This window comes from Ascaphus truei, chromosome 21 (genome assembly GCF_040206685.1).
Source record: "Ascaphus truei isolate aAscTru1 chromosome 21, aAscTru1.hap1, whole genome shotgun sequence".
Lineage (NCBI taxonomy): Eukaryota > Metazoa > Chordata > Amphibia > Anura > Ascaphidae > Ascaphus > Ascaphus truei.
In genome coordinates, this window is record NC_134503.1 from 5884651 (window position 1) to 5956092 (window position 71442).

Sequence of the window (71442 nt, forward strand, 5' to 3'; positions counted from 1 at the left end):
CTTGTATGTGACGGTGATGGGCGACCGGTTCCTTGGCCCCCTCATCGAAGTCCCTGAGCTGGCATGCATCTCCCATCCCACACGCCAGTTTGAAATGCACATTTCTCTTGTTCCAGGGTCTTCCAGCTAGTGCTCTTAAGATGCACCCTATGTCCACGCCGGTAGCTGGCCAACCGGCGCACGGTCCGGCTTTCTGCAAAACCGCAGGTGCGTAGTGATGGAGAAAGCGAGAAATCCGAACGTGATGTGCGCAGGCTCATCGCTGCATTCACTGCCATGCTGCTTTTGGAAGGTGTTTAAAAAGGTATATCACCTAGGTCAGGGGTGACCAACTCCAGTCCTGAAGAGCCACCAACAGGTTTTCAGGGTGTGCCTGCTTCAGCACAGGTGGCTCAGAGGAAGACTGCATCACCTGTGCTGAAGCAGGGATATCCTGAAAACCTGGCCTGTCGGTGGCCCTTGAGGACTGGACAGGAGTTGAGCGTCCCCTGACCTTGGTGATGACCTCTGATTCTGGCTTATAAGGGTTTCCCTGACCCGACATTGGGGTTACCAGCCAAATGCCATGAATTGGTGTGTGAGTGACACTCTCTACTATCCTAGGACAAGCATCGCCAAAGCCCGAAGCTGCTGCTGCTTCACCGGTCAGCGCTGCGCCTGCCTCCGCCGCCGCCTCACAGCTCAGCAAGCCGTTTTCTTTCCCCCCCGCAGGGTAAGATTGGGCGCCCGAGAATGGATGAACCGAAAATCTTGTATTGGCTTTGATAGCAGCACTGATTTCAGGTTTTGAAAGCCAAAGGGTTCTGTTGTGCTTCTTTACTTAACAAACATCACTGTATGTGATCAGAAACCGCAGATAAAGGGATACATCCAAAACCGATGGTGTGCGGGAAAACTTATAACCAATGTCCTTGTCACAGGGTTAGAATGGGTGCTAGATCCTTAAATAGAGTACAGAAACCAATAGACCTACCACCTGTGTGTGACAGTCCTAAACATTCCCCACCTGTGTGTGACAGTCCTAAACATTCCCCACCTGTGTGTGACAGTCCTAAACATTCCCCACCTGTGTGACAGTCCTAAACATTACACGTGTGACCGACCGACCTTAACATTCCCTGTGTGTGTGTCAGTCCTAAAGATTTCCCACCTGTGTGCGTGCGACCGTCCTAAATATTCCCCAGCTGTGTGTGTGCGCGCGCAACCGTCCTAAATGGCCGCGGCCAAATGTCCTAGAGCCGCTGTAAGTGCGGGTCCCACTGATTGTGATGTTAGGGCAATTATTACATTTTACCCAACATATTCAAATACAACACTTTGTTACAGGATAACAAACCGGGCACTGTTTGTTTCACGTACAGCCTACACACCCCCCTACACAAACACACACCCACCCCTACACACCCACACACCCACCCCTACACACCCACACACCCACCCCTACACACCCACACACCCACCCCTACACTCACCCACACACCCACCCCTACACTCACCCACACACTCACCCACACACTCACTCACACACACACACACACCCCTACACACCCTTACACACCCACACCATCACAATATGAATCTCCATGTATCTTGTATCTAGTGAAGTATTATTATGTAAGTGAGTGAATAAGCCTGGGTATGAAGTAAATGTATGTGCAGAATCCCCCGTTTGTTTAGGGCAGGGGAGGGCCAACTCCAGTCCTCAAGGGCCACCAACAGATCAAGTTGTAAGGATATCCCTGCTTCAGCACAGGTGGCTCAGACATCAACTGCGCCACCTGTGCTGAAGCAGGGATGTCCTGAAAACCTGACCTGTTGGTGGCCCTTGAGGACTGGAGTTGGCCATCCCCTGCTTTAGGGACTAATATCCCTTTCCTCTCTGATGCCCAGGGCCGGTTTCAGCTTTGGTAACGCCGCCGCCTCCTCGTCCACCATTGGAAACGCAACTGCAGGTAACTTATGAAGAGAGCGGCCACCGGAGGCAGAGCCGGTTATCCTGGGGGCATCTTAAGCCGACATTCAGTTCAGCGGCAGCAGCGAAGCGCTAGTTTAGAAAGCGGGGGTTCTAGGAAAAAGGTAGGGTGGGGCTGGCCAGCTCCAGTCTTCAAGGCTGACCAACGGGTCAGGTTTTCAGGATATCCCCGCTTCAGCACAGGTGGCTCAGTCGCAGACTGAGCAACTGATTGAGCCACCTGTGCCGAAGCAGACGGATTGAACCACTTGTGCTGAAGCAGGGATATCCTGAAAACCTGTCCTGCTGGTGGCCCTTGAGGACCGTAGTTGGCCGCCCCTATTATAGGGTCTTTATTTCAAAACCATTTCCCCCCAGGTCTCCCGGAGCTGTTGGCATCAGCTGAGATGTGGCGGCTTAGTTCAGTAGCGCTAAGGGGGAATTATCAGAGGATACATATTAATTATAAAAAGTAGCGCTTTAACCTAGTAAAAGTCCACAGAAAATGGGCAAATGAGTGGGGTCGCGTGGTCTGTGCCATCAATATTCATTAGTAATGTATAACTAATGTTCCCTTTTTGTTCTTTTTTTCTCCACGTGCATTGGCTGCTATGGTTCAGCCATTGCAGCTTCTGCCTATAGTAAATAACAGGCTCCTGTATAACTGCAAACAATCTGCGTATTATTCATCTATAAAATAGTGGAGTTGCAAAAAACAAAGCTAGTGTCTTTGCTCACCTTGGTTTCTTAGCTGACGTTAGCCACCGGCCGTATTGTATTGATGATCCATTTCTGTTCTTGCAGGCGGCGCTGCTCCCGCCAGGGACCCCAACCAGACCGCATCTTTCGCCTTCGGAGGAGGGAACAAGCCTCTCTTTGGCCCGGGATCTGAAAGTTCTTTTTCCTTTGGCTCCCTTAAGCCGCCCACTTCATCGCCCAGCCCTTCCCCCGGAGATGCCCCAACGAACGGCATACCCGCCTCTGCCGCAGCAACCTCTCTTCAGCCTCCTGTTGCTGCTGCCTCCGGCAACTTGGAAGCTCAAGTAGCCACGCCTGGCGACGGTCTCTTCCAGAGCTTCTCTGGGGGGGAGACACTAGGGAGCTTCTCGGGCCTGAGAGTCGGACAAGTAGAGGAGGCGCCCAGGGCAGAGTTACCTAAAGCCCCCCCTTCCATGCAGCCGGCTGTGTTACCCAGCAGCAGCCCTGTTTTCGGTTATGCTGCGGGGCTACCGCCTGCAAAGCCAGGAGATGCCGATTCCACGGTAAGCAGCTCCTCGGGCGGCAGTGTGCTTGGTAATGTCCAGTTAACTAGCGCTGGGGCCGCACCGAGTTTATTCAACCAGGTTGGCATCAAGCCAAGCTTGTCCTTTGGGTTGCCGCCACCCAGCGCTGCCCCTCCTGTGGATCCGGCATCGGCAGCGCAGGCCTCGGCAGCCCTGGCGTTTGGGAGTCTGGTCTCCGCTCCCAACGCGTTTCCACCCGCAGCTCCCAGCTCTGGCACTGTGGAAATTAAGCAGCCCGATAAGCCTCCCACGAATGAACCTGCCACTCCCTGTCCACAGCAGCAACCGCTGACCGCACAGACACGTGAAGTGGTCAGAGAAGAACCGGCTGCCACACCGGCTGCCTCGCCAGCAGTCGCCACAATTCCCTTGGCACCTCCTGCCGTCACTGTACATTCTGCAGCTCCGCCAGCGGTGGAGACTAGGGCAGAGGTAGCTCCCCTGCCCATCCCGCCTGCCACAGTGGGCTCGGATCCGAATGCATCTGTCACATCCACCCCCGTCTTGGTAACTGCTCCCACTCCCGCAGTAAGCATCCCACCGGCTTCTGGATACCTCCCCTCCCAGACTCCAGTGCTGGTCACCCCTGCAACCCCTCAAGCATCAGACAACCCACCAGTATTACCTCATCCTGGAGAAGCCTCGGCTGCAGGTTCTGCATTTGCCCAGCCGGCTGTCACCACCGCGTCCTCTCCGGCAGCAGCCCCAACCTTTGGTCAGGCGCCAGCAGCTGGCGCAGTCCCCACTCCCTTCGCACAGGCCGGTAACTCCGTCAGCACATCGACAAGCTCCAGCACAGGGTTCGGCCCGCCAGCCTTCGGGGTGGCAGGAGCAAGCGGAAGCTTCGGACAGCCCACGTTTGGCCAAGCGCCGGCTTTCTGGAAGCCACCTGCCAACTCGGCTAGCAACTTCTCTTTCGCCCAATCCGGCTTCGGAACCCAACCGGCCTTCGGGCAACCTGCCTCTTCTACGGCTGTGTCCGGCAGCGGCGACCTGTTTGGAAGCTCGGCAACTGCCAACAATGCCAACTCCTTCTCTTTTGGGCAACTCGCCAATGGCAGCGGCACCTCCTCTACAGGAGGGGGGCTGTTTGGGCAGATCAGTGCCCCAGTCTTTGGGCAGAGCACCAGCTTTGGACAGGGTGCCCCTGTATTTGGCAGTGCCAGCGCTTCCACAACCACCACTTCATCTTCTGGGTTCAGCTTCGGCCAGCCTCCAGGTGAGTGCACCTCCCATATTCACCGCTTCCACCAGCGTATGGGTTAAAACACCCAACGCCAATAATGGGGTTATTGTCTCTTCCTCTTCAGGATTCGCCTCGGCTTCCCCTGGGACCGTGTTTGGTCAGCCACAGAATTCCAGCCCGAGCGTCTTCGGTCAGGTAAAATATATGTGTATACAGTATATCATTTTCAAACGAGGCGCCCTACCATAAAAAAAAGTCTTGAAGATTTTTGGTTTCAATCCTTTTTGCTTTCCCTTGCCCCCCCCCACCCCCTGTTCGCGCCCTTCCTCCCCCCTGTTCGCGCCCTTCCTCCCCCCTGTTCGCGCCCTTCCTCCCCCCTGTTCGCGCCCTTCCTCCCCCTATCCCCTTACCTTGTCTGACGTTGCAACGTCATGTGACGTCGCGTTGCCATAATTTGCCGTTGCCGACGCGTCTCCAGAAGCCGCCGGTGACGAGGTAAGGGAACGTAGAGGCCCTGCGCGGGCGCTCCCCCGGCATTTCATTGAAATGCTTTGAGGGTAGAGCGCAGGACCTCTGTAAGCGCCGCGCACCCTGCTCTAAGGGATAAGCCCTGATTTTAAGGCCCCGTCGAGCAGGAGTGCTCAACTCCAGTCCCTAAGCCCTCCCCGCCCCCCTCCCCCAACAGACCAGGTTTTCAGGATATCCCAGCTTCAGCACAGGTGACTCGGGCGGGCATTGAGCGCCCCCCGCCTTAGAGGGCCAAAACGTTGGCTTTCTATCTTCAATACACTTTTTTGTTTTCTTTACCAGTACCTTGCTGTGCTGTATCCTGTCTGTGTGTCTGTGTGTCTGTGTGTCTGTGTGTCTGTGTGTCTGTGTGTCTGTGTGTCAGTGTGTCAGTGTGTCAGTGTGTCAGTGTGTCAGTGTGTCAGTGTGTCAGTGTGTCAGTGTGTCAGTGTGTCAGTGTGTCAGTGTGTCAGTGTGTCAGTGTGTCAGTGTGTCAGTGTGTCTGTCCCATCCCGAGCTGTGGATAGATGATAAGCAAAGTTGGGGGACAGGGGGGGGGGGGGGGGTCCTTTCCTTCCACAAGCTGCTGATTAGCTCACAGCTTTTTGTAATTTGTAATTAACCCCCTCAGTGCCTTTGAAATTAATTGCTGCCACCGTTGGCGCTGAAAGTGTTAACAGCCCCCTTCCTCTTGTGTATTTGTAGCAACCGGCTTCCTCTGGTGGGGGCCTATTCGGCACAAGGAGCGGCGGGGGCGGCGGAGGAGGGGGCTTCTTCAGCGGCCTCGGGGGGAAACCCAGCCAGGAGGCAGCCAACAAGAATCCGTTCGGCTCTTCCACCTCCGGCTTTGGATCCTCTACCACGTCCAGTGAGTGCCTGGTTCTGTCCTGCTCTGCACCTGTTCACAGCTCAACAACCGCCTCTGCTGCTTTAAGGCCACATGTTGCCTCTGTGTTTCACGCAGCTTGCTGGACACTCGGCCCACATGTAATGCAGTGAAAATAGGATGCTGTCATAGATGTGCTTTTGTGTATTTACTTCCTCATTAAAGCACTCGTCTCCTATTTTGGGGGGCTGTGTGCCTGTACTGAGAGGTACCCTGTAACCGGTCCGTGGTACCTTGATCTCTCCCTGTTCCCGAGGATATTTGAGATTTTGTGACAGTGACACACAAAGTATGAATGTGGTCACCAACAAAGTCACCACTTCATCTCCCGACGACATTGCTGCTTCCTATTGGCTGCAGGAGCGAGCCTGACCTCACTGCCATATTGGGTTTACTGGGCAAGTATTTTTGGCTGGTGGAAAAAACTAGCTATATCTTGTGAGGCGGGGAATCCCCGGAGGTGGGACACGGCAGATCAGCTCTGTGGGAATCCCCCACCCCTCCCACGCACTGCTGCTTTAAGAAGACTGATGTATGCAATAAATCCAAACCACACACACACACACACACACACACACACACACACACACACACACACACACACACACACACACACACACACACACACACACACACACACACACACACACACACACACACACACACACACTATGCTTATTCCAACGGATGTAATCAATATGCTATAACAATCCCAATGTTTGTGTCCCATGGGGGGAGGGGGGTTGTGTTATGCTCAGTCGCACACTATTGCATTACATTGCCGGTGAGTCTATTTAGGACCAGGTTTTCAGGGCGGGGTGTGTGGTGCTTTGGCTCCCATTACCCCACCTTCACTCCTGTCATGTTAGCTGCCAGAGGGTGTGTGCGGGGAGACGTGCTCCATTGCAGGGGTCTCTGCTAACCTTTGTGTGTGTGTTGCAAACCCTTACATTGATTTATTGCGACGAGTAAAAATGGATGTTTCAGTCCTCGGCAGTAACCGCTGACGTCCGAAGCTTCGGTTTTTTGCTCTTGCCACAATAACATTTGGATAATGTTTTGCAAATCTGAGTTATTTTTTTATATTTTACTACCCCACGTACACTATTTTGTCGTGCACTTCTGTAGATGACATTTTGAGTGCTGATCCGCCAAGGAGACACACACACACACACACACACAATCAACACGGGCTGAAGATGATGCTGATGAGATGTGTGTGCGTGCGTGCGTGCGTGCGTGTGTGTGTGTGTGTGTGTGTGTTTTTTTACCAGCTTATGTGCTCCTTAATTATCAAATGCTTTTCATTCAGATAATAACTGTTGTAAATTGCTCATCCTCCTGTAATTGGACGGTAAACTCCTGATGATCCTTTTTCCTCAAGTGATTTGGCCCGCATGGCTGTGCAGGGTACAGGTTATTTGCCATTGTAATCTCCGCAGCGTGGGGTGGTGGTGTATTAGCCAGTCTGGTAGCAGGGCACTAACCTGCCCGTCTCTCCCGTCTCAGACAGCACCAGCCTTTTTGGAGACAGCGGGGCAAAGACGTTTGGATTTGGGAACTCGGCATTCGGGGATCAGAAGTCTTCCGGCACGTTCAGCGCAGGAGGCAGCGTGGCCAGCCAGGGATTCGGCTTCTCCAGCCCGACCAAGACAGGTATTGTAGTTCTGTGACTATCTGTGCATCAGATGTAATACAAGTCTCTTCTGATCATACACTGGGGTCTCTTGCCGAAATATTAGAGCAGTGCCCCCCCCATACCTCCGAACCACATGCAGATCTCCAATGTAAAGGTGTGCAGTCCTACGTCCCAACATGGACACATGGCAGGGGTATGACAGTCCTACGTCCCAACATGAACCCATGGCAGGGGTATGACAGTCCTACGTCCCAACATGGACACATGGCAGGGGTATGACAGTCCTACGTCCCAACATGGACACATGGCAGGGGTATGACAGTCCTACGTCCCAACATGGACAAATGGCAGGGGTATGACAGTCCTACGTCCCAACATGGACACATGGCAGGGGTATGACAGTCCTACGTCCCAACATGGACACATGGCAGGGGTATGACAGTCCTACGTTCCAACATGGACACATGGCAGGGGTATGACAGTCCTACGTCCCAACATGGACACATGGCGGGGGTATGACAGTCCTACGTCCCAACATGAACACATGGCAGGGGTATGACAGTCCTACGTCCCAACATGAACACATGGCGGGGTTATGACAGTCCTACGTCCCAACATGAACACATGGCAGGGGTATGACAGTCCTACGTCCCAACATGAACACATGGCAGGGGTATGACAGTCCTACGTCCCAACATGAACACATGGCAGGGGTATGACAGTCCTACGTCCCAACATGAACACATGGCAGGGGTATGACAGTCCTACGTCCCAACATGAACACATGGCGGGGGTATGACAGTCCTACGTCCCAACATGAACACATGGCAGGGGTATGACAGTCCTACGTCCCAACATGAACACATGGCGGGGGTACGACAGTCCTACGTCCCAACATGAACACATGGCGGGGGTATGACAGTCCTACGTCCCAACATGAACACATGGCAGGGGTATGACAGTCCTACGTCCCAACATGAACACATGGCGGGGGTACGACAGTCCTACGTCCCAACATGAACACATGGCGGGGGTATGACAGTCCTACGTCCCAACATGAACACATGGCAGGGGTATGACAGTCCTACGTCCCAACATGAACACATGTCGGGGGTATGACAGTCCTACGTCCCAACATGAACACATGGCAGGGGTACGACAGTCCTACGTCCCAACATGAACACATGGCGGGGGTACGACAGTCCTACGTCCCAACATGAACACATGGCAGGGATATGACAGTCCTACGTCCCAACATGAACACATGGCAGGGGTACGACAGTCCTACGTCCCAACATGAACACATGGCAGGGGTATGATTAAAGGAGCAATTCATGCTTTTTTTTTTTTAAACATAGGTATGAAGCAGGGGGTCTCCGGCGCTGAACTCCATTTCAGCTCTGGGACCCCCTGCTCCCGAGATACTGACCAGAACGGTGTGCCGGTGTCTCTGCCAAGTCCAAAGCTCTGCGTCACGCCGTGACGTTAATGTTCGGCTTCCCATTGGCCCACAGGGCGTGGGAGCTTGGAAAAGCCCCCGTTACGCGAACCCTGGGGGCGGATACCGGCGCCCCTTACGGTCTCCATCTCTGGAAGCAGGCGGTCCCCGGAGCGGGAATGAATAGGGTTTAGCTCCGAAGACCCCCTGCTTCAATCACATGTTAAAAAGGAAACGCATGCCTGGCATCGCCTTCCTAATGGGTTCAATGTTCAGGGTTGATTGTTATTTTTTTAAATTATATATTATTTTTACATCCTAAACGTCCCATGGGAACTGGGGGGGGTATTTGGAAGGTTCTGTGTCTCTGCGTTCCTATTAAGGGTGGATCTTCCCCCCGTTTCCTTTGTCTTCCCATACAATGAGTAGATTCCTCTCTGCCACCTGGGTGGGGAATCCTTCCCAACCGTCCGTGTTCATTAAGACTTGAGGGATCCCTTTTTTTTGGCCTCCACCCCGTGCCCGTGAACTCCCCCCCTGTCCCCGCTGATATCTCTTGCAGTTGGGGTCCCCCTTGCATTATTAATAACCACAAGCCAGGTCCTAGCGAAATACCTTGTAACAAAATCTCCGATCCAGCACATTAAATAATTCAAGGCCGCTTCTTCTTTTTGTTACGTAGCCGTTTTCCTGCCCCTGTTGTGGGGGACAGTGTGCCTAACACAGATCAGTTACACGCTTCCTGCTGCTGGAATTTCAGCCTGCCACTTTGTGCTGATACTACATTAACCCCCGGGCTCTGCAATCATTTTCAGGCCCCTCTGGCAGCAAAATGGGTTAAATGCAGGGGGGCTCAACTCCAGTCCTCATGCGCCCCCCCCCCCCCCCACACAGGTCAAGTTTAAAGGATATCCCAGCTTCAGCACAGGTGACTCAGCCTCTGATTTAAGCCACCTGTGCTGAAGCTGGGATATCCTGAAAACCTGACCTGGTTGGGGGTTTATTGAGGACTGGAGTTGAGCACCCCTGCCCTACCGTTTCAACTGACCTCTCAGAGATGCCTGCTTACCAAGGTCGTGACCTCTGTTGCGGAGGCTAACGCTGATACAAGCAGGGGCTAGACCTGGCTCGGGCCTAGATCTACAAAAGGGTGCTAAGCTTTAAGCACGCCTTTTACGCCCATTAATATGCCACCCTTTTGTGGATCTGGGCGTCGGACTGGTAAAGGGGCAGCGGAGGTTTTCACCCCACCCTTTATGCAGTGTGACTTGCTGCCGAGCACTGTGACAAAAGCCACAATACCTTGTAGAGACCATCTCTGAGCTTACTGAAGCAGGTCACGCTGGCATTTTCCCACAGGGGCTGGGTACGATCTTCCCTCTTGAGGGGCGCTGTTTATTGTATGCCACAAATATATAAGGAGGGTTTACTGTGTGCCCAATGTTTCACTATAGAAGTCTCTCTTGTTTTGGGAATATGTTTGCAGCAGCAGAAAGCAAAGGGTTACCCCCCCCCCCTCCTGCCCCAGCCCCTCCAGCCCCATTTAAAGGTCTGTGTCCAGCATCATGTCTGTGCTGCCCGCCCCTGCACCCGCACCACCACAGGCTGAGAGCGCATTGAATATGCCACAGCAAGAAAGAGCCCTGCATCCAGTGTCCTGTCACAATGTTATTAACCTCTTCAGTGCCATGGGAGATACCTACCGCTGAAGTGGTTAACCCTCTGTCTGTGATGTTGCCATACGTGTGATGTTTTGTTTCTTTGTCTCTCTCGCCCTCTCTCTCTCTCACCCTCTCTCTCTCTCGCCCCTCTCTCTCTCCCCCCCCCTCTCGCCTCTCTTTCGCCCCCCCCTCTCGCTCCCACCTCTCTCTCGCCCCCCCTCCTCTCTCTCTCGCTCCCCCCTCTCTCTCGCCCCCCCCTCTCTCTCGCCCCCCCTCCTCTCTCTCGCTCCCCTCTCTCTCTCTCTCGCCCCTCTCTCTCTCCCCCCCCCCTCTCGCCTCTCTCTCGCCCCCCCCTCTCTCTCTCGCCCCCCCTCCTCTCTCTCTCGCGCCCCCCTCTATCTCGCCCCCCCTCCTCCCTCTCTGTTTGCCTCTGTTTTGCTCAGGTGGCTTTGGCGCTGCTCCGGTGTTCGGCAGCCCTCCAACGTTTGGGGGATCCCCGGGTTTCGGAGGGGTGCCGGCATTCGGTTCAGCCCCAGGCTTTGCAAGCCCTCTGGGCTCGGCGGGAGGTAAAGTGTTCGGCGAGGGTACGATCGCGGCTAACACTGGAGGATTTGGGTAAGAGACTCAACCAGGAAGGGATCTTAGAAGTGTACATGGTATGTTAAAAAATCATAACGGGGCAATGGAGTAATGGTTACGGTGTAATGGAGTAATGGTTCCGGGGTAATGGAGTAATGGTTCCGGGGTAATGGAGTAATGGTTCCGGGGTAATGGAGTAATGGTTCCGGGGTAATGGAGTAATGGTTACGGGGTAATGGAGTAATGGTTACAGGGTAATGGAGTAATGGTTACGGGGTAATGGAGTAATGGTTCCGGTGTAATGGAGTAATGGTTCCGGTGTAATGGAGTAATGGTTCCGGTGTAATGGAGTAATGGTTCCGGTGTAATGGAGTAATGGTTCCGGGGCAATGGAGTAATGGTTCCGGGGTAATGGAGTAATGGTTCCGGGGTAATGGAGTAATGGTTACGGGGTAATGGAGTAATGGTTACGGGGTAATGGAGTAATGGTTACGGGGTAATGGAGTAATGGTTACGGGGTAATGGAGTAATGGTAACGGAGTAATGGTAACGGGGTAATGGAGTAATGGTAACGGGGTAATGGAGTAATGGTAACGGGGTAATGGAGTAATGGTTACGGGGTAATGGAGTAATGGTTACGGGGTAATGGTTACGGAATGGACACAATCTTGAGAATTCTATTCCGGCTTGTGACCTTGAGCGAGTCACTTTGACTCCCTGTGCAGCATTAATGTGCAAGGTCTTCATACTGACACATGTCAGCTGGCTGTAATCGCCTTATCTGAATAAAGTATTATCAGGATTATTAAAGTGACATGGTTAATGGATTCTCCAAAATCTAAGGCCTCGGACACGCTTACCGCTGGCGTGCTGAGGCGCGCTGAGGCTCAGGGAAAGCAGGTGCTTTCCCTGGCTTTGCGGTTGCTTACCGCAAGCGCTCTCAGCAGCCGTCACGGGGCGTTCCGGGGGCGGGAGCGTCACTGGCCGGGGGCGGGCCAGTGACGTCACGTAGCTGGTTCGCCCTCATTGGGCGAACCGCTCACGTGACCGGCCTGTCTCGCCGGCAAGCGGAGGAATTTTAGATTCCCCCAAGACCTGCGCGCGGAAGCGCACGTGAGCCCCTACTAAAGCCGCTCTAATTGCGGCTGTAGGGGCTCAGTGCTGAGCGCGTTGCCATGGCGACGCATGACATCATTTGCCGCCAAATAATTCGCCAATAGCTACTACATTCTCCTGCCATGAACCATTCCTCCGTTAAAAAAGAAGAACCCCAACACACACCATTGTCAGGCCCTTATTTACCAATAAATCAAGCTCCTATCGAGGATATTTGCTGTGGTCCAATGTTGGACATCACTCCGCGATCTTGTGTGACCTGCTATTCACTTGTATGGCAGTTACTGCCGGGGAAGAGGGGGGGTGTTATAGGCTCCATTTGCCGCATGGTAAATCTAGTCCAATGTTTTAGACCACTGGTTCCCAGCCTTTTTTTTACATTGAGCACCCCCTGCTAGAAAATGTGTTCCTCAAACCCCAACTAATAAATCTTACTGCCTACGTATCAGAATATCACTGACAAAGCTGTGCGATCCCATGTAGTATAATGTCCTGAGCTCGTGGGGGAACACACGCTTAATAAGGCCCCAAACTGCCCTTCCAGTGTGCGCGGGAGAAATGGGGGGGGCATAGCCGTCACTGTGGGAGCTTCCAAAGTCGCACCCCACAATACCTTGCTGCTGTGTGTGCAAAGCCTTGTAGGGAGCGACTTTGGATGCTTTGTTTTTTTTTTGTTTTTTTCAATTAAATTTATCGAGCACATTTGCAGGAAGGAATAGCACCAACACCCCGAGAGAGGAAAAAACAGTTCTTGCACTTGTGGGTCTTTCAGTATGAATATTATTTTACACCGAAGTCATTGAGCCATGCATCTTATGATTAAATGTGTCTTTGGGGTACGAAACAAGGTAAACAGTGCAATAAACAGAATTCATATTTTAAGGATGATTCTGGCTTAATAAGGCCGAGCTCTACACTTCTTGGGAGGGTTATCGAATTCTCTCCAACTCGCACACTATTCTTGCTGTCATTTGCATCTTTCTTCCGCCTGTCTGCTGCTGCTCTCTCTGATATCCGTTTGTCCCACAGATTCGGAGGCGGAAGCAGTAACACAACGTTCGGGAGCTTGGCCACCCAGAACACCCCAACCTTCGGCGCTCTGTCCCAGCAGCCCTCCAGCTTTGGGGGGCAAAGCGGCGGGTTCTCTGGCTTTGGGTCAGGCGGTGGCGGAGCACCAGCGGGCAGCAGTGGGGGTATGTACTAGCAGGTACCACATCTCCCAAGTTTTATACCAACTCTTCTTGTTGTATGACTGCGTTCTGCCTGCGTCCCTGACTGTGATATTGAGTGGATTTCTGTTTATTGGTGTCTGTTGCTCTGGTTGGCACTAACTCGAAATAATTGGTTTGTTTTCCAGGTTTTGGCTTCGGTGTTTCAAACCAGTAAGTATTCCCGAATGAGTAAAGAGATGCTGAGGGGCTGTAGACAGAATCCTAAGGAGTCCCAAATTGAGCTCCTAAATAGAATGTTCTTGTTACCCCATAATGCCGTGACGATGCCCCCAAACCAAGCTCTGAGCAGCGGGTAGTGCCTAAAAGTGTTATCTTCTTTAACTTTTCGTACTTTTGCTGTTTGGAGCAAAATCTCGTAAGGCTGGAGAGCAGGTGCTGCTAAATGAACAATGCATACAGCTGTCATAATGAGCAAGTTACAGGCATAAGCCTGGAGAGAGAGTTTTTGTGGTCAGCGCCGAAAAACCGCCCTGAAAACCATCATTTTCCCCAAATTAGAAATCCCCTGGTGATCCCGATGAAGTGATCCGGACATAAGTACAAAGGGATTTGTATAAGAGAAAACGTGTTTATAACTTAAGTTGTTAGCTCTGCTCTACTACAGCATGTAAAATGACATTGGCAGTGACGAGGCAAAACATGGCACTAGCAGAGGCCGCAAGGCAAAACATGGCACTAGCAGAGGCCGCGAGGCAAAACATGGCACTGGCAGAGGCCGCAGTGCAATTTGGTGCACCCCCTCCAAGGTTCGCCACCCAATGAAGCATCAACGTACATATCATGGGAACACTCTCTGGTTTTTAAAGAACTCCAACCTCCACTGCTCTCCCACCCCGCCACGCGCATCACCTGCACCACCTCACGTGGCCCTCCTGTCAGCTCCGTGTGTGCTTCTCCCGCAGGTCGTCTTCATCGTCAGAGTTCAGCGGTTGGAGGGGCTGACAGAAGGAGGAAGCAGCAGCAGGGGAAGCTGACTCACATCCCCTGGTTCCTGCGCTCGGACATGCATGTCTGCCACGGCACCTCCGCAGCTTCACCTGTCAGCAGCCACAATAAGATCCACACTTTTTATAGCGAGGCCCGTTGCTTTCCCCATGTAACACGTCAAGAAGCGCGCTACATTTTAACCGTTCATTTCTCCGGCTGCTCAATAAATTGTTGCTCCTTCTGAACCATCTCTTGTCATATTGGGGTCAGAAAGTGAGTTGACTTTTGGGGGGGGGGGGGGGGGTTTGCTTCAATTTAGGTACTCCCATTTGCTGCCAGTCCCCTCTACATTGGGTTCTAATTTACAGTCTCCATAATGAACATGCAACGTATACCTACAATCCCCAAACTGGCTAAAACTATTACTGCTTCCAGAACCTCATGTTATAGGTCCTCTACAAATGTTAGAAACCCTTCCTCCCCCCCCCCCCCCTCCCACTGCTGGTTTCCTAACATTAGAAACCCTCACCTCTCCTCCCCTTCCCCACTGCTGGTTTCCTAACATTAGAAGCCCTCTCCTCCCCTTCCCCCACTGCTAGTTTCCAGGGCCTCCAACGCTCTGACCCCAATGGAAAAGCTCTGTGTGTTTGTAAGGAAGGATTTCATGTTGGTTATTGTTTGTCCCCCGTCCCCCCCACGCACACAGAAACCTATGAGTTTAACCCCTACAATGTTAGAAGTGTTTCTTGGCCCCTGAGAATGTTCTGTCCTAACCTCCTGGTATTTTACCATTGCAACCAACTACAGTATAGACCTGTGGTGTCAAACTCAGTCCGCAAGCGCAAACAGGTCAGGTATTAAGAATATCCCTGCTTCAGCTCTGGTGGCTGTCATGTGGATTGAACCACCTGTGCTGAAGCGGGGATATCCTTAAAACCCGACCTGTTGCTGGCCCTTGAGGACTAAGTTTGACGACGATGACACCGCTGCTGTAGATGGCACTTAATATTACAAACGCTTCATAGCTCCTAAAGGGAGCGTGGGATTTAAGAAATAAAACCGGTGTGGATAAAGGCAAGAAGAGAACTCCTCTTTAAACCAAGAAAACGAACTCAGTCCTCAAGATCCCCCCACCCAACAGGTCAGGTTTTAAGGATATCCCAGCTTCAGCACAGGTGGCTCAGTCTTTTACTCGGCCATCCGTGCTGAAGTTGGAATATCCTTAAAACCTGCAAAGAGGGATGGTACCCGAGGTCTGTGTGCCTATATAAGATAAGGTGGTGTGCTAGGGGAATATTATAAAGGCGTAATAAAAATGGACCCGTCGAAGAGGCAGAAACAAACCAGGCCCCAGGTTGGATGCACTCTACTCTTGGTGTTGGATGCACTCTACTCTTGGTGTTGGATGCACTCTACTCTTGGTGTTGGATCGCAAGGTGGATAAGATGGTGGGGATGGTTCCCCAAAGGATGAAATTACCAGGATAACTATCTGGATAGTCAAATATTGCAGTGAATATCTGGAGAAGAGAGAATCTCTGGGGAGTAGTTGGGCTGACCCCCTTTTGATAAAGCGAAACGTGCGTCAAGGGTAGGCGTCATTGATTACGTCATGCGCTATGTGACAATCCAGCACTGACCGGCAACCCGGCCATTTTTCTAATCCTTAAAACCTGACCTGTTGGTGGCCCTTGACGGCCCTCCCCATCATCTCACCCTGCCCCCCATCCTCTCACCATCTCACACTGACTGCCCCCCCCCCCGCCATCTGTGTCCTTACCTTATTGCCATGAAGGACAGTCACACAGACGTCCCTGTGCTGCCGGGGTGTGGGCTCCGCCCCCGCTGTCCTCTGATTGGCCCTCCGCTCCTCCAATCAAGGACAGGCTGCACACAGACACACACACGAGTGCCGCCCCCAGTCTCAGTGCTACTCTGCACTGCCTGCCCTCGCCCCGCCCCCAGTCTCAGTGCTACTCTGCACTGCCTGCCCTCGCGCCGCCCCCAGTCTCAGTGCTACTCTGCACTGCCTGCCCTCGCCCCGCCCCCAGTCCCAGTGCTACTCTGCACTGCCTGCCCTCGCCCCGCCCCAGTCTCCGTGCTACTCTGCACTGCCTGCCCTCGCGCCGCCCCCAGTCTCAGTGCTACTCTGCACTGCCTGCCCTCGCGCCGCCCCCAGTCTCAGTGCTACTCTGCACTGCCTGCCCTCGCGCCGCCCCCAGTCTCAGTGCTACTCTGCACTGCCTGCCCTCGCGCCGCCCCGTCTCAGTGCTACTCTGCACTGCCTGCCCTCGCGCCGCCCCATCTCAGTGCTACTCTGCACTGCCTGCCCTCGCGCCGCCCCCAGTCTCAGTGCTACTCTGCACTGCCTGCCCTCGCGCCGCCCCCAGTCTCAGTGCTACTCTGCACTGCCTGCCCTCGCGCCGCCCCCAGTCCCAGTGCTACTCTGCACTGCCTGCCCTCACGCCGCCCCCAGTCTCCGTGCTACTCTGCACTGCCTGCCCTCGCGCCCCCAGTCCCAGTACTACCGTGGCTGCCTCTTTACTGCAGCGTTACCTTCTATTTATTTCTCTGTAACGATCTGTTCTTGTAATTTCCAGCACTGTTTTTATTTAGACAATCCGATGCTTTGTTCAGGAGATATAAGCATTTGAAATTAAGTGGCTGGGGTGTTAAAATGAAGCTCTTCCCCCAGAGCTCAGTGCAGTTTAAAGGTTGCCGTGTTTATCTTCTAGGTATCGAGGTTCAGAAAATCATGATTTTTAACATCTTGCCCATGAGGCAAGATACTACAGTACTAACATTATATAAGTTAAACTTGTATATATGCTACCGGGGAGGAGGGTCACAGACCGGGGCAGCTGCCGGGCGCTCTAGGGCAGATGGAAAGAAACAGTCCATGCGATCAATATGGATCGGAAGGGGGAGAACAGGGGGAGTATATCCAAATGAAACGATATCCGAGGAGGTGGGGTAGGGAACGAATAGGACAATGTATGCCCTCTAAACCCACTGGTTGTGCCCTCTAGTGTCCTCCTCCCGCGTAGGAATAAAGTGCAGCAATCCTGGTGGAACGGTTATTACGGGTTAGGCAGTGGGGAAATCACCGCTCCAGGGGGAAGGAGGGGGCCTGCTTTAAACAGTACATCATTACATGGTACGTGTGCCTGGGCGGCCAACTCCAGTCCTCAAGAGCTGCCACCAACAGGTCAGGTATTCAGGATATCCCTGCTTCAGCACAGGTTGGTTCATTTGGAGGCTGAGTCGAAGGGACGGATTGAGCCACCTGTGCCAAAGTTGGGATATCCTGAAAACCTGACCTGTTGGTAGGACTGGCGTTGGCCAGCCCCTGTAATATAGGAAGTACTATGCACCTCTCTTCAAGAAGCCCCATTAAGATCAAAGTGCCAGTGTCTTTCTCCCCCTTCTGCAGTTGGCTTACTGCGGCTTATACCAAGCTGGTTTGGTATTGTCTCTGTACTTTACCAGTCCAGCACACAAATCCTCCCCTTCCAGCCATGTAGTGAGTCACCCTGATACCCTGATGTTAACCATTTTTCTGCAGTACTTCCCCTCCCTTCTCCTTATCTGACCCCTTCTTCCCTCTCCTGGAAAAACACTTTATTTTGTTATTCTGCCTCGTGACCCCCTGCCACTGTGTTTCCTCCACTCCTTGAGGTGTCCGATAGCAATGTCTCTTACTCGGCCACACATCACACTGCAGGCCTGTTTCACATCCCTTATTAGTGCTCAAGTCTCACATTGTTCTTCTGCTTTCGTTTTAACTTGTGCGTCCGAGGTAATGTGTGACACCTAACCTCCCCCTCCGTCTTCATTTCCTTTTAAGCTTCCTTTTGCTGATGAAGTCTTCAAATTGTGTGTGTGTGCGTGCGCGCAAGTTCTGGGTATATTGGGACATAGGGTCGCTATAGAAATCTTAGGGCCCCCCCCCCCCCTTGCTTCTGACGTCGGAGACTCTTGCTTCTGACGTCGGAGACTGCCTGTATCAGTATCAGTGAGGGATGCCCGCAGATGGAGTGAGCTGTGGCCTGAGGGCAAGAGGACCGGCAGGTGGGCAAAGAAGTTGGGGCCCCGGTTGACTGGCCCAACTTCCAATGCTGGCTGTTTCTCCCCCCCCCCCCCTCCCTGCAGCCACCCGGGCCCCGGGACATTCAAGAGCCAACACCAGAATTTGCACTAGGCTTTACTCACTGAGCCGCTCCTTCAGCCCCTGACTCATACTCCCCCCACAAGTATTACCCCTTTCTTTTGGCTACGGTGCAGATCTGATAACTCCCAATAATAATACACCATGAACACACAGGATCCAATGAGAATAAACACAGAAGGCACAAAGAAGGTTCTGCTCGATTGTCTTTATTGCCTCGCTGCATCTTGCCGTTTCAAGACCGGGATCCGATTTTATACAATCTTGTTGCTTCTTTTTTTCCTTGGATTTTTTTCAGGTTGCCTTTGGAGTTCGGGTGAGTGTTGGAAGATTCAGGCGTGACGGCAGGAACTGGCTTACATGGTCTCTGTCCATCTTAAGAGCGAGTGGCCCTGCGGCGGCGCCTAACTCCTGCTAAGAGGATTGAGGAAAATGTTAGCTCCCAGTGGAAATTTTAGCTGGATTAGTCTCCCTTACCTGTTTACATTTGGGTTCTTAAACATTACAAGTTACTTTATCATTATATTCCATAAACTAGATTATAGGAGTGGCCAACTGAAGTCCTCAAGGGCCAACCATCAACATGGCAGGTTTTAAGGATATCCCTCTGCTTCAGCACAGGTGGCTCAATCACAATGACTGAGCCACCAATTGAGCCACCTGTGCTGAAGCAAGGATAGCCCTAATACCAAGGCCTGTTGGTTGATCTGGCGTTGGCCACCACATGGACTATAGCATCAATGGTAGAGTATAATCTAATTAATATTACCTCTCCTCTTGACCGGCTTTCTCCTTCTATAGGTCTTTCGGCGGGGTCTTGCTGGAGTTCTTCTTCGTCGTCGTTTGATTGTCTTTCTACTTCTGCTCTTGCTTTGTTTTCTTCGGTAGGCCATGGTCTTTTGTTGTTATCTGCTTACAGTCAGGAGTAAGCCAGTAATGTCCTGGGGATACTCACCCCCAGGTTTTTATACCCTGTGGCAATTATGACACAGGGTGCCCCTCCCTCTCTGTTATCACCATGTATGGTCGTGGGTGTGGCAAGGGTGTGGCATTTCACCTCCCATTGCTGTTGTCCATATATGGACCGTTGAGTTAGATATGGCCTTGCTGCTGTAAACGGCAAATTATGCTCAGTCTAGTTTGTATGTTGAGGTTAAACGCTTTTCATAGCGCCCATTGTCCAACACACAATATGATTGGCAAATCTAATTTTAAAAACATTGATTATATACAGATGTCCTCTAAGAAGTCCAATCTACCCCATCGTGTGTGTGTTTGTGCGTGTGTTTTACATATATATATATCACACACACACACACACACACACACACTTCCCCCCCCCCCCCACCCCAATATATTATAGGCAAACATATACCTAATATTCTACCCATCATATAGGCAAACAAAGTGCTCTTGTGGTAAACAGGCCTCTCTGTTCCCCCTAGCACCCCCTTTCCCAAACTCGAGTGTAGAGCGATTTTAGCCATGAAAAGACAACAGAACCAAAATGAGCAGATCTTTTAAATGTAAACACAGTGCCAGGGATCCGATGGGAACATCTTCAGGACCCAACCAGGGAGCAACGTGTTAGTGCCCATGTAAGTGATATGGTATTTTGCTTTGAATGTAGTTTCACTGTAACTATGAGTTCCTTTTCAGTCAAATACATCCAATCACTGTGATATCATCTCGGGGTGATTTTAGTAGAGGCAAGGTAGGCTAGCATATTACAGTACAGTGAAGAGGAGAGGGAAACATTACAATTTGTCTTGAGATGGATCATTGATGCAGAATTAAGTTTATTTGTTTTCAGCCAACAGCTCTTCAGTAGATCACATATCATACATAGAAGGTTTTTTTTTTGTGGCATAACGTGGTTATTGTAACAGTTACAGATGGTGTGTCCCAAATAGCTTTTGTTCTATTTTCACCAGGACTCCGATAAAGCTTTAAAATATCCCTCCCCCCAATACGTATTAGACAATGAGATGACAATGCACACATCCCATTTAGGGAGACAGTCTCCAGTAGGGTAGGGGGGTGTTAGATGTAAGGTGTCCCCAGATTGCAATGTTTATTATGAGTTTGAATGATTCCATTACTCTTTTTCTCGCACTAGATTACACGGTTCGGAGGATGTGACAATTCAGAGAACGGTTTCTTCTGCGCAGGCATGAAAGCGGCACTTTCTATGAGACGTCCAACAAAATCTAAGAAATCCCAAACGCCTGCTAAATACGAGTAAATAAGAACCCTTGGGAACATGCGGTGTGTGTTCATTCTTCTTTCATGTAGTCAGAGGGGCACATGATTTTGCAATTCTTGTAGGACCAGGATTATTATACCTGTCCCATGAAGGTTGCATATTTATCACAAATACAGGGAATGGGCGAAGACAAAATGATATGGCAGGGTCATTACCTGATTATAGGGCAAGTGAACGTATGCAGGGCTATCGGGGTTAAGTGGTAGAAGGTCTAGGTGAAATGTGAAATAAAGTAAGGGGTGTCTATACTGAAGCAGAACTCAATACAGGCAACACAACATATCTAATCTAAAAGGGGTAAAGGTAATGAAATGCTACTTTCTCCAAGGTTGACTTCCCAAGAAAGATCCCCTGTATGGCAGGCACAAATAGGAAACCCCTGAGTTGAGGGAAGGATCTGTTGGGTATACAGCCTTGGAAAATGCAACGCCAGCAGTACAACCAACTTCACACTGATGAGACCCATTAAGGTTGAAACGTGTCTGTGAATGGTTTCTCTGGCTATGCATCTGATTCCCATGCTGTGCTTAAAAGCTGTGTTAACAGCGAGCATTAGCTTATAAGGGTTCCATGTAAAATGGATTTCAGGCAAAAGGTGACACATTGTATGCTCCTTTGCATGTCATTTCCCAGAATCCCTTGCTGCAGTGGAAGCACTGTATGCTAGGTGATAATGGTGAAAGGCAGGGTTGCAGACCTGTCTAAGACATGTGAATGTTCTCACAAGTGATATATGTATGTAAAGGATAGGGGTATATACATTATCTTTGAAGTGAATTGATCAATTTGTCCTTTATCATAAACAGTAACACCACACTCATTCTCCTTAAATAGTTCCCCAAGTGGGGGGAAAATAAAAAAAAATGTGCCAGAGCGAAAATAGCATGGTCCAATTGGCTAGCTGCTTGAAAATAGCATGGTCCAATTGGCTAGCTGCTTGAAAATAGCATGGTCCAATTGGCTAGCTGCTTGAAAATAGCATGGTCCAATTGGCTAGCTGCTTGGAAATAGCATGGTCCAATTGGCTAGCTGCTTGAAAATAGCATGGTCCAATTGGCTAGCTGCTTGAATGTGGCCGTATCTAACTCTCTTGCCCATATATAGCAGTGGGACTTCATAATGTCTTGTCATAATGGCCACATGGTATAAAAACCTGGGGCTGAGTGTGTGTCCCCCCCCGGACATTACTGGCGTGCTCCTGAGTGTGAGCAGATAACAAGAGACCATGCCCTACCGGAAAAGATCAACCAGGAGCAGAAGTTTAAATAGCTCTGAACGAAAATATCAACTAAAAAAGCCCCCCACCCCACCAAAGCGCAGGGGATCTAGAAAGAATAGTAACGGCAGGAGCCGAGGTAATATTCATTAGATTACACTCTTACCATCGATGCTATAGTATAGTCTGTCTTATTATTAAACTAGAACATGTCAAAACTACAGTATTTCTATATGGACTTAAAAGTCCTAACATGTCACTTAGTCATAAAGTGTAACTTTGCAATGTTTAAGTACCCAAGTGTAAACAGGTAAGGGACACTAATCCAGCGAATGTTTCCACTTGGAGCTAACATCTTCCCCAATGCTTTTAGGAAGGAAGTTGCGCAGATCTGTTGGCCGAAGACGGACCATATGAGCCAGTTCCTGCTGTGACGCCTGGATCTTCCAACTCTAATCCTCACCTGAACTCCAAAGGCAACCTGAAAAGCAAGGACAAAACAAGATGGCATAAAATCTTATCCCGGTCTTGGACATATGAATGGCAAATAAAGACAGTCGTGCAGAACCTTCTTGCTCTTTCTGAGCTTGTCATTGGATCTGGTGCTTTTATGGTGTTTTGGAGTTATGAGATCTGCACTGTAGCCAAGTAATAGTTGCGGGTGCTGAACTCTTGCTGTGCATGCAATGTCTTGTATAACCCTGCTCATAACTTGTATAACCTTGTCATAACTCTGTGCCCAGGACAGACGTGAAAACTAGAGGTAACGCTCAATGTATTACTTCCTGGTAACACATTTTATAAATAAATAGTCGGGCTGAAGCAGTGAGTAAAGCCTGGTGCAAATCCTAGTGTCGGCTCCTTGTGCAAGAAAACTCGAATTTCCATACAAGAACAAAAGATTATTATGCAATTGGAAGAGTCGCTCGTCCATCTACGTGCATCCACGTGTTTAGGCCTTGTAGGAGGGGTTAATTCCTCCCGCTAACCCACCCAGTAGCTTACTGATCTGCAATACAAGCACTAGAGCTGCTGCTCTCTACTGTAATAGAATCCTCAAGGGAGTCTGCTAAGTAATTAACTTATATCTAGCAGATACCTCTAAATATGTTTGTACTTTCTTATTATAAAGTAGGGTCCCAAGAGGGTCTAAACGTCATCAGTATTGTGAGTGCAATCCCAATATATAAAGAGATCCCCTGAATGGGTGAATACAATACTGATGAGCAAACAGACTTGTACCTAGGAAAAATGAGAAGGTGGTCACGGAGTTACATAGTACCATATATATATATATATATATATATATATATATATATATATATATATATATATATATATATATATATATATATATATAGGCAGCTGGTATGTCATCACACCCCAACTTCCACAAACAAAGAAAAATAACACCCCAAATATGTTATATGAATTGAATATATAATAGGGAAACACTGAATAAACATCTGCATGTCATTTCGGATTTACCCAAGATTTGTGGATTTAATAATGCTATGGATTAATAATTATCTCTATTACATAAAACTCACACAGGTGTTAGTTAAATGGTATTAGAACCATTAAATGAATGGCGGCCAACTCCAATCCCTAAGGGGGGCCACCAACAGGTCAGGTTTTATGGATAACCCTGCTTCAGCAGGTTCACACACTCCCCCCCCCCCCCCCCAAATATATTATAGGCAAACATATACCTAATATTCTACCCATCATATAGGCAAACAAAGTGCTCTTGTGGTAAACAGGTTCCCCCCAGCACCCTCTTCCCCAACACGAGTGTAGAGCGATTTTAGCCATGAAAAGACAACAGAACCAAAATGAGCAGATCTTTTAAATGTAAACACAGTGCCAGGGATCCGATGGGAACATCTTCAGGACCCAACCGGGGAGCAACGTGTTAGTGCCCTTGTAAGTGATATGGTATTTTGCTTTGAATGTAGTTTCACTGTAACTATGAGTTTCTTTTCAGTCAAATACATCCAATCACTGTGATATCATCTCGGGGTGATTTTAGTAGAGGCAAGGTAGGCTAGCATATTACAGTACAGTGAAGAGGAGAGGGAAACATTACAATTTGTCTTGAGATGGATCATGTTATTTGTTTTCAGCCAACAGCTCTTCAGTAGATCACATATCATACATAGAAGGTTTTTTTTTGTGGCATAACGTGGTTATTGTAACAGTTACAGATGGTGTGTCCCAAATAGCTTTTGTTCTATTTTCACCAGGACTCCGATAAAGCTTTAAAATATCCCTCCCCCCAATATGTATTAGACAATGAGATGACAATGCACACATCCCATTTAGGGAGACAGTCTCCAGTAGGGTAGGGGGGTGTTAGATGTAAGGTGTCCCCAGATTGCAATGTTTATTATGAGTTTGAATGATTCCATTACTCTTTTTCTCGCACTAGATTACACGGTTCGGAGGATGTGACAATTCGGAGAACGGTTTCTTCTGCGCAGGCATGAAAGCGGCACTTTCTACGAGACGTCCAACAAAATCTAAGAAATCCCAAACGCCTGCTAAATACGAGTAAATAAGAACCCTTGGGAACATGCGGTGTGTGTTCATTCTTCTTTCATGTAGTCTGAGGGGCACATGATTTTGCAATTCTTGTAGGACCAGGATTATTATACCTGTCCCATGAAGGTTGCATATTTATCACAAATACAGGGAATGGGCGAAGACAAAATGAAATGGCAGGGTCATTACCTGATTATAGGGCAAGTGAACGTATGCAGGGCTATCGGGGTTAAGTGGTAGAAGGTCTAGGTGAAAGGTGAAATAAAGTAACGGGTGTCACAAATAGGAAACCCCTGAGTTGAGGGAAGGATCTGTTGGGTATACAGCCTTGGAAAATGCAACGCCAGCAGTACAACCAACTTCACACTGATGAGACCCATTAAGGTTGAAACGTGTCTGTGAATGGTTTCTCTGTGCATCTGATTCCCATGCTGTGCTTAAAAGCTGTGTTAACAGCGAGCATTAGCTTATAAGGGTTCCATGTAAAATGGATTTCAGACAAAAGGTGACATTGTGTGCTCATTTGCATGTCATTTCCCAGAATCCCTTGCTGCAGTGGAAGCACTGTATGCTAGATGATAATGGTGAAAGGCAGGGTTGCAGATCTGTCTAAGACATGTGAATGTTCTCACAAGTGATATATGTATGTAAAGGATAGGGGTATATACATTATCTTTGAAGTGAATTGATCAATTTGTCCTTTATCATAAACAGTAACACCACACTCATTCTCCTTAAATAGTTCCCCAAGTGGGGGGATAATAAAAAAAAATGTGCCAGAGCGAAAATAGCATGGTCCAATTGGCTAGCTGCTTGAAAATAGCATGGTCCAATTGGCTAGCTGCTTGAAAATAGCATGGTCCAATTGGCTAGCTGCTTGAAAATAGCATGGTCCAATTGGCTAGCTGCTTGAAAATAGCATGGTCCAATTGGCTAGCTGCTTGAAAATAGCATGGTCCAATTGGCTAGCTGCTTGAAAATAGCATGGTCCAATTGGCTAGCTGCTTGAAAATAGCATGGTCCAATTGGCTAGCTGCTTGAAAATAGCATGGTCCAATTGGCTAGCTGCTTGAATGTGGCCGTATCTAACTCTCTTGCCCATATATAGCAGTGGGACTTCATAATGTCTTGTCATAATGGCCACATAGTATAAAAACCTGGGGCTGCGTGTGTCCCCCCCGGACATTACTGGCGTGCTCCTGAGTGTGAGCAGATAACAAGAGACCATGGCCTACCGGAAAAGATCAACCAGGAGCAGAAGTTTAAATAGCTCTGAGCGAAAACATAAAGTAAAAAGGCCCCCCTCCCCACGAAGACGCAGGGGATCTGTAATGAAAATTCACGGCAGGAGCCGAGGTAATATTCATTAGATTACACTCTTACCATCGATGCTATAGTATAGTCTGTCTTATTATTAAACTAGAACATGCCAAAATTACAGTATTTCTATATGGACTTAAAAGTCGTAACATGTCACTTAGTCAAAGTGTAACTTTGCAATGTTTAAGTACCCAAGTGTAAACAGGTAAGGGACACTAATCCAGCGAATGTTTCCACTTGGAGCTAACATCTTCCCCAATGCTTTTAGGAAGGAAGATACGCAGAGTGAATAGCCGAAGACGGACCATATGAGCCAGTTCCTGCTGTGACGCCTGGATCTTCCAACACTAATCCTCACCTGAACTCCAAAGGCAACCTGAAAAGCAAGGACAAAACAAGATGGCATAAAATCTTATCCCGGTCTTGGAAATATACATGGCAAATAAAGACAGTCGTGCAGAACCGTTTTGTTCCTTCTGAGCTTGTCATTGGATCTGGTGCTTTTATGGTGTTTTGGAGTTATGAGATCTGCACCGTAGCCAAGTAATAGTTGCGGGTGCTGAACTCTTGCTGTGCATGCAATGTCTTGTATATAATAATGGTAACCCTGCTCACTTGATGTTACCATGTATTTGTCATAACTCTGTGCCCAGGACAGACGTGAAAACTAGAGGTAACGCTCAATGTATTATTCCTGGTAAGTCAGTGAGTAAAGCCTGGTGCAATTCCTAGTTGTCGGCTCCAAAAAAATAAGATTGTAATCTCTTCGGGTCAGGGACTCTATCTGTTAAAATGTGCAAGAAAAAACTACTATACAAGAAAACACATTTCCATACAAACATTGTTATGCAATTGGAAGAGTCACACGTATATGTAGTATACACAAGTTGGACTTCTTCACCGTGTTTGGATCCTGTGAGGACCCTTTTCACGGCCTCACAGAAGGACCCAAATATTGGAAAATAAACCCAGCTACATAGACCACCAGGTCCGGCCAACCAAGAGCTACCACCCAGTCAGTTTATCAGGATATCCCTGCTTCAGCACAGGTGTCTGTCATTATGACCACCACTGTGCAGCAGGGTGCATAAAACCTGACCTGTTGGTGAACCTTGGGAACAGGAGTTGGCCGGACCTGGTGGTCTATGTAGCTGGGTTTATTTTCCAATATTTGGGTCCTTCTGTGAGGCCGTGAAAAGGATCCTCACAGGATCCAAACACGGTGAAGAAGTCCAACTTGTGTATACTACATATACGTGTGACTCTTCCAATTGCATATGACCACCACTGTGCAGCAGGGATATGCATAAAACCTCACCTGTTGGTGAACCTTGGGAACGAGTTGGCATAGACGGATTGCTACTCATTTTCAAGGGCAGGTGAAGAAGTCCAACTTGTGTATACTACATATACGTGTGACTCTTCCAATTGCATATGACCACCACTGTGCAGCAGGGATATGCATAAAACCTCACCTGTTGGTGAACCTTGGGAACGAGTTGGCATAGACGGATTGCTACTCATTTTCAAGGGCAAGTGCCTGCAAGAGTCTGTTTAAGGCTTGTAGGAGGGGTTAATTTAATTCCTCCTGCTACCCCACCCAGTAGTCTACACACCTACCCCAAGGCAACTATGAAGGTGTTAATTGGCCCATGGTGGGTGTTTAGGCCTACTGGGTGGGGTAGCGGGAGGAATTAACCCCTTCATTACCTTAGCGGTAGGAATAATATACATAATTTAGGATTTACCTACACCCGAGAAGCCTAAGGGGTGTAGAACTTATTGACACCAGGGGCACAACCTACTATGTAACTAACACTAATGAATGTGTCTCCGTGATTATAGTACACCCGGACTGTCGTGCCAAATGGCGTCTTAAAGCAATAGTTCAAGCAGTATCCTGTTGTGTGGTTTTATTTTTTAATAAAGCAGTTCTTGTAGCATACTTGTAGCAAAAAATGGTTTTAAATGTCTCTAATGTAGGAAGCCTTTCCAAAGTGACAGCCCCTTCTGATTGGCTCTAAGACCCCGCCCTCTTTATCAGCGCACCAATTGTATCTAGTAACTGCCCAGTCAATCATATTCCAGGAACTTCATTGCCCACAATGCTGTGCAAGAACTGAATTAAATAACCCAGAACAGATCGATCTGCGTTTAGCTAATCACTTGTCAGTGTGCTGATTGTAATCTACGGGGCAAGGGACTTATTAATACAGTCTTATGTTTTTGAGGCGTGAGGCGCTGAGCCGCTGCTTCAGCCCCTCACTACTCACTGTTAAGACATAAGTTCTTGCATCATGCAGCTCTTTGGGCTGCAGATCTCATAACTCCAATAATATATACCATGAAAACACCGGCTTCGATAAGAATAAGCTCAGAAGGAACAAAGGTTCTGCTCGATTGTCTTTATTTGCCATACATATGTCCTGCTGTATCTTGCGGTTTCAAGACCGGGATCAGATTTTATGCCATCTTGTTGTATCCTTGATTTTCAGGTTGCCTTTGGAGTTCAGGTGATCGTGTTGGAAGATCCAGACGTGACAGCAGGATCTGGCTCACAGGCTCTACCTGCGTCTCCTGTAGTAGTAATTGCCACCACGCTTGCCTCCTGTTAAGAGCATTGAGAGGAAGATGTTAACTCCCAGTGGAAACCTTCGCTGAATTAGTATGTATGTCTTTATTTATATAGCGCCATTAATGTACATAAGGGATTAGTCTCCCTTACCTGTTTACATTTGGGTACTTAAACATTACTAGTTACTCTATGACCAAGAGACATTTTAGGACTTAAGTACATAGAAATACTGTAGCTTTGATATGGTCTAGTTTTCCTCCGCAGGTTAAGACAGAGTACATATAGCACCAATGGTTAGAGTATAATATCTCATGAATATTACCCCTGATCCTGCGAGGACTTCTCTTCCTAGTTCCCCTGCGCCTCCTTCGTTGTTTCGGTGACTTTGATTTTCTTCGTGCCGATCTACTTGCACTTCTGCTCCTACTCCTCCTGCTTTTTCGTTTTCGGTAGGCCATGGTATTTTGTTAACTGCTAGGGGCAGGCGAAGGTCAGTTATGTCCTGGGGAGACTCACCCCCAGGTTTTTATACCATGTGGCCATTATGACACCGGATGCACCTCTCTCTCTGTTGGCGCCATGTATGGTTAAGCAGGTGTGGCATCACCTCCCATTGCTGTTGTCCATATATGGGCAATAGAGTTAGATATGATCACATTCACGATGACGTCGCCTCCCAAGCAGCTAGCCAATTGGACCATTTTTGCTCTGGTACCATTTTTTGTTTGTTGGGGAACTATTTAAGGGAATGAGTGGTGTGTCACTGTTTTTAATAAAGGTCCTAATAAGAACCAAAACATAGGACAAATTGATACATTTGCTTCAAAGATAATATATCTACCCCATCCTTATATAAATATATATACACACACACTTATCACTGGTATGTGTGCATTGTAGTACATATCAAAATCTATATCAAACAGATTCTGCCATACACAGGGGTTCTTTTTTGGGAAGTCAACCTTGGAGAAAGTAACATTTCCATACCTTTACCCCTTTTAGATTAGATATGTTGTGTTGTCTGTATTGCGTTCTGCTTCAGTATAGACACCCCTTACTTTATTTCACCCTTCACCTAGAGCTTCTACCACTTAACCCCAATAGCCCTGCATACGTTCACTTGCCCTACAATCAGGTAATGACCCTGCCATATAATTTGTGGAATAAATACGCAACCTTCATGGGAACGGTATAATAATCCTGGTCCTACAAAAATGGCAAAATCATGTGCCCCTCAGACTAAATTAAATAAGAATGAACACACACCGCATGTTCCCAAGGGTTCTTATTTACTCGTATTTAGCAGGCGTTTCGTATACATATTGGTGGGATGGATATTTTAAAGCTTTATTGGAGTCTTGGTGAAAATGGACCAAAAGCTATTTGGGACACAACATCTGTAACTGTTACAATAACCACGTTATGCCACAAAAAAAAGCCTATGTATGATATGTGATCTGTTGAAGAGCTTGTTGGCTGAAACACAAACCATCTCAACACAAATTCCAATGTTTTTTGCTCACCTTAAATGTAATATGCTGCATTCTATAGAGCAATACTGAGTCTGAGAGTATGTCTTGCTGTCTAAAGCTTATACTAACTCAAACTAACTGTTAACCATAATTGAAACCCTCCTGCGTTTAAATCGGCTGATGACCCAACTGCTTGGTAACTATTTCTAGAACAGTACTAGCATAAATGATTGTACTTTGGTGAAGGACTCTTCTGTTGGTTACTTAGAAGGCAACGGGTTGGACACAAAGCACATAAGGGAACATCTATACACTGTGACTCCTTAGAGTTCTATGCCTTATAAACATGGGTGGGCTGTGCCCCCGAAACGTTACTTTTTTCTGCCTTCTGTTATGAAGTAAACCTCCGCATTTCTGCAGCTATTACTTGTGTGCCTCTACCACTTGTTCCTTACCATTTATATGCCTCTTTGGGACATTGGGACCTGTGATGGGCTACTTTGCACCAAGGTTTATTCTTTCTCTGTAGTACTATTTAGGCAGTAGGAGTGCCTCTGAATATTTGTATATTATGTCCCATACAAATGGGAAGCATTGGTACAGCAACATGCTCAGTATTATCATATGATGAAGCATGGTCCTTTTTATGGGGGAGGGAGTTAGGAATTTCCCACTGAACGTAAAATGTATATTTTCATGTACTTTAATTAACTGAAAGCACGGCACTGCTTTCTCTTGAGATTTGCAAAGGAAAACTACCTTGCCTCTACTAAAATCACCCCGAGATGATATCACAGTGATTGGATGTATTTGACTGAAAAGAAACTCATAGTTACAGTGAATCTACATTCAAAGCAAAATACCATATCACTTACAAGGGTACTAACACGTTGCTCCCCGGTTGGGTTCTGAAGATGTTCCCATCGGATCCCTGGCACTGTGTTTACATTTAAAAGATCTGCTCATTTTGGTTCTGTTGTCTTTTCATGGCTAAAATCGCTCTACACTCGAGAGTTGGGGAAAGGGGGAAAGCCTGGTTACAAGAGTACTTTGTTTGCCTATATGATGGGTAGAAGATTGGGTATATGTTTGACTATATAATGAGTACAAGATTGGGTATGTTTGCCCATAATATATTGGTATATATGATGGGTTGATTGGGTATGTTTGCATATATGATGGGTAGAAGATTGGGTATAGGTTTGCCTATAATATATTGGTATATACCCATATATATGATAGGTAGATTGGACTTCTTAGAGGACATCTGTATATTTGAACATTAGCAATTAGCCTTCAGTCAATAAATCTATGTTTTTAAAACATAGATTAACCAATCATATTGTGTGTTGGACAATGGGCGCTATGAAAAGCGTTTAACCTCAACATACAAACTAGACTGAGCATAATTTGCAGTTCGCAGCAAGGCCATATCTAACTCAACGGTCCATACATGGACAACAGCAATGGGAGGCGAGATGCCACACCCTTGCCACACCCACTTGACCATAGACGGTGCCAACAAAGAGGGAGGGGCATCCTGTGTCATAATTTCCACAGGGTATAAAAACCTGGGGGTGAGTATCCCCAGGACATTACTGGCCTGCTCCTGACTAAGCAGATAACAACAAGAAACCATGGCCTACCGAAGAACACGAAACAAGATCAGAAAGACAAACAGACGAAAAAGGACAATAAGACCCCGGCGAAAGAGCTATACTAAGAGAAGTCATGGCAGGAGAAGAGGTAATATTAATTACATTATACTCTACCATTCATGCTATATATAGTCCAGGGGTGGCAAACTCCACCAAGATACCATTCATGCTATATATAGTCCAGGGGTGGCAAACTCCACCAAGAGCAACCAACAGGCCAAGTATTACAGACATCCCTGCTTCAGCACAGGTGTCTCAATCAGTGGCTCAGTCATTTTGATTGAGCCACCTGTGCTGAAGCAGGGATATTCTTAAAATCTGACCTGCTGGTGGCCCTTGAGGACTTCAGTTGGCCACTCCTATAATCTGTCTTGACCCGAGGAGAAAAACTAGAACATGTCACAGCTACAGAATCTTTCTGTGGACTGAAGTCTTAACGTCTCATTCTAGTTTATGCAATATAATGTTATAAAGTAACTTGTAATGTTTATTAAGAACCCAAATGTAAACGGCTAAGTGAAACTAATCCAGCTGATATTTCCACTGGGAGCTAACATCTTCCTCAATGCTCTTCCGCAGGACAGAGGCTCAGTGCTGAGAACTTTTCCGACGGACAATAATAGACCATGTGAGCCAGTTCCTGCTGTCACATCTGGATCTTCCAACACTACGTTCACCTCCAAAGGCAACCTGAGAAATCAAGGAAAAAGCAACAAGATTACATAAAATCTGACCCTGGTGTTGAAACAGCAAGATATACAGCAGGGCAATATATGGCAAATAAAGACCATCGAGCAGAACCTTTGTTGTTCCTTTTGTGCTTATTCTCATTGGAAGCAAAGAGAGAACAGAATCCCTCAATAGTAATGCACTCTATCTATACTTTAAAATAAATACATTTAGTATCATTCAAAAAGCAACACGATTTTTAAATACGATTATAAAATACACACTTATAATAAAACCAGGTTGAGATACGAATGGGTATGCAGAATGGTCAGATACCCAGTCATTTCAACCTACTATCAGAATACTGTAACACCAGAATGAATCTGTCTCGGTGATATAATATATAATACACGGGCTGTCGTGCCAAATGCGTCTTAACCTCAGAAATGCCAAAGTAGATTGAAATGATTGGCAGACCTGAGAGCAGAACTGTAAGTCAGTGTGCAACGCTGTCTGGTTGAGCAGTAAAGGAATAACCTGATATATGGGTTGTTGAACTAAATAGATATAAATATATCAAATACCTAAGCTATCACATAGATACACCAGATTGTAACTTGCTTTGGATACTCTTGACACATGGTGAATGAACAGTGTAGCAAGTTCGGAAAGTATCAACTTATGGTATCGTGAGCATACTCATCTGTAATAAAAAGTACAAGAGCTGCTGGCCCAGTTCAAAAAAAGACCTTAAGTCGATCCTTGATATATTTATATCAACAACAACAACAAAGTCCTGTCAAAAAATATGATCAACTCCTCACTCATGACATCACGTTGGCCATATTTTACAGCTTACCAAAAATTCATAAGGGCACTTCCCACCACCAGGACGCCCTATTGTCTCTGGGATAGCCAATCTTACATAAGTAAGGCCTTTTGTCACCACGCTACCTTCCTATTTACGTGACACAAAAGATGTCATTAACAGGTTGAATGATGTCACTATAGATGATGGAAGCCTGCTCATAAGCCTTGATGTAGAGGCACTATTATACTTCAATAATATACACCGCCGTGGGCATTGAGGCAGTTGCATATTTTCTCATCTTATGCCAACCTTTTATCTTAGGTGGTGGGTGGCAGAGAGAGTTTTCCAAGAAAGTAATTGTATATATACCTCGCACATCTCCTGTGGGCGAGGTATATTGATGATATCCTCATGCTATACTTTGTGCCTGCCTCTCTATGCTAGGGAAAGGGAATCACGCTACAATACCTACCTTCTATGTAATCTAGTTTAAGAGGCTAAAACTTGATACTGTGATCCATTGTGACACCGTGCCTCGGAGAGCTACACCACTATACGTGTGCAGATAGAAGTGAGAATTATACTCTAAGAATCTAAATACCTTCCACTAGCTCTAATAGCCTTGTTTACGAGACGGTAACCTATTGAGACGCCGCTCCTCATATGCTAATCTTTTGGTGCTATTGAGCGTCGTCACCGGTCGAGATTTGGCACAGTGTTTGCACAGGGGATACTTTATTATATATAAAAAAGGGGGATTACGATTCCCCAGAAACCTCCCTGGATCACGGGATACCATAACCTTAGCGTGGTGACTATAGATTGGTTACCCCGTCTGTTAAATACCAAGGGGAATACTTAAATATATAAGGGGATCACGATTCCTCACAATTCTCTTTGATTACAGGATACCATAACCTTATAGTGGTGACTGTATATCTGTATATTTTTGGCAGACTCTTTTTCATATTGTCTTGGAGTTTTTCCAATACTATTTAATTTGTGTGATATTTGGGCTTCATTTTGGGGAGGCCTTGTTTTGGGATATTGTACCTGCCGTTTCTATATAATGTAATTTGACTAACTTTTTTTAAATCTGTTTTTGTGTGCACCACTACCCTTGTTGAGACCACTTAAAGCAGAATACCAGTACACAGAGTCATCACATTATATGACATTACATAGGTCATTATGATCTGGCTATTAAGCATGAACTGATGAACTCTGTACAAGCTTCACTGAGTATCTATTTCTTGTTTAATTGGCTTGTGTAGGTACGACGTTAGTTCAGGGGTGACCATAGTCCTCAAGGGCCACCAACAGGTCAGGTTTTCAGGATATCCCTGCTTCAGCACAGGTGGCTCACTGAATCAGTGGCTCCGTCAGAATGACTGTCCAAGCTCAGAATGACCTGTGATTGAGCCACTGATTGAGCCACTGAGTATAGAACCTGGCGACTGTTAGTGCCTCCCGTCAGAAGTCATCTGCTCCTAGACTGGTAACATCAAGAACATGGCCCATAGACGTAGTAGGAGCCGACGGTCCATGGCACAGGAGACCGGCAGCACACCGAAAGCGTCAAGAGCCATCGAAGGACACCATGGCTGAAGAAAAGGTACCAATCTATTTAATACCATTATCTCTTACCAATGCCAACATAATCTTGTAGGCGTTGGGTGTAAATAGTAGCAATTTCGCAAGCCTTCTGGCCAAAAAAGTATATTTTTCCCAAGGCCCCTTGTTGATTTGTTAATATACTATTGAGCTCTGGCTAATTTTCACACCTCATGTCTAATGCTCAAACATCGAAGTCCACACATCCATTCAAATTAGATTTCCGTGTTAACCTCCAAATATGACTTGTCTTTGGAAGTTGACATGAATAGAAAGATAAAAGCTGTGATGATTATAACCCAGAGAATGAGCTCTGCCCAGCTCTTGCTTATGGTATAAACCAGTGGTTTTCTCATTGTTCTCACTAGGACGTAGGCGCATGCGCCATTACTATTACTGCAGAGTGTTGGGATCCACCTTGACAGCCTGACCCCTGCTGCCACGCTGCTCGCTGGGCTTTGAGCTTTGACACTGTGCCGCTACGGCTGTTGAGCACCAATGGAAACCCGAAAACTTAAAGAACTTGGAATTAAACCCCAAAATGAAAAGAAGGCACGCATCCCTGCCTGATCTTCAGATGAAACCCCCCAAAAAAAGCAGCGGGCACCCACTACTAATTTCAGCTCCAGAGACCCCTGCTTCAAATATATATATATATATATATATATATATATATATATATATATATATATATATATATACACACACCACTTGGATTGCCTCTTTAAAAGTGACAATTTCCCACGCTTTCAATTTTTGCAATTGATAAGGAGAATAAGACGGGGGTGTTGCGATGAATGGATTTGTTGGTTAATGTGCCACAGCCAGCTTGGGTGTGTTAAATACAGAGGGGTTAAAACTGCAGTTCAAGCTGCCGATTCCCCCCCCCCCCCTTCAATTTGTGCATCAATAAAATCTACACACTGACAAGTGATTAGCTAAGTTGCTGATAAATCCCTTCTCCTGTAATTGATCGCTTTGCTCAGGGTTATTTAATTCAGTTATTGCTGCAAAACAATACCCACGATGCAAAGTTCTGTGCGGAAGATCATGTGACCAGGCAGTTACTAGATACAATTGGTGCACTGCTAGAGAGAGGCCCAGGGCTCAAGAGCCAGAGCCGGGCTCAGAAGAGGAAGGGGATGTGACTTTGTAAATGTGACAAAAAAATCCTTGTAACATTAGAATACATTAAAAATGTCTTTAAAAATTGTATAAAAAACAAAAATGCTACAAGTATTTTATTGTAGAATAGAACTGATTTATTAAAAAGAAAACCCCACATGTAGGATATTGCTTGCACTGCAGCTTTTGCATTGAAGGCTGTAGCCTGCTTGGAACACTGCCTGGCTCACCCTGAAAGTATCAGGCTGCACGACTGACTATGAATAGCTATTCTAATAATATTGTGGTTCGGTAATAAGAGCCTCACAACTGGGGCTCCTGCAGTCAACACTTTCTCTCACACTCCTGGGTCAGAGCTGTTGCGTCTCACTCAAGAAGAGTGAATCTAACTCAGTGGGATTCAGTGTTACTCATTTTCACCTTGGGAAGTGTAAGAGGCTTATGCTAGTAGCTCTGACGTTGTCATTGGCAAACCACACGGTTTGGCGTGTACACAAGTAACACAATGAAATGTGAGGGAAAAAAAACCCTAGTCTCTATTGTAAACCGCTTCTTCTAAACCACGTCTACAAAAGTGACCAACAACACGGGTTGTACGCGCTTTGGAAGTGGAATGACTCGAGGTTGGTGCTATTTCCGTTCCCAGTCTGACTGATGGGTTTTGCTCGCTCAGCCAAACACATATTTCCGGCTCTGGATGTAACGCGCGATACCAATCTCGCCCACCTTTAGGTGGTGTTAAAAAAAATTATGAGTTTTTAGAAGCGGTTTGCATAACAAAGCTGCTGGAATAGCGTTTGTGGGCAAAAAAAATGCGAGTTTGAGGCTTTTTTTTTGGACAAACTGATTGGGTCGTTAGAGATAGAGTGGACCCGCTTCTATAAAAGCTGTTTATAAGCAATTTGGACAAGCGATAAGGGCTTACAGAATAGCAAATACTGCCAATCTGCTTCTAAAGTGCACTACCAGAATAGAACCCTATTAATATAATATATTAATAATAATATTATGTATTATGTTATATATTATTATTATTATGATATTATAAGATAATATAATAGACTGCCATTCTGAATATTTCCATTCAAATGTCATGTTTTTATCCACAACCCTTAACTTCTGTGCTGCCAGCTATGGGTGGAGAGTTACATTTGGAGAAGTATTGATGAGTTTCACGTAATCCATCCTTACAAATAAAAGAACACAATTGGGAATTGCTGTGCTCGGATTCTACCTTGGTGAACAGCATTTAAAAGAGGATTAGACGTGGCAACAGCATTCGTATAAACAGCACGTAGATGATCAACTTTTTGGTGCCAAAATGATACCCTGGCCACTGAATAGTGATTTGTATACATTCTGCAATCTCGGGGCTAGACATTTTGATAACCCCATACTAATAGCAGGTCTGGGGGTCTGTAGGGTAAACTGGTGAATCCTGTGGGATACCATTCAACACAGAGCATGTACAAAACAGCAATGTTCTGGGCATGGGGAAGTTGTGCTTTTTTGGTAATTGTATGCTTTATTTTCTCCATGAAGAAGCGTTCTAAGGCATACACCGATATACATACAAACTCTATCATTACACAGTGGTGTGTTTATTTATAGTGGGGGCAGCAGGTAAAGAGAACATGTGAGATGCTGCTTTAATCAGCTGTATGAAAAAAAAAGACCATGAAATAAATATGTTAATGTGTTCTCGATGTTTGGGGAAATGCCCTGTTTATTCTAGTGCAGGGGTGGCCAACAGGTCCGGCCTTCGGGGATATCCCTGCTTCAGCACAGGTAGCTCAGTCAACAACTGAGCCACTGATTGAGCCACCTGTGCTGAAGCAGGGATATCGCTAATACCTGGTTTGTTGGTGGTCCTTGAGAACGGGAGTTGGCCACCGCTGTTCAGCACAGGTGGCTGGTTCCTTCAATCAGTGGCTCAATCATGAATGATTTCAGTGCAACATATTTGCATCAGTGAGAGCCTGCACTTTCCCCCCCCCCCCCCCCCTCCCTTGTTACAGGAAATGAAGACACCAGGTAAAGCAAGCAGGAGGAGCTTCTGGGGTTCTGGAATGCTAGAAGAAGCAAGAGTACAAGGTATCAGCACTTTTTATAGCTGGACAGCCTTCGGTCTCCATTCCCGTCTTGTGGGAACTGGGCCACACATTACACACACGGACAACCAAAAAAATACTCCAAACCCAAAACAACATTGTATAGAATTTTAAAAGAGTAACAGCTCTATAAACAATTCATTTCCACATGTTCGTAGTTGACCTCTAGTAAAGTCGACTGCTTCACTATGCTGTTTGTGAAGTCACCAAGGACTTCTGACAAACTGTAGGGTCATCAGTCTTCCCAACTTTGTATGTATGATACATCCGATATAGACACACCATGAGTATTCACTCGTGGATGCTGGTTATATGAGGGATCTGCTACATACCATTACCTAGATGGGCTCAACCAACCTACACATGTAGCAATATTAGACGCAGGGTAAGCACCTCATCTTAATTACTGTAGACCGGTTCAAACAGTCCTGATTTTACAGCTCTCATTCCATATGCATCTTAACTCTATTGCTTAAAGAGAAAATGGGTTGCAAGGTGCGGTGTGAAACCAGGACTAGCTTAACCTGCCCCCTGAAATTAGAATTGGGTCATCCAGTGTTGTCCACGGACTCCAGTTCTCCAGAATTTGCTCCGGCCAGCAGAGATTTAGAGAGATGAAAAATGTTCAGTGGAGATTAAAATCCAACCGTTACTTAGGCTTCCCTAGTATTATGTTGTATATTCCCCGCTATATCCAGGGGGGCCTTTTAAATGTAAAAACCTGGACTTGTTGGGTGGGGGAGGGGGATAAACTCTAAGAAGTCTTCAACAAAGACCTTAAACTTTAGAAAGAAAGATTTTAATAAACTGAGGACTAATCTACAAGAAATACGTTGGGATGATGCTTTTGCAGGGAAAAATGTAGAAGATAAATGGGCAGTCTTTAAAACATTGTTAGAAAAGCACACTTATCAGTGTATACCCTTGGGTAATAAGTATAAAAGAAATAAGTCAAAACCAATGTGACTAAATTAAACAGGTAGGGGAGGAAATGGACAAGAAGCAGCTGGCGTTTAGATTCTTTAAGTCAGAGGCATCGTATCAGAATTATAAGGAATGTAACAAAAACTGCAGAAGGGCAATCAAATTAGCAAAAATGGATAATGAAAAAAGGATTGCAATAGAAAGAAAGTAAGATCAACCCTAAAAAGTTCTTTAAGTACCTTAATAACAAAAAAATGAGAAAAGAAAATATCGGACCCTTTCAGTGTTAGATGGGCAGGCAGATTATTGGAGATAAGGGAAAAGCAGAGGTATTAAACAAATTCTTTGCCTCTGTTTAACAGGGAAGAATCAATTTCAATTGTAGTGCCGCAGGAGGAAGCCACAACCTCCATATTAATGAACAATTGGTTAACTGAGGAAGAAGTTCATAGGCAGCTTGAAAAAATGAAAGTAAATAAGGCACCTGGCCCCGATGGCATAGATCCAAGAGTTCTCAAGGAGTTAAGTTCAGTAATAGCCAAACCATTACATTTAATATTCAAGGACTCCATTTCCACAGGCTCAGTACCACAAGACTGGCGTAGAGCAGATGTGGTGCCTATATTGAAAAAGGGAGCTAGATCACAACTGGGGAATTACAGACCGGTAAGCCTGACTTCAATAGTGGGGAAACTACTTGAAGGTTTAATACGGGATAATATTCAGGAATACCTAATGGAAAACAAAATTATTAGTGATAGTCAGCATGGATTTATGAAGGATAGATCACGCCAAACTAACCGTATTTGTTTCTTTGAGGAGGTAAGTAGGAATTTAGACCAGGGTAATGCAGTTGATGTAGTCTACTTAGATTTTGCTTTTGCAAAGGCTTTTGATACGGTTCCACACAAGAGGTTGGTGTACAAAATAAAGAAAATTGGACTCAGTAAAAATATATGCACCTGGATTGAAAACTGGTTGAAGGACAGACAACAGAGGTTTGTCCTAAATGGAACTTTTTTCAGGTTGGGTTAAGGTCGTGAGTGGAGTCCCTCAGGGATCGGTACTGGGACCCCTGCTTTTTAAGTTAAGGGGATTGACAATTTAACTTATGAGGAGAGGCTAGCTAAATTAGACATTGAGAAAAGACATTAGAAAAGAGGCGTCTAAGAGGTGATATAACTATATACAAATATATATGGGGACAGTACAAGGAGCTTTCAAAAGAACGATTCATCCCCAGGGTAGTACAAAGGACCCTTTAGGTTGGAGGAAAGGAGATTTCACCAGCAACAAGGGAAAGGGTTCTTTACAGTAAGGGCAGTTACAATGTGGAATTCATTACCCATGGAGACTGTGATGGCAGATACAATAGATTTGTTAATTGATTTGTTACCTTTAGAAAGGAAAGGTATACAGGGATATACCAAATAAGTAAACATGGGAAGGATGTTGATCCAGGGAATAATACGATTGCCAATTCTTGGAGTCAGGAAGGAATTTATTTTCCCCGTTATGAGATATCATTGGATGATATGGCACTGGGGTTTTTTGTTTGCCTTCCCCTGGATCAATAAGTAAGTATAGATTTAGGATAAAGTATCTGTCGTCTAAATTTAGCATAGGTTGAACTTGATAGACGTACGTCTTTTTTCAACCTCATCTACTATGTAACTATGTAACTATGTAACTATGTAAGTCTTTGTATCAAAGTGTCAGGACTGCAAAAGTGGAGCAAATCTAGTACAATAAAACAACTCCAGGTATATCCAAGAAGAGACTCCCGGCTTGAAATAGAATTGGGATATATATTAAACTGGTTTTTGTTTGCTCCAGTTGTGTCCCAGTTCTGGTGATGAGAGACTGGGCTTTCATCCTACAAGACGTATACAGTATACATTTAGTTCCCAAAGACAAAGTGACTTTATCCCTTTGCCACCTGTTTTAACTGCTACACTGCTAAGGAGTGGAGTGTATTGGAAAGGGTCAGGCCTCCCTATCTAACCATTCCCCCCTCCTCAATGTTGGTTTTGTATTTTTTATAAAAAGCAGCTTCACTGCCAGAGGGATCTCACACATTGCCCAGCAATGTTTAATATGTCCCTGTTGTAGCAAAGCTGTTACCTACCCTACCCCCTGAGTTTTAGTTCTGTGAAGCACTGCAGGAGTTGGATTATCAAGTAATAAACACCCCCCCCCTTTTACACACACACACACACACACACACACACACACACACACACTCACACTCACACTCACACTCACACTCTCACACACAGTGCCTTATTGCATTGGCAGTCCCAGTCCTATTTAATCTATCAGTATATGCATCTATCATCAAATGCAAAACATTGAGTGGCTTCCAGCAATGAAACGGTTATTGGAACATTTTGGCAAATTGCAAAGAGGAGAGGAGGGCGGACATGAACATAAACATAAATAACACTTCTTTTTTGTTTGTTTTTGCAGCTCCTCTCAGCAGAATGGTAGAAGCCAATAACCTGGACTTCCCAACACAAATATACACAGATCCCCAGAACAGACACGGCAAATAAGACAGCAAAGCCTGAACTGGCTGAGGCTTCTCCCCTAGTGCGGAGGGTGGCTCCCTGCACCGCACACTTGGGTGAGTAGGAGCTAGGTTTGCCACCTATCTCCTGAGGTGCCCCTCCAGGCTTGATTTGGAAATTGTTATTGTTGATGCAAAAGGCTTAAACTGGCTGAGTCTGTAAGAGGCGGATTTCAGCAGCCAGTTCTAGTGTTTACGTCAGGTGTTTGCCATAACCGTTTGGTGGAAGCCTCTACAACCCTGTATCCAACTTCTCATACTGTATGCTGGCTTTTCTCATAGCTCAGCGGGTGACATGTTCCTGGATAGCAGTAGAGAGAAACGCCCTTAATTGACGAGAATCCCTCTTCCCGAATATAGAATAACACAGTGATACCCGAGGATTGAATAAAGCAAGAACAGAGTCCTGTTTGGGTTTTTGGTTTTTCCCTCTTTATGTCTTTATTAGCAGCTATTGGATTCTCTCTCTCTCTCTCTCTGTCTGCTGTGCCTGGCTCACCGGCGTTTCGGGGGGATCACAACTGTGGGCTGCCGATTCTTTGGCCTCCACATGAGCACCTGGGCATCGTTGGCATTGGGTTTTACAAGCGCGCTAGACGGTATGGGTTCGTTCTTGTTGAGCACACGCGGCTTCTCCTGGGCAAAGGGCTCCTTTAATTTGGCTCTTTGTCCCAGTGGCCGACAGGGATTGACATCAATTTCCAGCTTCATCCTCCACTTGATGGTCTGTAGGATGATAAGGTCACTACTGGACATGTTGATGGCCACCAGCCAGGTGGTGAAACTTTGGTCCCTGTGGATGCCTGTCAGTTTGGGCACGTTGCCCTCACTGACGGGCACTGCCCACGTCACACTTGGGTAGAAGTTGTCATTCATGCTGACGGTAAATTTGGTTTCCCGTTTGGTGGGGCCGGTAACTGTGCAGGTCTCTGTGGTGTTGCCGTACCAGGGGTAGTTAACTCCGTCTGAATCGCTGATGGCTGAGATTTTACCACTCTCAAGATCGGGCAGCTCCCAGCTGGACCTGGGGAGAAACATAGAAACAATAGAATTTGACAGGATATAAGAACCACTTGGACCATCGATTCAGCCCGTAGTCCTATCTGCTGTAACACCTCAGACCCAATGTGATCCTGGTCTTTCTTTCGTTTTTTTAGGATAGTCTTATGTCTACCCCAAGCATGTTGGACTTCTCTTACTGTATTAGTACTTACCTCCTCTGCTGGGTGGCTATTCCATGTACCTACCACCCTTTCGGTGAAGAAGTACATCCTCACATTCCCCCTTAGCCTGCCACCCTCCAGCTTTAGAGATGCTTCCCTCCTGTTAGTTGTTGAATCACTTTATATATTTTAAATGATATACCCCCCCCTCTCTCCCTTCTATCTTCTAAACTGCACATATTAAGGACCTGTAGTCTTTCCTGATGTCTCATCCTGTATATCAGGGGTCCTCAACTCCAGTCCTCGAGCCCCCCCCCCCCCCCCCCAACAAGTCAGGTTTTCAGGATATCCCTGCTTCAGCACAGGTGGTTCAATCAGAGGCTCAGTCGGAGACTGAGCCTCTGATTGAGCCACCTGTGTTGAAGCGCGGACAGATTTAGCCACCGGTGCTGAAGCACGGACAGATTGAGCCACCTGTGCTGAAGCTGGGATATCCTGAAGACCGGTTTGGGGGGAGGGGAGGATTTGACGACTTGTGTTGATCTTAGGGGCCCTTTTTTTTTGCACAAGGAGAGTAGATTGCAGCAGTCAATATGCGACGATAAAGATGGTATGGAGTACCACTCCCTTGTATTTCGCAAACCACGAGTTTATGAAATCTTTCTTTTCCAGCCTAGAAGTTTCCTTCCCTTTTATTTTTACAGCATAAATATTGTATAAGCGCATGGAGTCCCATTCGGAGAATGCCTGAGCCACCTGTGCGGAGGCAGGGATATTCTAAAAACCAGACCTGTTCGGGGCCTTTGAGGACTGCAGCTGCCCCCCCCCCCCCCCACACAACCTTGGCTAAACTCTATGGGTCCCCCACACATGCCACAGAAAGCATGAGATCTCCTTCCTGGCAGATGCAGACCCTCACATTGGGCTGTCTCTCTCTCTATAAGGACATCCTGCTGTATCAAAAGCAGATTCTCTGCTCAGAAGGAGGGGGGTAGGGTGGGGGGGGGGGGGGGGGGGGGGGTTCTTCACCGGGCTTCCTGCGTCCTGCTACATACAGGAAGCTTCCGCACACACAAACAACTCTTCCTCTCTGATAGGAAGAATAACTTTGCTAGAGAGGGAATAACAACAGGGGCATTGAGACGAGGTTATAACAAACGGAGGCTTCTTATCACAGCTGGGATGCAAGATCATTGCAGGGTACACGGCAAGCCCCATCAATGTGCTTTATCCCACGATTAAAACCAATAAAAGGCAGGAATTGCACACAAGCAATGGCAGGGGGAACCCAATTGGAGGGTCTGTGACACTTAATCCAGATTAGCAGTCCTGTTTCTCAATCTACATTCACTAGGACTCACTACAGCTTCTAGAACATCTCTTGGGATGGGGGATACAATAACAAGACCAACTAAACCCGCCCCTGGTAATTTGGGATGGGTGATGCAGGGGGCAGGCTTGGCCCTTTAGGATGATGGTGTTGCAATCTCACTGGGGTGTTGCTTACAGAAGTTGTTTGTTTCACATGGCTTGACGTTTCACATGATCTGAATCTCCTCTGAAACAGTGTACACTATATATTATTCCTCGTATTCCATAGTTTGTACTTTGCCCTAAATGCTATGGTGCAGAAAATTGGGGGGATGTCTGAAAGCTGGTTTAATAAGCGGGGGCAGCTAAAACTAACCCAAGGTGCAAGGAGAATTCTGTTCCCAACACATGTAGGCTCTGACTGAACGTTGCTGTATTTTTGTGATAGTATATGTGAGTGTATGGGGCTCTAAGGCAGGGGTGTTCAGCTACAGTCCTCAAGCCCCCCCCCCCCCCACCTCCCCAACAGGTCAGGTTTTCAGGATATCCCAGCTGCAGCACAGGTAGCTCAATCAGTCCCTGCTCCAGCACAGGTGGCTCAATCAGCCCCTGCTTCAGCACAGGTTGCTCAATCAGAAGCTCCGTATTCGATTGAGCCACCTGTGCTGAAGCTGGGATATCCTGAAAACCTGACCTGTTGTTGGGGCTTGAGGACTGGAGTCGAGCCCCCCTGCTCTAAGGTACCCACTCTGTTGCAGGACATGGATGAAACATCTGTATCCACTTGTATTCTCACGTTGTAACTTGTAGGCAGGAAGAAAAGACTTGGAGCACAACTATAAAAGAACGAGAACTGGAGGCTAATAGAAAAATAACAAATTATTTATCGGGACATAGCTAGTTAAAAAGAGAAACCTCTAACCTCTAACCTCTATTCTCACGTTGTAACTTGACTGCATCTGAAACAATGGAGACGTTGCTCTCCAGTTCCTCAATGTCACTTAAATGCTGCACAAAGATAACTCCTGACACACATCCCTGCGGAAGATGTATAGCGAGTAATAAGCCCCACTGACAAAACATGGAATTTGTCAGATAAATAGCAGCTAAAAATGTCATTCATGTAAGACAGAAGACTGCTGAACAAAACCGAGCAGAAATGCACAACTGAGAAAAGTTATTTTTAGGGATGTCTACAAAATGGAATAAAATAATAATAATGTCTACACAATGTCAGGCAGGGGCAGACAAGGCATTACAAATGCTGGTGTCCTGGACACTTGACCTTTCAAGTACAGAAAGTGAAGCGTCCCTGTCTTTAGTTAGACCAATTCTGGATAACCATACTAAAAAAAAACACAAGGAGGATAAGAACATTGATAGAAGATTTTGAGAACGGCTAATACTTGGAAAGACCAAATGGTTCATTAAGACAACCTTTAACAAGGAGGTGTAGGGATAAACAACAAAGAGCTGGACATGGAACCACACCATATCATGAGTTTAGGACACAAAATGTAGGGATAAACAACAAAGATCTGGACACGGAACCACACATATCATGAGTTTAGGACACAAGATGTAGGGATAAACAACAAAGATCTGGACACGGAACCACACATATCATGAGTTTAGGACACAAGATGTAGGGATAAACAACAAAGATCTGGACACAGAACCACACCATATCATGAGTTTAGGACACAAGAACCGACCCTGGAGATTCTTTTCACTGTAGAAGTCTTAAGTGCTATGATTGTGGTCCATAAATATATACGTATGGAGCTCACACAGAAACAATCGAGGGCTTGCTAAAGCAGAGCAGACACATACAAAAAGACAGGTTCGGACTTTAAGGGTTCCAGTAAGAAAGAGAAAAAAATGGTTGAAACTGGATAGGTACCTTAAGTAATGGCACATTACTAGGAATCTGTAGGTCATGTCACAGTTATCCATCAATGAAAACCTGATCCTGAAGGCAGCAATGAGAATTATTACAACAGACTTGTCCAAATGGAGTTCTACTGCTAATTCAGATTTGTGGTCATAGTCTATTCAGGGTCACTTACATTGTGTTGTTGTACAGTCTGAAGCAGCTCTCAAAAGGGCTTACAATGAGCTGTGATTCCAATGCATTGTTATGAATTTATGGAACAAGAATAATCAGGCAATTTACAAATGAAATGGGGATACATTGGGGGAATCCTTGATGGATGAGGATTTAGGAGTGCTTGCAGACAGTAGGCTTAGCAATAGTGCCCAAAGTCATGCAGTAGCTGCAAAGGCAAACAAGATCTTATCTTGCATTAAACGGCAATGGATGGAAGGGAAGTAAACACAATTATGCCCCTTTACAAAGCATTAGTAAGACAACACCATGAATATGGAGTACAATTTTGGGCACCACTCCATAGAAAAGACATTATGGAACTAGAGAGAGTGCAGAGAAGAGCCACCAAATTAATAAAGGGGATGGACAATCTAATTTATGAGGAGAGGCTAACTAAATTAGATTTCTTACACAAGAGGGGATATGATAACTATATACAAATATAGCCAGGGTCAATACAAGAAGCTTTCAAAAGAACTATTCATCCCACGGGCAGTACAAAGGACTCGGGGCCATCCCTTAAGGTTGGAGGAAAGGAGATTTCACCAGCAACATAGGAAAGGGTTCTTTACAGTAATAGCAGTTACAATGTGGAATTCATTACCATGTAGACTGAGCCACTGATTGAGCCACCTGTGCTGAAGCAGGGATATCTTGAATATCTGACCTGTTGGTGGTCCTTGAGGACTGGAGTTGGCCGCCCCTGCCTTGGACTGTAAGCTCAGTGAGGCAAGAAGTCACTGCGTCTGTGGTTTCTTTGCTACTTATGGTGGAGATCATCAGGGCAATAGTGGCATGAAGGTGGGGTGGGGGGGGGGGGGCATTTCCATGCTGCATCTCCTTGTATCTCAATGTATCAAGAAACTTCTCTCCTATTTCATATATATAGTGTGCACCACTATGACATTTGGAGAGTGGCAATATAAGGAGTTCTAGGCATACTTTATTACAATACGATGTATTAAAGTCTATGCTTATGTTCACACCGGGTCTGAGGTTGACGATATCATTCAGGGTAACAGTCTGAACTGGATGTGAGAAGCATAACGAACAAGCTTCTTGCGTTTGACACAACCAGGAGCATAAAACGGAGCACTGGCCAAGACACACGTAGAGTACACCCACTTTGGTTGATACTTACATGCCTAGATCACCGTAGTAGTTGTAGAACTCCATGTGGTTGCAAGCCTGGATCCACCCTACTCTCCAGGTCTCCTTTGTAGCGATGGTGGGCACCAGTACCTGGGCAGTGGCTCGGAAATGTGGCGTCCTGTACCTGAGGACAACGTTGGATGACTCGTCAATGCTGGTTGGAGTTGAGTCAATGGAGGCGTTTACATCCAGGATGGAGATAGACTCTCTGAAGACCTTGGGCTTGCAGCTGAGGCTTTGGATGCATCCCATGGTATTCAGCACCAGGGCGATCTCCAGTAGGTTCAAACAGTCCTGAGGGAGGCGACGCATGGAGAGGTGGTAGTTATTTCTGCCTTCCAGGTCACATGCAGGTAACACCTCCTCCCGGCGGTGGCTGCTGTTAATGTTGTGGATTTCCCGTGCTATATCCATAGAGGTAGAATCCCGGGCATCTCAATGCAACGTGCTGAATCCCGTGGTACCTGGAATTAGTATTATTTTAGTACTGCTATTGTTACTAGTTACCGTAAATAATGAGTCCCCTTGTCACGACAGCACTGGCCTTTGAAGAGGCCACCTCTAGTTTAAGATGCAGCATGAGCTCTTTTCTACCTTGCATTTTACAACCTTTCTGTGTAGGTTCCACCACTGAGGCCCAGATACACAAAGCGCTGTGACATCACTTAATGTGACAGCCTCATTTCACCGCGACAATAACACTAATGGTGTATCTTCGAAAGGGCAATAACAGAACGTTTTTCCCGGTGCTATTTACCTCACCTCTCTTCCTTAAGTGCAGTTAATGAGCTATTGCAGGGAATAAATAGCGCTAAGACATACTTTACGTCACGTTATTAGACGGTAACACAATATAATGTTACAATAACGTGATGTTAAGCGGGCGGCACCTGGGCTGGCCTTAGGGCAAGGTCGCCTTGGGTCCCTTCCTCCTCTCCCTACTGTCGGTGCCGGGATCCAACTTCCACGCGACTGGAGGGGGGAGCTAGAGGGAGTGCGGTGGCCCCCCGCTCCTCCAGCCCCCTCCCGCCAGTCGGAAGTTGGATCCTGACAGGAGGAGGGAGCGCGGGGCCCCTGGACCAGCAGAATCACTTCGCATCGAGAGGTAGGTGTGTGTGTGTGTTTCTTTGTGAGAGGTGTCTTACCTTATCCAGAGCGGGCCGTTGCAATGGTGACTGACATCATGTCAACATGACATCATCATGCCGCGACGCTGCCAGAGGAGGGACGCGCGTCAAGGTAAGTCCCCTTAACCTTATTTTACAGGGGGGAGGTAAGTCCCCTTAACTTTATTTTACAGGGGGAAGGTAAGTCCTCTTAACTTTATTTTACAGGGGGAAGGTAAGTCCCCTTAACTTTATTTTACAGGGGGAAGGTAAGTCCCCTTAACTTTATTTTACAGGGGGAAGGTAAGTCCTCTTAACTTTATTTTACAGGGGGAAGGTAAGTCCCTTAACTTTATTTTACAGGGGGAAGGTAAGTCCTCTTAACTTTATTTTACAGGGGGAAGGTAAGTCCCCTTAACTTTATTTTACAGGGGGAAGGTAAGTCCCCTTAACTTTATTTTACAGGGGGAAGGTAAGTCCCCTTAACTTTATTTTACAGGGGGAAGGTAAGTCCTCTTAACTTTATTTTACAGGGGGAAGGTAAGTCCTCTTAACTTTATTTTACAGGGGGAAGGTAAGTCCCCTTAACTTTATTTTACAGGAGGAAGGTAAGTCCCCTTAATGTTTTTTTACAGGGGGGGTTTCCACTGCCAGCGTGTCGCCTTGGACCCCGCAAAGCCTAAGGCCTGTCCTGGAACGAAGCCTATACTAATGAGATGTAGAACTGCGGCTGTTTTTGCATAGAATTAGCTTGGAGGATATGCACTAACCTCAGAGAACATAGCGTTCGTTCCTGTTTTAGTCTGATTTAACTAAGCTTTGAGGATCCAACCCTTAGATTGTTAGCTCTTATGCACGACCTTTTGTATCTGCGTGGTTCTTTTAGATATCGCTGTACTACATCAATTATTAATACAACCAGTAGCATTATTACTATTGGTCATTAATTCATAGTATTTTCATTACCTGCTGCTTGATGGCTCTGCTAAACATTTCTATGGACAGTCCCACCCAGCACCATTCTTTTCTGTTTGGACCAGTGGATACATAATACCTACAGCATGTACCTTCCCTGTCTGTGCATTCCATATACAGGCTGCTGGATAAGACGCTTCTACACTGTCCTAGCATGCACAAGAAGGGCAGCCAATAGTTTCCTAGCACAGGACAATATATAACCCAACAACACATTGAAAAGGCACTAGTACTGGGATGAAGGAGCAGTGACTAAAGACACTGAAAACAATGACACTGAATTAGAATCAGGGGAGCCAAATCCCCGGTGTCGGCTTCTTGTGACCTTGGGCAAGTCACTTTATCTCCCTGTGCCTCAGGCACGCAAAAAATAGATTGTAAGCTCTACGGGGCAGGGACTCGCGCTTGCAAAAAATTCTATGTGCAGGGCTGTGTACACTGTCAGCCCTATGCAAGAAAATGTATAAATATTCTCCAGTTTTTTGTGACGCCTCTAGCAGATATTTCAAATACAGGCAACAGCATACTGTTTTTACCACATGCTTTTTCATGTCAGGGGCCTACAACGTACAGTATTACTTCACAGCAGTAAAGGGTTAATCATATTTGTTGCACCTCCTAAGTTAAAACAAATGTTATTTTTCCATTTCCATTTTTTTCGTTGCTTTTCTTTCACATTCACCTTACATTTTTCTCTTCTGTATATGGTTGTAACGCGCGTATCCCAGAGTTCAAAGTAATGGCTAAAAAGATGCACTCTTTACTGTTTAGCTATTGCTGTCATTTTCTAGTGCAGTGGTTTTCAATCAGGGTTCCGCGGGCCCCCATAAAGGTTGGGGTTCCTTACAATGCATCTTATCTCAGACGTGCTATTAGAGAGGGTCGGGGTTCCTTACAATGCATCTGATCTCAGACGCGCTATTAGAGAGGGTTGGGGTTCCATACAATGTTTCTGATCTCAGACGCGCTATTAGAGAGGGTTGGGGTTCCATACAATGTTTCTGATCTCAGACGCGCTATTAGAGAGGGTTGGGGTTCCATACAATGTTTCTGATCTCAGACGTGCTATTAGAGAGGGTTGGGGTTCCTTTCAATGCATCTGATCTCTGACGCGCTATTAGAGAGGGTTGGGGTTCCTTACAATGCATCTGATCTCAGACGCGCTATTAGAGAGGGTTGGGGTTCCATACAATGTTTCTGATCTCAGACGCGCTATTAGAGAGGGTTGGGGTTCCATACAATGTTTCTGATCTCAGATGCGCTATTAGAGAGGGTTGGGGTTCCTTACAATGCATCTGATCTCAGACGCGCTATTACAGAGGTTTTGGGTTCCTTACAATGCATCTGATCTCAGATGCGCTATTAGAGAGGGTTGGGGTTCCTTACAATGCATCTAACCTCAGACGTGCTATAAGAGAGGGTTGGGTTCCTTACAATGCATCTGATCTCAGACGCGCTATTAGAGAGGGTTGGGGTTCCGCAGAATGGCACAATATAATTATAGGGTTCCTTAACCAAAAAATGTCTATATAGTGGCAGCTTTTTTTTAAACTCAGCATTTCATTGTTTGAAATGGAAATGCAGTAAGATAATGCAGCACCCATCAAAAGCTTAGAGCATCAAATTCCACTTCATAATTAGGGTTTCTCTGCAATGTTTTACAAGCCCCTTTAGATAAAAAGTGATTCTAAACCCCTATGATCACCAATAAAAACCAGTGTGTGCTGGGGATGAAATGATATTTAATCAGGGGACTGGAAGTATACACATACACAGCATCATTATCTGAGGCTGCAGGTTTAACACGTTTTGGAAAAGAAACATCTGCAATGAATTCCCACCACTGAAACCGAACTAACCAGCTCTCCTGAGCGGCTCCAGGGGCCAACAAGCGCTCCAGGGGGAGGGTTACCCCGCATCACCACACACAAAACTAGGATATGCTGTACCTGTGCATTCGTTGACATGCAGCATCCGCAGTGGTTGTGTGTCCTTTCCAGGGGTTTCTTCTGTCTCCTGTACCCGCAGATCTGCCTGTTTCCCCCCCGCCCCCCTTGATTTCCTGGTGAGATTTGGGATGCTACCCCCCTTCTCCCTGAAGCGTTACCTCTCCTCCTGCGGTCAGCCTGGCAGTCTCGTCAGTTGCAGCCTCTGTGACAGGCCAGGAGATCAACAATGTGCAGAGGGCTAACATGGGTGGCATTGGGGGGGGAGGGGGGGAGGGGGGTGCCCTGCCCAGCAGGCTGCCAGGCAAACGTAATCAGGAGTACCCCATCCCAGCCCAGCACATGCCACTCCAAGGGTGAGGGTCCCGTGCCCTCACTGCAGCCACCGGCGTGCCGGCCACAGCGCCCTGACTCTGTGCATCTTATTGCAACAGTGTCACTTCTCTTTCCTCTTCATCTAACCTCCCTCCCCTCCCCCCCCCCCCCTTCAGCACACCCCACCCTCTCCCAGCCCCAAATGCTGCTGCCACACAGGAAACTTTGCAAGACAGACTCAGATCACAGACATGATCAATCCTAAAAAGCCTCCCGCCCAGGGAGGGGGACCCTCTGCAGGGTGGGCTCACTCACCCATCACAGGGAGGGGGGGGGGGTGTTGCTGGGAGCAGGGGAGCTGTGCTGTGTGTGTGCCTGCTGCAGACTCTCACTGCGCAGCTCCTGCTGCCCTCGCTGCTACCTCTGCTGCAGCATGGTGGCTTTGGGAGTTGGAGGGAGCAGGTTCAACTTTTCAGATAGCCCTCGGTGACCTGCAACATGTCCCTCTTCCCCCCCTGGAGATCCCAGGCTGCCTGGCTCAGGTGTGCCCCTCAGCAGCACCTCTTCCCTGCGGGTCCTGCTGCAGCCCCTCTCCTGCTCTGTAACTGTATAGCTGCAGCTCTGGGATGATATTAAGCTGCCTGCCAAACGACATTTCCTTTGCTGTGCTGTGGGTGTCCTGGGTAGTGTAGTTCTGCAGGCTCTTTTCTTTTTTTTTTTTCTTCTTCCCAGTAGCAGTTCATGTGTCTGCTGCCTTTCAGCCCCTTGCAAATGAGCAGGTGGCATTCTAAAAGGGTGCTAGGTATGACTACACACAGCCTGGGCTGGTTCTACATAGAGAATGGATGCCCGGCCCAATGATTGAGGTTCGCTGACCCCTCGCTGCCCACTTCCACATAATCATTTTGTATAGTATCCTAAATAAAGCTGACCATAATTGCAGAAGCGCACTGTACAGGTGAATTAAGGAGCTCTTATCCGCTTCAAGCAGGGAAGGGGGTCTAGTGTTGGCTATAAGGCCTCGGTCCCGCTGCGCTCGGTGGCGCGGGCGGCCACACGCGAGTTCCCCACCAGCAGGGGAATCCTGCGGGGCCGGTCCCGGTCCCCCCTGGCTGCACAGCTCACTACACGCTGTGGCGCGTCAGCCGCTACGGGATACAAGAGAATGGTGATCCCTAGCGTTGACGCGTCACGTGGTGTGGCTGTGAGCCAATGGGGAGGGGAGGCTTCTCGAGGAGGAGAGGCTTCGGGGAGCGGGGAGGAGTGTGGGGGGAAAGCAGCGTGAGTGCCTGTCTGTGTGTGTGTCTGAGTGCGTGCCTGTCTGTGTGTGTGTATGTGTGTGCCTGAGTGCGTGAGTGCCTGCCTCTGTCTGTGTGTGTGTTGCTTTACTTACCTTCAATCAGCAGCCCGAGCCGTGGAGGGAGGGGGGGGAGAGTAGCGGGTCCCTCCGCTCAAGCCACACACCCCCTCCCACTCAAGCCTCCCACTCCCGCCCACCTCCCGCTCCGGCTCCCGCTCCCTACAGACCGCATATCGCGGTCTGTGTCTGTCAGCGCCCCTGCAGTGCGGGCGCCCTGACTCTGGGAGCGGGGCCTTAGCCTAATTGTGGGTATAAGGCAGCAGAGATGGATATCTATCTATCTATCTATCTATCTATCTATCTATCTATCTATCTATCTATCTATCTATCTATCTATCTATCTATCTATCTATCTAGAACAGTTAAGGTGGGTGAAAAAAGTGACAAAAAACTTCCACTGTTGGCATATAGCAAATAAAAAGATCACTTGTGAGCACATTCAAATGTCTCAGGTCTGCAACCCTGCTTTTCGCCATTATCACCTAGCATACAGTGCTTCCACTGCCGCAAGGGATTCTGGGAAATGTCATGCAAATGAGCACACTGTCACCTTTTGCCGTAAATCCATTTTTTACATGGAACCCTTATAAGATTATGCTCGCTGCATTACACAGCTTTCAGCACAGCCTGTGTAATGCACAGCTCGTGAGAAAGGTCTCAGTGGGACTGAAACGTTGAATCAATAAATGTCACTTTTTTTGCATATAGGAGTGCATGTCCCTTTTTTCCTTTTATAGATATATATATAGATATTATTTACTTATAAAATGTTTTACCGGGAAGTATTCACTTTGTGGGATGAGCGCTTAAACCAAATAGAACACAGATTCGTAGCACAGAAGGAAACACAGGCAAAACAACATTTCAAACGCCAATAATTTGTGTATTTTGTCATCAAATTGTCCTAGTATTGTCAAAATCCAGTTAAAACGGTAATGTCTGGCCAGTGAGTTCTCACTGTATTGTGCGGTATTACATGAGCTGATACACAAGCCGCGTTTCCACAGTCTAGTCGGGGCTCCGGCATCAAGTTGTGTAGAAAGGCGGCGGCTGTCTGTCACCGCGTTCCGGCCCTGTGTCGAACGCAAACAAAAAGGTAAATACTGAATATCACTTCAACTCTCACATTATTGCGACTTGAAAATAAATATGTTTAATATAATATCAGAAATTGCAAAACACTTCCATGTAACAATCTCATGCACAACTAACTGTCCGAAAGATGAAAAACAAAAACACAAAACTCATTAGTCTCAAGAAGGCCGCAATGTATGAACATAGTAACATAGTTACTATATAGTTACATAGTTACATAGTGGATGAGGTTGAAAAAAGACGTACGTCCATCAAGTTCAACCTATGCTAAATTTAGACGACAGATACTTTATCCTATATCTATACTTACTTATTGATCCAGAGGAAGGCAAACAAAAAACTCCAGTGTCATATCATCCAATGATATCTCATAAGGGGAAAAATAAATTCCTTCCTGACTCCAAGAATTGACAATCAGATTACTCCCTGGATCAACATCCTTCCCATGTTCACTTATTTGGTATATCCCTGTATACCGTTACTTTCTAAAAAGATGTCCAACCTTTTTTTGGACAAATCTATTGTTTCTGCCATCACAGTCTCCATGGGTAATGAATTCCACATTGTAACTGCCCTTACTGTAAAGAACCCTTTCCTTTGTTGCTGGTGAAATCTCCTTTCCTCCAACCTAAAGGGATTCCCCCGAGTCCTTTGTACTGCCCGTGGGATGAACAGTTCTTTTGAAAGCTCCTTATACTGTTCTCAAATATATTTGTATATAGTTATCATATCCCCTCTTAGACACCTCTTTTCTAATGTAAATAAATCTAATTTAGTTAGCCTCTCCTCATAAGTTAGATTGTCCATCCCCTTTATTAATTTGGTGGCTCTTCTGCACGCTCTCTAGTTCCATAATGTCTTTTCTAAGGAGTGGTGCCCAAAATTGTACTCCATATTCAATGTGTGGTCTTACTAATGCTTTGTAAAGGGGCATAATTATGTTTACTTCCCTTCCATCCATTGCCGTTTAATGCAAGATAAGATCTTGTTTGCCTTTCCAGCTATTGCATGACATTGGGCACTATTGCTAAGCCTGCTGTCTACAAGCACTCCTTAATCCTTCTCCCAATTTATCCCCATTTAATTTGTAAGTCACCTGATTATTCTTGCTTCCCAAATGCATAACCTTACTTTTATCTGTATTAAACCTCATCTGCCATTTACATGCCCAAGTTTCCAGTCTCTCCAAGTCCTTCTGGAGAGAAATTACATTCTGCTCTGATTCTACTACCTTACCCAATTTAGTATCATCAGCAAAGATGGAGACTTTTCTCTCGATGCCAACCTCAAGGTCACTAATAAACAAGTTAAAAGGCAGGGGTCCCAGTACCAATCCTTGAGGTACTCCACCCACGACTTTAGCCCAACATGAAAAAGTTCCATTTATGACAACCCTCTGTTGTTTGTCCTTCAACCAGTTTTCAATCCAGGTGCATATATTTTTACTGAGTCCAATTTGCTTTATTTTGTACACCAACCTCTTGTGTGGAACCGTATCAAAAGCCTTTGCAAAATCTAAGTAGACCACATCAACTGCATTACCCTGGTCTAAATTCCTACTTACCTCCTCAAAGAAACAAATAAGGTTAGTTTGGCACGATCTATCCTTCATAAATCCATGCTGACTATTACTAATAATTTTGTTTTCCATTAGGTATTCCTGAATATTATCCCGTATTAAACCTTCAAGTAGTTTCCCCACTATTGAAGTCAGGCTTACAGGTCTGTAATTCCCCAGTTGTGATCTTGCTCTATTTTTAAATCTAGGCTCCACATCTGCTTTACGCCAATCTTGTGGTACTGAGCCTGTGGAAATGGAGTCTTTGAATATTAAATAAAATGGTTTGTCTATTAATGAACTTAACTCCTTGAGAACTCTTGGATGTATGCCATCGGGGTCAGGTGCCTTATTTAATTTAATTTTTTCAAGCCGCCTATGAACTTCTTTCTCAGTTAACCAAGTGTTCATTAATATGGAGGTTGTGGCACTACAATTGAAACAGATTCTTCCCTGGTAAACACAGAGGCAAAGAATTTTTTTAATACCTCTGCTTTTTCCTTATCTCCAATAATCTGCCTGCCCATCTCACACTGAAAGGGTCCTATGTTTTATTTTCTCATTATTTTTGTTATTAAGGTACTTAAAAAAACATTTTAGGGTTGACCTTACTTTCTATTGCAATCCTTTTTTCATTATCCATTTTTGCTAATTTGATTGCCTTTTTTGCAATTTTTGTTACATTCCTTACAATTCTGATACGATGTCTCTGTCCCTTCTGACTTAAAGAATCTAAACGCCTGCCTCTTCTTTTCCATTTCCTCCCCTACCTGTTTATTTAGCCACATTGGTTTTGACTTATTTCTTTCATCAGTGTATACCTTTGGGTAATAAGTACAAGTGTGCTTTTCTAACAATGTTTTAAAGACTGCCCATTTATCTTCTAAGTTTTTCCCTGCAAAAACATCATCCCAACGTATTACTTGTAGAATAGACCTCAGTTTATTAAAACCTGCCTTTTAAAGTTTATAGTCTTTGTTGAACCCAAGTAATCTGTTTTTTTGATAATTTATTTCAAATGAGATTATGTTATGATCACTGTTACCCAAATGTTCCAGGATTTTAATACTTGCTATTACTTCTACATTGTTTGATATTACCAAATCCAGTACTGCCCCTCTCCTGGCTGGTTCCTCAATAATTTGGGTCATATAATTGTCTTTAAGTACCCCCAAAAACCTGTTTCCTTTTGTTGTAACGCTAATCTCATTGCCCCAGTCTATGTTTGGATAATTAAAATCCCCCATTATGCAAACATGACCCAGTTTTGACGCCTTCTCCATTTGCAAAAGTATTTTAGCTTCCTCAATCTCACAGATATTTGGTGGTTTATAGCATATCCCTACAAACATTGTCTTTATACTTTTACCTCCACTGCTAATTTCTATCCACAAGGTCTCTGCATTTTCATCATTCCCTTCATAAACATCATCCCTTATAATAGGTTTTAGATCCGGTTTAACATATAAGCATACTCCACCTCCTCTTCTATTTGCTCGATCCTTCCGAAAAAAGGGAATAACCCTCTAAAATGAACTGCCCAGTCATGAGTTTCATCCCACCATGTTTCAGTAATGCCTATGATATCATACTGCTCCCTTGCATCTATTAATTCAAGCTCCCCCATTTTATCCGTCAGGCTTCTTGCATTAGCAAGCATGCATTTAAGTTTTTTTTTCAGCCTGTACTATTATCTTATCTGCTCCTTCCTTTCTGCGCCCACTTGGTTTAGTCTTTAGAAGTTTTCTAGTATCTGTATTTACTATGGGTGTCTCACTGCTTGTCAAACTCGCACTTGCCCCCATTCTACCTCCATAACCCCTTGTTTCCTCATCTATTCTATTTAGTTCGTTATCTGTTTCATTCCCCTCCCCCCTCCATCCTAGCGCATGTCAACAATTCTACTTAGAAAACCATTATTTACTTTCATCTCTCAAAACTCCCCTTCCTCTACCTCTAACCTGGTGGTATTTAGAGTTGAATTGAAAGTGGTAGCGTTATACTTTTGCGGGTGAGAACTGCTCAGTACTCAAAGTTGTTGTGATCTTTAACCTTTTAGCTGCCAGAGAGTCACCCTGCATTAATGGGGGGTACCGTGTTGCATGATCCCTCATTGTTTGCGTGTATAGTGCACGATGGTTAATGGTGAACTAACCTCATTTCCCTTAAAACCAGATCCTCGTCATTATAACCATGCACTCTAATTAGCCGTTATTCAATAAAGTCTTGCTGTGTCAGGACCAGGGAAACCCTGGAGTTCCTTATTGCATTAAAATATAGTGAGCTGGCATATAGCCTCAGGGCATTAGAGGACAGCCCTGCGTATGCATTTCGCAGATCCAATGCTAGAGCAGAGTGTATGTTGTGTGGAATACGGTGCATACATATGTCATTATCTCTAAGTGCCAGATTAAAGCAGTGCATAAGAGGCTTCTCTGGCACTGCATGGGTTAAGGAACCTCGACCAAAGATGTAGGCTTTAAAGCAGCATATATACAGTATATATATCTCAAAAGGATAGGCACACCAAAAATATACAAAACATTTCTTTTATTTTGACCAGTACCTTATAGGTAATCTGATAGCAGCACCCTCTCCCTGTAGTCTATACTATTTAGGTGTTTGCCCCAATATATATATATATATATATATATATATATATATATATATATATATATATATATTGGATAGGCACCCCCTCCCTATATAAAATAATAATGCGTGTGAGCACGCCTCTCCATTTGAAGATTATCTTGCGGTGCAATGCAGGGCCGACCTTATTGACATTCACACTCACAAGAGAACAGAAATCTACTACAAGCGGCTGAAGCCCCACTGATCCATGTTGCCCCCTCCTACTGCCTCCCTCTGTCATGTAGGGACCAAAAGAAGACCCCTCTTCAGTGAGCAAGCGGGGGTGGGCACTAAACAAATTCAAGATGGTAACCTGGGAAAGGTCTTAGTGATTGGGCCAGTGATAGTTCTATGTAGGGTGCTGGGAGTGTATAAAGATACTCAGTACCGGCATACTGTGCAGAATGAACAGATCCAAACCGGGGTGTTGGTTTTCTCCATTGAACCCAGGCTCTTAAAACAGCTCGGGCAAGGCAGCTGCTGTTGTTCAATCAGCACAGATATTGATGCCACTGGTGTCACCTCCCAATAACTACAAATCCCAGAATCCTTTGTGTTCCAAGTGGACTACAGTAAGGTTTAAATAGCCCGTCAACCAACTCCGTGCTCATATTACCCTTGTTACTCTCATTAAGTCTCCTGTTCCCCATTGGATAGGTAAGCTGCCAGGGAGCTACTGATTGGCAGATGACAAGGGCTGTCAAGCTCAGCAGCAGCATGGAGTAAACAGCATATGCATTCCCCAACTAAATATAACTCATGGGATGTGCGCTGAGAGCAGCCGCTCTCACAGTCTCAAGGCTCCATATGAGCATATGTAGAAACAGGAAAGCTACAGGAAAGGGACATTACACTACTCACCCCTGCACCCTACAGCTCCGCACTCAGGCTGTGCCCAGGACGTTTGGGGTCCAGTGACCATGCCAGCACTCCAAAGGCGGGGCAGAGGCCGGGACAAGAATAATGTTCTGGCCAGACCCGAGTTCCTGTCTCTCAACCAGCCGCCGGCTGTGCCCCAGGAGGGCCGAAGCGCCAACAAGAAACAAAGTGTGCAAACTGGCAGCCCTGGAGAGGGTGCCCGGGAGCGCAGGCAGAGCCAGCAGCTGCCCGAGGAGGACTGCATGCAGCTGAACCCTACTTTCAAAGACATTGCCTGGAACTCCCTCATGGCCATTGACATCTGCATGTCCAAACGTCTGGGCGTCTGTGCACACAGCGGCTCTTCCTGGGGAAGTGCCCGCTCCATGGTCAAACTGATTGGGATAACCAGCCACGGGGTGCCCTGGATTGGGGGTACACTCATTTGCTTGTGGAAGAGCAGCACGCTGGCAGGGCAGGAGGTGCTGATGAACCTGCTATTGGGTGAGTTCTACTGGGTGCTCGCGTAGATAATTGGAGCACATGTCCGGGCTGATCTGCTCATTTCACCTAATGATGGTTGAATCTCAGAAGCTGAGCAGCTGAGCAGTGTCTGGCTGTATTGCCTATTCTGTAGGATTCTCAGGTCCATATTAGAGCATTTATTATTTGAATGTAAAGTAAACAGTACACAGTTCTGCAACAGGCATTGCGGATCAGTGATTCTCCAGTAGCATATCACTGCCATATAAACCTACAGAGTATTATCCAATAGATATACATAACTAAATGTTGGTATGGGGCAGGTAGAGCAAGGGAATACTGAGCAGGCCCCAAACCTTACAGGTAATACTTTCTCAGCCAGAGTCCCTCTCCCTGTGTGTGTGACACTCTCAGTCTGAGAGAGACCCTCTCCGTGTGTGTGTGTGTGTGTGTGTGTGTGTGTGTGTGTGTGGGAGAGAGACACTGTCACAGTCTGAGAGAATCCCTCTCCCTGTGTGACACTCTCAGCCAGAGTTCCATGCTCCCTGTGTGTGTGACACTGTCAGGCTGAGAGAGCCCCTCTCGGGTGTGTGTGTGTGTGTGTGTGTGACACTGTCACAGTCTGAGAGTCCCTCTCCTTGTGTGACACTCTCAGTCTGAGAGAGCCCCTCTCCCTGTGTGTGTGACACTGTCTCAGACAGAGAGCCCCTCTCCCTGTGTGCGTGACACTCTGTCTGAGAGATCCCCTCTTCCTGTGTGTGTGTGACACTGTCTCAGACAGAGAGCCCCCCTCCCTGTGTGTGTGACACTCTCAGTCTGAGAGATCCCATCTTCCTGTGTGTGTGTGACACTGTCTCAGACTGAGAGAGCCCCTGTGTGTGTGTGAGACACGGTTACCGTCTGAGAGAGCCCCTCTCCCTGTGTGTGTGACACTCAGTCTGAGAGATCCCCTCTTCCTGTGTGTGTGACACTGTTTCAGACTGAGAGAGCCCCTGTGTGTGTGTGTGTGTGTGATACTCTCAGTCTGAGAGAGTCCTTCTCCCTGTGTGTGTGACACTGTCTCAGTCTGAGAGCCCCTCTCCCGTGTGTGTGTGTGTGTGTGTGTGTGTGTGTGTGTGTGTGTGTGTGTGTGTGTGTGTGTGTGATACTGTCTCAGACTGAGAGCCCCTCTCCCTGTGTGTGTGTGTGTGTGTATGTGTGTGTGTGTGTGTGTGTGTGTGTGTGATACTGTCTCAGTCTGAGAGTCCCTCTCCTTGTGTGTGTGACACTGTCACAGTCTGAGAGTCCCTCTCTCTGTGTGACACTCTCAGCCAGAGTTCCATGCTCCCTGTGTGTGTGACACTGTCTCAGGCTGAGAGAGCCCCTCTCAGGTGTGTGTGTGTGTGTGTGTGTGTGTGTGTGTGTGTGTGTGTGTGTGTGTGTGTGTGTGTGTGTGACACTGTCACAGTCTGAGAGTCCCTCTCCTTGTGTGACACTCTCAGTCTGAGAGAGACCCTCTCCCTGTGTGTGTGACACTGTCTCAGACAGAAAGCCCCTCTCCCTGTGTGTGTGACACTCTCAGTCTGAGAGATCCCGTCTTCCTGTGTGTGTGACACTGTCTCAGACTGAGAGAGCCCGTGTGTGTGTGTGTGTGTGTGTGTGTGTGTGTGTGTGTGTGTGTGTGTGTGTGTGTGTGTGTGTGTGTGTGTGTGTGTGTGTGTGTGTGACACTGTCACCGTCTGAGAGAGCCCCTCTCCCTGTGTGTGTGACACTCAGTCTGAGAGATCCCCTCTTCCTGTGTGTGTGACACTGTCTCAGACTGAGAGAGCCCCTGTGTGTGTGTGTGTGTGTGTGTGTGTGATACTCTCAGTCTGAGAGAGTCTTTCTCCCTGTGTGTGTGACACTGTCTCAGTCTGAGAGCCCCTCTCCCTGTGTGTGTGTGTGTGTGTGTGACACTGTCACAGTCTGAGAGCCCCTCTCCGTGTGTGTGTGTGTGTGTGTGTGTGTGTGTGTGTGTGTGTGATACTGTCTCAGACTGAGAGCCCCTCTCCTTGTGTGACACTCTCAGTCTGAGAGAGACCCTCTCCCTGTGTGTGTGACACTGTCTCAGACAGAGAGCCCCTCTCCCTGTGTGTGTGACACTCTCAGTCTGAGAGATCCCGTCTTCCTGTGTGTGTGTGACACTGTCTCAGACTGAGAGAGCTCCTGTGTGTGTGTGTGACACTGTCACCGTCTGAGAGAGCCCCTCTCCCCTGTGTGTGTGACACTCTCAGTCTGAGAGATCCCCTCTTCCTGTGTGTGTGACACTGTCTCAGACTGAGAGAGCCCCTGTGTGTGTGTGTGTGATACTCTCAGTCTGAGAGCCCCTCTCCCTGTGTGTGTGTGTGTGTGACACTGTCACAGTCTGAGAGCCCCTCTCCGTGTGTGTGTGTGTGTGTGTGTGTGTGTGTGTGTGTGTGTGTGTGTGTGTGTGTGTGTGTGTGTGTGTGTGTGTGTGTGTGTGTGTGTGTGTGTGTGATACTGTCTCAGACTGAGAGCCCCTCTCCCTGTGTGTGTGTGTGATACTGTCTCAGACTGAGAGCCCCTCTCCCTGTGTGTGTGACGCTGTTTCAGTCTGAGAGATCCCTTCTCTGTGTGTGTGTGACATTGTCTCAGACTGAGAGTCCCTCTCCCTGTGTGTGTGACATTATCTCAGACTGAGAGTCCCTCTCCCTGTGTGTGTGACATAATCTCAGACTGAGAGCCCCTCTCCGTGTGTGTGTGACATTATCTCAGACTGAGAGCCCCTCTCCCTGTGTGTGTGACATTATCTCAGACTGAGAGTCCCTCTCCCTGTGTGTGTGACATAATCTCAGACTGAGAGCCCCTCTCCGTGTGTGTGCGTGTGTGTGTGACACTGTCTCAGACTGAGAGTCCCTCTCCCTGTGTGTGTGACATTGTCTCAGACTGAGAGCCCCTCTCCGTGTGTGTGTGTGTGTGTGTGTGTGAGAGAGAGAGACACGGTTACAGTATGAGAGAGAGTCCTTCTCCCTGTGTATGTGTGTAACGTTCACAGTCTGAGAGATTCCTTCTCCCTGTGTGTGTGTGTGTGATACTATCTCAGACTGAGAGCCCCTCTCCGTGTGTGTGTGTGTGTGTGATACTATCTCAGACTGAGAGCCCCTCTCCGTGTGTGTGTGTGTGATACTATCTCAGACTGAGAGCCCCTCTCCGTGTGTGTGTGTGTGTGTGTGATACTATCTCAGACTGAGAGCCCCTCTCCGTGTGTGTGTGTGTGTGTGATACTATCTCAGACTGAGAGCCCCTCTCCGTGTGTGTGTGTGTGATACTATCTCAGACTGAGAGCCCCTCTCCGTGTGTGTGTGTGTGTGTGTGATACTATCTCAGACTGAGAGCCCCTCTCCGTGTGTGTGTGTGTGTGTGAGAGAGAGAGAGAGAGAGAGAGAGACAAGGTCACAGTCTGAGAGAGAGTTCCTCTCCCTGTGTGACACTCTCAGCCAGAGTTCCATGCTCCCTGTGGGTGTGACATGGTCTCAGGCTGAGAGAGCCCCTCTCGGGTGTGTGTGTGTGTGTGTGTGTGTGTGTGTGTGTGTGTGACACTGTCACAGTCTGAGAGTCCCTCTCCCTGTGTGTGTGACATAATCTCAGACTGAGAGCCCCTCTCCGTGTGTGTGTGACACTGTCTCAGTCTGAGAGTCCCTCTCCGTGTGTGTGTGACATTATCTCAGACTGAGAGTCCCTCTCCGTGTGTGTGTGACATTATCTCAGACTGAGAGTCCCTCTCCCTGTGTGTGTGACATAATCTCAGACTGAGAGCCCCTCTCCGTGTGTGTGTGACATTATCTCAGACTGAGAGCCCCTCTCCCTGTGTGTGTGACATTATCTCAGACTGAGAGTCCCTCTCCCTGTGTGTGTGACATAATCTCAGACTGAGAGCCCCTCTCCGTGTGTGTGCGTGTGTGTGTGACACTGTCTCAGACTGAGAGTCCCTCTCCCTGTGTGTGTGACATTATCTCAGACTGAGAGCCCCTCTCCGTGTGTGTGTGTGTGTGAGAGAGAGAGACACGGTTACAGTATGAGAGAGAGTCCTTCTCCCTGTGTATGTGTGTAACGTTCACAGTCTGAGAGATTCCTTCTCCCTGTGTGTGTGTGTGTGATACTATCTCAGACTGAGAGCCCCTCTCCGTGTGTGTGTGTGTGTGTGATACTATCTCAGACTGAGAGCCCCTCTCCGTGTGTGTGTGTGTGATACTATCTCAGACTGAGAGCCCCTCTCCGTGTGTGTGTGTGTGTGTGATACTATCTCAGACTGAGAGCCCCTCTCCGTGTGTGTGTGTGTGTGAGAGAGAGAGAGAGAGAGAGAGACAAGGTCACAGTCTGAGAGAGAGTTCCTCTCCCTGTGTGACACTCTCAGCCAGCGTTCCATGCTCCCTGTGGGTGTGACATGGTCTCAGGCTGAGAGAGCCCCTCTCGGGTGTGTGTGTGTGTGTGACACTGTCACAGTCTGAGAGTCCCTCTCCTTGTGTGACACTCTCAGTCTGAGAGAGCCCCTCTCCCTGTGTGTGTGATACGCTCAGTCTGGGAACCCCTCTCCCTATGTGTGTGTGACACTGTCTCAGACAGAAAGCCCCTCTCCCTGTGTGTGTGACACTCTCAGTCTGAGAGATCCCTTCTCCCTGTGTGTTTGACACTATCTCAGACAGAGAGCCCCTCTCCGTGTGTGTGACACTCTCAGTCTGAGAGATCCCCTCTCCCTGTGTGTGTGACACTGTCTCAGACAGAGAGCCCCTCTCCCTGTGTGTGTGACACTGTCTCAGACAGAGAGCCCCTCTCCCTGTGTGTGTGACACTGTCTCAGACAGAGAGCCCCTCTCCCTGTGTGTGTGACACTGTCTCAGACAGAGAGCCCCTCTCCCTGTGTGTGTGACACTGTCTCAGTCTGAGAGATCCCCTCTCCCTGTGTGTGTGACACTGTCTCAGACAGAGAGCCCCTCTCCCTGTGTGTGTGACACTGTCTCAGACAGAGAGCTCCTCTCCCTGTGTGTGTGACACTGTCTCAGACTGAGAGTGCCCGTGTGTGTGCGTGTGCGACGTTCACAGTCCGAGAGATCCCTTCTCCCTGTGTGTGTGACACTAGCACATAAGAAGAGTTTGATGTTTTTCCTACCCCCTCTCTCCCTGGTTATTTGGGTCATGGCACCAGGAGATGGATTAGGCGATCCCTGAGTGACGGCACCATTTGTAGCTATTTCTGGGGATTGAACGATTTGCTGACATCCAGAAAAGTACCCATTGCTGTTTCACAAGAGATGAGCTCAGGCTAGCGGTGTCAGCTGGGGGCCGCCTAAAGATTGTGTGTACATAGCAGCAAGACATATATCTTGGGTTGTATGGTCCAATAAACAATAGGTTTTGAATGGACCTAATAAATGTACCAACCTCATACACTATGCACAATATACTATGTATCAACATTGAAAAAAAGTGTAAAATGCACAACGCCGCACGCTGATGGAGTTTGTGATGCTGGTGAAAGAGGGGAATAATATAATAATATAAATATATATAGCGGAGACGTTACATCCCATTATATTTGGTGCTTTTTAATTCATCCCAGTGGTGTCGCAAAAAGGCGCTGGCACCTATTCAAATAAAGATCAATTCATATCCAAACTACTATAAATAATTCAACTTTACGTAAAGAAATGTAATAGAAAAAGCTATTATTCCAGCCCAATTCCTAATCATTTCGTGATCACTACATGGTGTTTATCCTTAAACAAGGCGCTAGAACAGGGGTGGCCAACTCCTGCCCTCAAGGGCCTCCAACTGGCCAGGTACTAGGGATATCCCTGCTTCAGCACAGGTGGCACAATAAGTCCCACCTTCCACACAGGTGTCTCAGTCTTCCAATGAGTCAATGATTGAGCCACCTGTACTGAAGCAGGGATATCCTTAAATCCTGACCTGTTGGTGGCCCTTGAGGACTGGAGTTGGAGAGAGAAGGTACTTGTCGGATATTGATGGGGAGGGTATTCCAGAGGTGTGGGGCAGTACATAAGATGTCCCTTAGTAGCTATCTATCTGTTTTATATGCTTCCTTCTGCCCTCTTCACTTACTCTTCCCCTGGCAGCCCTGATGCTGGACATCCTGACAGTGGCCGGAGTGCAGAAGCTGGTGAAGCGTCGTGGTCCGTACGAGATAACACCCGGGATCCTGGACCACCTGCTCCTCGATGTGTATGCCTTCCCAGCGGGACACTCCAGCAGAGCCATCATGGTGTCCAAGTTCTTCCTCAACCACCTGGTCCTTGCCATCCCCTTACGCATCCTGCTGGTCCTATGGGCCTTTATCGTGGGACTATCCCGCGTCATGATTGGCCGGCATCACATCAGCGACGTCTTGGCGGGATTTGTGATTGGCTACTTGCAGTTTAACCTGGTGGAGTTGCTCTGGCTTTCTTCTAACACGTGCCAAATGTTGTCCCCCATGTTATGAAGCTCTGTGTTGGGAGGAGACATGTGAACCAGTGACACAGTGGATGGACCTTTAAAAAAAGAACTCTTTGCCCAATGTTCAGCGTTCACTGGAAATGGCAGGAGGACTATTTTTTTTCCTGCATTTTCTTCTTAATAATTACAATTATTAATAATGATCTGAACAATGGTACATGACATTATTCTTGGATAGGCTCAACCCTTTCAGGCATCAGACTCGGGCTAAATAGGGTTTCCAAATTGCTATTATTTTGTCCTTCTTATATCATGGTTCTCTATGAAGACAACATGCATTATTTCATTGGAGTTTTTTTATTTATTTTTTGTTGGGCTCATTAAAATGGTTGAAATGTTCAGTTTTCGGAGAGGTGCTTGATCTATATATGTCCTGATCACTGTGCCATCCGAATTTCTGCTGCATTATTTGCAGTAATGCAGACTCCCCCTCACTCACCAGCTCTCTCCCCCCTTCCTCTCTCTCCCCCCTTCCTCTCTCTCCCCCCTTCCTCTCTCTCCCCCCTTCCTCTCTCTCCCCCCTTTCTCTCTCTCCCCCCTCTGTCTGCTCATCCTACCTTCCTGCCTACGTGCATGGCACATCAAGCAAGCAAGCAGGTAACACAAGTGATTGACATGGGGTCTTTCAGCTGTGAATGGAACAGTGATGCGATGACGTCATGGAGTGGAGCTGTCACTTAGTGATGTCACTGATATAAAACATTTTAAGGGGGCAGTGAGGGAGTTATTTGAACCGTCTTCCAGTCCTCAATGCCAAACCAAAGAAATAAACAGGAGTTGGGGTGTCCAGGTGCCTGGTCCAGTTTCGTTCTGTTTTGTGATGTCACAAAAGCAGTTGTGATGTCACCAGAAGAGTCAGCTCTAGCTGTAAGGTTTTCAGGCTATCCCTGCTTTAGCGCAGGCAGTGTTATCTTTCTGCCACAAACACTGATGTTAACTGCTGACCAGAAATTTACCATTAAAAAAACCTGCTGAAAAAAGACACATAAATTTTTTAAATGGGCAACGGATAAGATGGGAGATAGGACAGGACGACATAGGGCTGGGACTAAGAGGATACAGTTACTCCCCCCCCCCCCCATCCCCCGTCCCCCTCCTCCATTCCCCATTCCCGTGTTTGGATGAGATCGAGTGATCCTAGAGGTCATTACCTCAACCTTTGGTTAATTCAAATAAAAATAATAGCTATTTTTGAGCAGCTTACAGTAAGACAGCAAATCAGGATTATAAACCCTGACATACGGGCGGCTTCTGGGTTTCTCCCGCAAGCTGCCGACTTTATTCCTGATGCAGCGATAGTGGGGGAAAATGTTGTTTTATAATATCAGTTCTCCAAAATGTGCATGTCAGGGGTGGCCAACTCCAGTCCTCAAGGGCCACCGCCAAGTCAGATTTTCAGGATATCCCTGCTTCAGCACAGCGGGCCCCCTGTGCTGAAGCAGGGATATCCTGAAAAGCTGACCTGTTGGTGGCCCTTGAAGACAGCAGTTGGCTCTGGTTAATGGGGAGGCTGACCTTATAAGCTAATGGTAGGCAGTATAGTAATATGGGATTAGTACAGTTGGCTACGGCCCTATAGTTACAGGCCGAGATGCTAGAGAAACGTGGAAATTGTCAGCAGATAAGAAGAACCTGTTTGCCCATTTTCCTATGTGATGTGAAACAGACCCCGCAAGATTACTGACGTTCTTTCCTATTTATCATACCCTGGTGTCCCAAGTAGGTTTGAATGACCTACCTGCATTAGTGCCCGCCACCTGTGTTGGGACACCTCCATATTCCCACAGCCATTATCGGGGTGGCTTTCCGAGCCAACTGTCCCGGGCCTGGCTGCCAAGGGGACCCCGGATTGCTGAATCGGGAAGTTAGGCCCCGGGCCCCGGACGGAATTTACAGGATTGGTGAGACCTCTTCCTATGCCAGGCCCGTCAAGAGCCCGTCGGAGCCCCCTCACTCACCTCAACGGGGTCGGAGCCCCCTCACTCACCTCAACGGGGTCGGAGCCCTCCCACTCACCTCAAGAGGGTCGGAGCACCCCACTCACCTCAACAGGGTCGGAGCCCCCCACTCACCTCAACAGGGTCGGAGCCCCCCCACTCACCTCAACGGGGTCGGAGCCCCCCACTCACCTCAACAGGGTCGGAGCCCCCCACTCACCTCAACAGGGTCGGAGCCCCCCCACTCACCTCAACGGGGTCGGAGCCCCCCACTCACCTCAACAGAGTCGGAGCCCCCCCACTCACCTCAACAGGGTCGGAGCACCCCCACTCACCTCAATAGGGTCGGAGCACAAGATTGCCCCTTTCCATCCCGCTCAACCACCTGGGGAACGTGTGTACCCTTCTGTCCTTGACCCCATGAATGATGGTGATGGATCTGCACACTTGGCCAACCCTTTGCTGAAGAAGTACTTCCAAAGAAGTTACGCACTCAGAAGCAGAATTGAGCCTGTCCTGTTATATATCTCTGCTTCTAGTAACTCCTCCCTAACTCCCCCCGTTTTACGTTCCCCAAACCACACGCTGACGCACAAGGGGCAAACGGCGGAGCCAAGACGAACGCAAGGTGACGCTAGATCGGGGGGGGGGGGAGGGGGCAACTCCAATCCTCCAGGGCCACCAACAGGTCAGGTTTTCAGGATATCCCTGCTTCAGCACAGGGGGCGCAATCAGTGGCTTAGTCAGAATGACAACACCGCCTGTGCAGAAGCAGGGATAGCCTGAAAACCTGACCTGTTGGTGGCCCTTGAGGACTGGAGTTGCCCACCCCTGCTCTGGATGAAAATGTTGCCATTTGTGTCCATATTGCTTTTAAAATGGCCTTGCTACGCGATCCCCCTGTGGTTTAAACGCCTCAAGTGTAACAAGTTTGTAGAACGTGTGTGAGCCACAGGGATACACGTGACACAGAACGTCTCGGACCTGGCTTATTTCATGATCCTGTGCTGTTTCTAGTCATTTCATCGGACGTGTGGTCAGGCTCTACTGAGAAAGTCCAGTTTGGTTACGAGTACAGGCACCTCGTGAATGGGCAGTCACACCTCTGTGAAAAAGCACAGGTCCCACCCCACAAGCAGGGCGCGACGCCAGATTAGCTGCGTCTCAGTGAAACGCTATCCCGCCATCTTTTTAGTCTCCCTGCGCCAAAATGGCAGGTTGGCAGAATCCTGGGCCTGACAACTTATATGATGAGGTGAACCCGCCAGTACTAAGGGGGGCACGGAAAGCCTCTTTTAACCCCGCCTGTGCCAGCAATGCATTGTTTACAAATGTTTTGAGGGACCCTCTGGCCGTGAAAGGGTCACTATATCTGAGATAACAGTAGATGCGTAAACAGAAACATACTCAGTCCTCATTATTTGTGAGGCCTGGACAGTCACAGCCATACGTTAGAAGTGGCATTTTCTTATTATTACTAAGGAAGAGAGAGCAGACGTGTGGAGAGGAGCAGTCGGAGCCTCTGCAGGAGCGAAGGGGTTAAGGGAAAAGGCTCATCTGCTCTAACATACATGATTTCCGGGGGTTTGCAAAGTTTGCAGCAGCTGTGTGCATCTTCCTGTGCAGATAACCGCTTCCTGTCACCCAGAATGCTTATCTGCGCAGGCAGACAAGCTTATCACAGGAAGGTGCGGGCCTGTCACTCACCCAGCGCCATGGAAGATAGAAGCACCGCCTGTAGCACAAGGGTGCGCAACTCCCATTCTCAAGTCCCCCCCCCACCCACCCAACAGGTCAGGTTTACAGAATATCCCTGCTTCAGCACAGGTGGCTCCATCAGAGGCCTCTGATGGAGCCACCTGTGCTGAAGCAGGGGCTGCTTGAGCCACCTGTGCTGGATTACACTATGTTGGCGTTCTTTGTTCTAACTCCTTATTACCATTATTGTCGCCGCGTCTATACCGCATGAGACTTGGAACAACGTTACACCAGAGCCAGAACACCGCGCCATACCGGGGGAACGTCACTCACCTGTACTTCCATCATTTGCCGCAGTTTTGGAGTTGCCGGATTTATTTGGGGATAATGTGAGTTCCCACTTCAGAGATCGTCTTCCAACACATACACCTTAAAAAAAAAAAAACTATATTGCCCTATATTGTTTTTTATTACATGTATTGCACTGATATCTGCGTTCGGGAACAAGTTCCTACCACGGACCGTCCATAAAGGGTTTTTTTGAGCTGCATTTTCCATATACACTTTTTGTGGTCACACCTACTGCACAATAAGTGTCACTTTATTCACAATTGTATTTTTATTTAAGTGATCTTCCTGGTTATTCACCTTATTGCACTTAGTGTTACACTAATTACTGTGTCTGCCCTCTTTGTCATTTACGGATCTGATGCATTAATCGGGGGGGGGGGGGGGTGGGGTGGAGGGTCATTCTACCACAGATATCTGACCCCCAGGACAAGAGAAGCAAAATGAGAGGTGCGGTTTGGCCCTCCCCCCCATTCTAATATCTGCATTACCTTATTGCCCCCTCAATGCTCATTTCTGACAATCCTTGGGGGTTATTCATTAAACTGCAATGGGAGAACTAATTATAATTTACCAACTCCCATTGACTTCATTGGGAGTTTGTGCGTCCGTGCCCCAATCGGCACTATTCCAGTTTAATGAATAACTCCCACTTGAGTTTTAAGCTGGCACACCCGGGCAAAATAGGTGCCCCGACAGATTGGGGGGGTCTCTGCACTAAGAAGCGGGATTTTTTATATTGTGCTACATATATCTCAAGCACTTGGTCAGCTTGCGATTTGAGGATTGTCCCGAGTAAGAGGGGCGTTATAATGCACAGATTATATAAAAGGTATGAAAAGATGTGCCTCAGTACGTCACATTCCCCTGCAATCTGCATCAAAATAATGGCCACGTTTAATGTGGTTTCGTTTCCTGTACAGTAGCGCTGCATGACACTTGTTTTCGAGTCTGGTATATTTTGATGCATGTTTCTTCATTAGACCCGAGTGAATCAGTAAAACACTGCATTCCCGTTCTAATGTGCGTGACTAAGTTCAGAGCCCAGAGGGGACGGGGATCCATTCTGCCCCGTCCCAGGCTGCAGCAGGAATGGACACACCACGGAAAGGCTTTGCTATAAATGGAGGGCTATATATATATATAAAAAACATACTTCTGAAGGGCAGTCGCACTGTTTTCAGCCACTCTATAAGACATTGGTGGGCAACAGACGGGGCCTGGGGGCTTCACCTGCGACCCCAAACCCCTGGCGCAAAGTTTTATTCCTGTGCCACCCTGCCTGCTCTCCCCCCCTGCTTTGCTCCGTGTCAAATGACACGTCGGGGTCATGTAACGTCACGTGGCAACATGATGTTACATGACTCCGCAGCGTCATTTTGACGCCGGGTTGCCATGATGACAAGTGACGTTACAGAGGCCTCACGCGATCCTCGGTATTTAATTTACATGC

At 47.1% G+C, this 71442-nt stretch overlaps 3 protein-coding genes across 9 annotated transcripts in view; 2 read left to right on the top strand and 1 right to left on the bottom strand.

Annotated features, from left to right (window-relative positions):
• NUP214 (nucleoporin 214) overlaps positions 1-14650 on the top strand; it is a 40269-nt gene extending 25619 nt beyond the window's left edge. For 2 of the 6 annotated variants that reach the window (XM_075578696.1, XM_075578697.1), the window contains exons 26-35: positions 117-207; positions 604-712; positions 1891-1952; positions 2756-4453; positions 4545-4615; positions 5633-5795; positions 7323-7469; positions 13276-13439; positions 13604-13628; positions 14381-14650. In XM_075578696.1, coding sequence (XP_075434811.1) covers positions 117-207; positions 604-712; positions 1891-1952; positions 2756-4453; positions 4545-4615; positions 5633-5795; positions 7323-7469; positions 13276-13439; positions 13604-13628; positions 14381-14649 — 2799 coding nt within the window. In that variant the 3' untranslated portion in view covers position 14650. Of the gene's footprint in view, positions 1-116; positions 208-603; positions 713-1890; positions 1953-2755; positions 4454-4544; positions 4616-5632; positions 5796-7322; positions 7470-10994; positions 11167-13275; positions 13454-13603; positions 13629-14380 lie in introns of all 6 variants that reach the window. The other 4 variants (XM_075578698.1, XM_075578701.1, XM_075578699.1 and 1 more) reach the window with 4 other exon arrangements.
• Positions 14651-20354: 5704 nt separating this feature from the next.
• On the bottom strand, positions 20355-52205 carry FAM78A (family with sequence similarity 78 member A). 2 transcript variants are annotated; one of them, XM_075578703.1, is made up of 5 exons: positions 51216-52199; positions 47175-47649; positions 41949-42473; positions 26110-26294; positions 20355-22535 (listed from the first exon to the last, which is right to left on the bottom strand). In XM_075578703.1, the coding sequence occupies exons 2-4, from the start codon at positions 47597-47599 to the stop codon at positions 26273-26275; spliced, it is 972 nt and encodes a 323-aa protein (XP_075434818.1). In that variant the 5' UTR covers positions 47600-47649; positions 51216-52199; the 3' UTR covers positions 20355-22535; positions 26110-26272. The 2 variants fall into 2 exon arrangements, with proteins under 2 accessions (XP_075434818.1, XP_075434817.1); XM_075578702.1 differs by lacking the exons at positions 20355-22535; positions 26110-26294 and adding exons at positions 28309-28526; positions 28816-32316 and having other exon boundaries at positions 51216-52205.
• A 6698-nt stretch (positions 52206-58903) lies between these two features.
• Positions 58904-66347, top strand: PLPP7 (phospholipid phosphatase 7 (inactive)). Its single transcript, XM_075578704.1, has 2 exons — positions 58904-59536; positions 65628-66347. Exons 1-2 carry the CDS (start codon positions 59095-59097, stop codon positions 65990-65992), a joined length of 807 nt encoding a protein of 268 aa, XP_075434819.1. The 5' UTR covers positions 58904-59094; the 3' UTR covers positions 65993-66347.
• The last annotated feature ends 5095 nt before the right edge of the window (positions 66348-71442 follow it).

Coding starts and splice junctions, on each gene's coding strand:
- FAM78A (XM_075578702.1), bottom strand. CDS start 47,599: ATGGATATAGCACGGGAAATCCACAACATTAACAGCAGCCACCGCCGG. Junction 42,474..47,174: donor TACTACGGTGATCTAGGCAT/GTAAGTATCAAC, acceptor GTTTCTCCCCAG/GTCCAGCTGGGAGCTGCCCG. Junction 32,317..41,948: donor GTGATCCCCCCGAAACGCCG/GTGAGCCAGGCA, acceptor TTGATTTCTCAG/GTTGCCTTTGGAGGTGAACG.
- PLPP7 (XM_075578704.1), top strand. CDS start 59,095: ATGCCAGCACTCCAAAGGCGGGGCAGAGGCCGGGACAAGAATAATGTT. Junction 59,537..65,627: donor GCTGATGAACCTGCTATTGG/GTGAGTTCTACT, acceptor TTCCCCTGGCAG/CCCTGATGCTGGACATCCTG.